Source organism: Coregonus clupeaformis, unplaced genomic scaffold (assembly GCF_020615455.1).
Source record: "Coregonus clupeaformis isolate EN_2021a unplaced genomic scaffold, ASM2061545v1 scaf0468, whole genome shotgun sequence".
NCBI classification, from domain to species: domain Eukaryota; kingdom Metazoa; phylum Chordata; class Actinopteri; order Salmoniformes; family Salmonidae; genus Coregonus; species Coregonus clupeaformis.
Genome location: NW_025533923.1, coordinates 735 through 72,823, shown reverse-complemented (window position 1 = coordinate 72,823; position 72,089 = coordinate 735). Strand labels below are relative to the sequence as shown.

The 72,089-nt window shown below is 45.4% G+C and overlaps 1 long non-coding RNA gene across 1 annotated transcript; it reads right to left on the bottom strand.

Moving 5' to 3' along the window:
- Window positions 1-17,183: 17,183 nt before the first annotated feature.
- Window positions 17,184-69,484, bottom strand: LOC123484801. Its single transcript, XR_006658709.1, has 5 exons — window positions 69,349-69,484; window positions 68,271-68,354; window positions 60,697-60,879; window positions 37,003-37,081; window positions 17,184-18,506 (listed from the first exon to the last, which is right to left on the bottom strand). It is a non-coding gene; the product is annotated as an uncharacterized LOC123484801 (long non-coding RNA).
- Window positions 69,485-72,089: the final 2,605 nt, after the last annotated feature.

Below are 72,089 nucleotides of genomic sequence, written 5' to 3'. Positions count from 1 at the left end.
GTAAACCTTCTCATTTAGGAGCTGGGAACAGAGAATACACCTGGTAAACCTTCTCATTTAGGAGCTGGGAACAGAGAATACACCTGGTAAACCTTCTCATTTAGGAGCTGGGAACAGAGAATACACCTGGTAAACCTTCTCATTTAGGAGCTGGGAACAGAGAATACACCTGGTAAACCTTCTCATTTAGGAGCTGGGAACAGAGAATACACCTGGTAAACCTTCTCATTTAGGAGCTGGGAACAGAGAATACACCTGGTAAACCTTCTCATTTAGGAGCTGGGAACAGAGAATACACCTGGTAAACCTTCTCATTTAGGAGCTGGGAACAGAGAATACACCTGGTAAACCTTCTCATTTAGGAGCTGGGAACAGAGAATACACCTGGTAAACCTTCTCATTTAGGAGCTGGGAACAGAGAATACACCTGGTAAACCTTCTCATTTAGGAGCTGGGAACAGAGAATACACCTGGTAAACCTTCTCATTTAGGAGCTGGGAACGGAGAATACACCTGGTTAACCTTCTCATTTAGGAGCTGGGAACAGAGAATACACCTGGTAAACCTTCTCATTTAGGAGCTGGGAACAGAGAATACACCTGGTAAACCTTCTCATTTAGGAGCTGGGAACAGAGAATACACCTGGTAAACCTTCTCATTTAGGAGCTGGGAACAGAGAATACACCTGGTAAACCTTCTCATTTAGGAGCTGGGAACAGAGAATACACCTGGTAAACCTTCTCATTTAGGAGCTGGGAACAGAGAATACACCTGGTAAACCTTCTCATTTAGGAGCTGGGAACAGAGAATACACCTGGTAAACCTTCTCATTTAGGAGCTGGGAACAGAGAATACACCTGGTAAACCTTCTCATTTAGGAGCTGGGAACAGAGAATACACCTGGTAAACCTTCTCATTTAGGAGCTGGGAACAGAGAATACACCTGGTAAACCTTCTCATTTAGGAGCTGGGAACAGAGAATACACCTGGTAAACCTTCTCATTTAGGAGCTGGGAACAGAGAATACACCTGGTAAACCTTCTCATTTAGGAGCTGGGAACAGAGAATACACCTGGTAAACCTTCTCATTTAGGAGCTGGGAACAGAGAACACACCTGGTTAACCTTCTCATTTAGGAGCTGGGAACAGAGAATACACCTGGTAAACCTTCTCATTTAGGAGCTGGGAACAGAGAATACACCTGGTAAACCTTCTCATTTAGGAGCTGGGAACAGAGAATACACCTGGTAAACCTTCTCATTTAGGAGCTGGGAACAGAGAATACACCTGGTAAACCTTCTCATTTAGGAGCTGGGAACAGAGAATACACCTGGTAAACCTTCTCATTTAGGAGCTGGGAACAGAGAATACACCTGGTAAACCTTCTCATTTAGGAGCTGGGAACAGAGAATACACCTGGTAAACCTTCTCATTTAGGAGCTGGGAACAGAGAATACACCTGGTAAACCTTCTCATTTAGGAGCTGGGAACAGAGAATACACCTGGTAAACCTTCTCATTTAGGAGCTGGGAACAGAGAATACACCTGGTAAACCTTCTCATTTAGGAGCTGGGAACAGAGAATACACCTGGTAAACCTTCTCATTTAGGAGGTGGGAACGGAGAATACACCTGGTTAACCTTCTCATTTAGGAGCTGGGAACAGAGAATACACCTGGTAAACCTTCTCATTTAGGAGCTGGGAACAGAGAATACACCTGGTAAACCTTCTCATTTAGGAGCTGGGAACAGAGAATACACCTGGTAAACCTTCTCATTTAGGAGGTGGGAACAGAGAATACACCTGGTAAACCTTCTCATTTAGGAGCTGGGAACAGAGAATACACCTGGTAAACCTTCTCATTTAGGAGCTGGGAACAGAGAATACACCTGGTAAACCTTCTCATTTAGGAGCTGGGAACAGAGAATACACCTGGTTAACCTTCTCATTTAGGAGCTGGGAACAGAGAATACACCTGGTAAACCTTCTCACTTAGGAGCTGGGAACAGAGAATACACCTGGTAAACCTTCTCATGTTGGAGCTGGGAACAGAGAATACACCTGGTAAACCTTCTCATTTAGGAGCTGGGAACAGAGAATACACCTGGTAAACCTTCTCATTTAGGAGGTGGTAACAGAGAATACACCTGGTAAACCTTCTCATTTAGGAGGTGGGAACAGAGAATACACCTGGTAAACCTTCTCATTTAGGAGCTGGGAACAGAGAATACACCTGGTAAACCTTCTCATGTTGGAGCTGGGAACAGAGAATACACCTGGTAAACCTTCTCATGTTGGAGCTGGGAACAGAGAATACACCTGGTAAACCTTCTCATTTAGGAGCTGGGAACAGAGAATACACCTGGTTAACCTTCTCATTTAGGAGCTGGGAACAGAGAATACACCTGGTAAACCTTCTCATTTAGGAGGTGGAAACAGAGAATACACCTGGTAAACCTTCTCATTTAGGAGCTGGGAACAGAGAATACACCTGGTAAACCTTCTCATTTAGGAGCTGGGAACAGAGAATACACCTGGTAAACCTTCTCACTTAGGAGCTGGGAACAGAGAATACACCTGGTAAACCTTCTCATTTAGGAGCTGGGAACAGAGAATACACCTGGTTAACCTTCTCATTTAGGAGCTGGGAACAGAGAATACACCTGGTAAACCTTCTCATTTAGGAGCTGGGAACAGAGAATACACCTGGTAAACCTTCTCATTTAGGAGCTGGGAACAGAGAATACACCTGGTAAACCTTCTCATTTAGGAGCTGGGAACAGAGAATACGCCTGGTAAACCTTCTCATTTAGGAGGTGGGAACAGAGAATACACCTGGTAAACCTTCTCATTTAGGAGGTGGGAACAGAGAATACACCTGGTAAACCTTCTCATTTAGGAGCTGGGAACATAGAATACACCTGGTAAACCTTCTCATGTTGGAGCTGGGAACAGAGAATACACCTGGTAAACCTTCTCATGTTGGAGCTGGGAACAGAGAATACACCTGGTAAACCTTCTCATTTAGGAGGTGGAAACAGAGAATACACCTGGTAAACCTTCTCATTTAGGAGTTGGGAACAGAGAATACACCTGGTAAACCTTCTCATTTAGGAGCTGGGAACAGATAATACACCTGGTAAACCTTCTCATTTAGGAGCTGGGAACAGAGAATACACCTGGTAAACCTTCTCATTTAGGAGCTGGGAACAGAGAATACACCTGGTAAACCTTCTCATTTAGGAGCTGGGAACAGAGAATACACCTGGTAAACCTTCTCATTTAGGAGCTGGGAACAGAGAATACACCTGGTTAACCTTCTCATTTAGGAGCTGGGAACAGAGAATACACCTGGTAAACCTTCTCATTTAGGAGCTGGGAACCAGGTAAGATGAGCCAAGTGAGATAATTATTTGTTGTTCAATGAGACATGGCGTAGGCATATCTACTTGATAAACTTACAAAAGTATAACAGCAAGTAGGGTGGCAGAAAATGTGCTTTGGTGATGACATTTCACTTCCTTATGTAATCAAATACATTTTACCACGAAAAACATGATTCTTCATGTTCTGAATTGTTCAGTGGGGTCTCTAACATATAATGAACATTGTATAAAAAAAGTCAGATTTTGTAACCTAATAAATCCGATAATAAGCACCGAGCTCTGTTGACATAGCGTGCAGGTTTCTTGTAGCAACTTTTGAGGATTTTACATGTTGTGGTGGTCTTCTGCAATGTTGTTTCCGCGGGTCGCAAAAAACAAATTAACATCACATGAGCTGAATTAAATGTAAAAGGCTTTGAAAATAAAAAGCTTGCCGTACGCTTAGTGCTTCGTTGAAATCTCACAGAGATAACCTTGTTTTTCTGAGAAATCTTTGAAAAATAACAGGAATGTCACATTAAAGAAAAGCGTCCTCCGGATTCGAGAAGAAAGATGACGAGTTCAACGGTGAGCATGTCAGTTTGTCTTAATTCTCACACAGCACCCAGCATAATGCTATTTATCAGATTTTTTAAACCATTATTATTGTGGTCTGCTTGAAACATGTAGGTATCACAGACTCGGTCAGGGCGATGTTGAAAATGTCAGTGAAGACACTTGCCAGTTGGTCAGCGCATGCTCGGAGTACACGTCCTGGTAATCCGTCTGGCCCTGCGGCCTTGTGAATGTTGACCTGTTTAAAGGTCTTACTCACATCGGCTACGGAGAGCGTGATCACACAGTTGTCCGGAACAGCTGGTGCATTCATGCATGGTTCAGTGTTGCTTGCCTCGAAGAGAGCATAGAAGGCATTTAGCTCGTCTGGTAGGCTCACGTCACTGGGCAGCTCGTGGCTGGGTTTCCCTTTGCAATCCGTGATAGTTTGCAAGCCCTGCCATTCCGACGAGCGTCTGAGCCGGTGTAGTAGGATTCAATCTTAGTCCTGTATTGACACTTTGCGTGTTATAAATATTCAACCCTAAAAATAAAATAAAATAAAAAAGGAATCAGGAGGATAGAGTTATGGTCAGACTTGCCAAATGGAGGGAGTGCTTTGTATGAGTCTCTCTGTGTGGAGTAAAGGTGGTCTAAAGTATATTTTTCTCTTCTGATTGCACATTTCTGGTAGAAATTAGGTCAAACGGATTTAAGTTTTCCTGCATTAAAGTTCTCGGCCACTAGGTGTGCCGCTTCTGGGTGAGCATTCTCTTGTTTGCTTATGGCATACAGATAATTGAGTGCAGTCTTAGTGCCTGCATCGGTTTGTGATGGTAAATAGACAGCTACAAAAAATATATATGAAAACTCTCTTGGTAAATAGTGTGGTCTACCACTTATCATGAGATACTCTACCTCAGGCGAGCAAAACCTTGAGACTTCCTTAATATTAGAGATCACGCACCAGCTGCTTTTTACAAATAGACACAGACCACCACTCCTCGTCATACAGGAGGTTGCTGTTCGGGCTTGCTGCTGCACGGAAAACCCAGCCAACTGTATATTATCCATGTCCTCGTCCAGCCTTAACTCAGTGAAACAGAAGATATTACAGTTTTTAATGTCCCGTTGGTAGGATAGTTTCAAACGGAGCTCATCCAGTTTATTCTCTAGTGATTGCACGTTCGCCAGTAAGACGGATGGTAAAGGTGGATTATCCAGTCGGGCGACAACTTCTGACCAAGCACCTGAATCTGGTCTTGTCTACTGTTTCAGACATTGTTAATTCCTATATATCAGCATAATGCCAGAATCAATATAATGTGATCTGTAAAAAACATCCAACCGTACTTGCATGAGTTTCCTTGAGTTCATTGATGAGGAATTCTTCTTCATTGTCATAGTGGACAGCGAGCAACTCCTTCTCTTTCTACAGAGTCTGGATCTTCTTGAATAAAGTGTTGCTGATAAACTCCTCTTCTTGTTCTGCTCTGGCTTGCTGGGAAACAAAGGTTAGGGTTAATAATATATATTATTAGAATTGGTTAAAATGCCATCAGTGAACACTACAGTAGAGTAGCTGGCATTGGGTTGTTGACATTTCAATAGGCAGCCAGTGGCTACAAGCAGTAGATATCTTTCTACTGCAGTGTCCTCAGTGTCATTCTGCTAGTAGCAAGCAGGCTGTTGTCATGGCACCCTGTATTAGCTTAGCGAGCTAGCTATCTTATCAGCAAAGATTTGTATAACTAACCCGAGATAGACCACAGCCTGTCATTTCCAATGGGAGCAAATTAATCATAGTGGGCAGAACAAGCAAGGAGGTGGGCAGAGCCAAGCACGAGCTAGCGAGATCCTATTGGCGCAATCTAGCATGTATTTGCATATTTCCAGATAGGGAACACCTACTCTGAAGAAATTTGGCCTTGCACTCCTAAACGCAATTTAAAAAAAAACGTAATAAAGGGTAAATTTAGTCCAATCTGTTCGTAACAAATTCTAGTTTTGGGAACAGAAAACTGTATTGAGATCAAATGTTTCATCGATGAGAAAATGTGTAGAATGTCAGCAAAAATTAATCTTGCTCCATCTTCTCCCACTGGGCTTCCATTCATAACCATTTTCGGTGGTGAGTGGAAACGCCAACCGGATGCTTCAGATTTATACATCCAATGAAACATCTGGCTCATTGTTCTAATCTGTGTTATCAGTGGTGGAGCAATGCACATTCATCATCCTAGCCAGTTAGCATATGGCAGAATCGGGATAGCTAGCATATGGCAGAGAAGGCTAACCTAGCTAGCTACCTACTGTGTATGCTGACTATCATCCTGTGCCCAAGAAAGCTAAGGTAACCTGCCTAAATGACTACTGCCCCGTAGCACCCACGTCGGTAGCCATGAAGTGCTTTGAAAGGCTGGTCATGGCTCACATCAACACCATCATCCCAGAAACCCTAGACCCACTCCAATTTGCATACCACCCCATCAGAACGTTTCTAGCTCGATTTTCAACACTTTGTTCTCTTGCTGTAGCGAGACAAGTCGGTTCTTCTAAACGGAATGGAGAAATTACTACGCCTGGTTTGGAAACGGTAGAAGAGGACGAGTAGTGAGGGGTAGTTGAACTACCAGCCCCGTCAGTTCCGTCTTGTTCATTCCGCAACGTCAACAGAGTGGAGTGGTTAATGTTTGTAGTGGTGTTGACTGTTGTGATGATGTATGTGCAGACAGTGACCTCCCGTGGCCACCTGTGGAACTACATTAAATTAGTCTCAAATCAATGGTCAAGAAATCACAACGCTACATAGACACTGAGTGGACAAAACATTAAGAACACCTTCCTAATATTGCACCCCCCTTTTGCCCTCAGAACAGACTCAATTCGTTGGAGCATGGACTCTACAAGGTGTCGAAAGCGTTCCTCAGGGATGCTGGCCCATGTTGACCCCAATGCTTCCCACAGTTGTGTCAAGTTGGCTGGATGTCCTTTGGGTGGTGGACCATTCTTACTTGATACACACGGGAAACTGTTGAGCGTGAAGCATTGCAGTTCTTGACACAAACCGGTGCGCCTGGCACCTACTACCATACCCACTACCATACCTACTACCATACCTACTACCATACCTACTACCATACCTACTACCATACCTACTACTACCATACCTACTGCTACCATACCTACTACCATACATACTACCATACCTACTACCATACCTACTACCATACCTACTACTACCATACCTACTACCATACCTACTACTACCATACCTACTACCATACCTACTACCATACCTACTACCATACCTACTACCATACCTACTACTACCATACCTACTACCATACCTACTACCATACCTACTACCATACCTACTACTACCATACCTACTACCATACCTACTACTACCATACCTACTACCATACCCTACTACCATACCTACTACCATACCTACTACCATACCTACTACTACCATACCCACTACCATACCTACTACTACCATACCTACTACCATACCTACTACTACCATACCTACTACCATACCTACTACCATACCTACTACTACCATACCTACTACCATACCTACTACTACCATACCTACTACCATACCTACTACTACCATACCTACTACCATACCTACTACCATACCTACTACTACCATACCTACTACCATACCTACTACTACCATACCTACTACCATACCTACTACCATACCTACTACCATACCTACTACTACCATACCTACTACCATACCTACTACTACCATACCTACTACCATACCTACTACCATACCTACTACCATACCTACTACCATACCTACTACTACCATACCTACTACCATACCTACTACTACCATACCTACTACCATACCTACTACTACCATACCTACTACCATACCTACTACCATACCTACTACTACCATACCTACTACCATACCTACTACTACCATACCTACTACCATACCTACTACTACCATACCTACTACCATACCTACTACCATACCTACTACTACCATACCTACTACCATACCTACTACATACCACCATACCTACTACCATACCTACTACCATACCTACTACCATACCTACTACTACCATACCTACTACCATACCTACTACTACCATACCTACTACCATACCTACTACCATACCTACTACCATACCTACTACTACCATACCTACTACCATACCTACTACTACCATACCTACTACCATACCTACTACCATACCTACTACCATACCTACTACCATACCTACTACCATACCTACTACTACCATACCTACTACCATACCTACTACTACCATACCTACTACCATACCTACTACTACCATACCTACTACCATACCTACTACTACCATACCTACTACTACCATACCTACTACTACCATACCTACTACCATACCTACTACCATACCTACTACTACCATACCTACTACCATACCTACTACTACCATACCTACTACCATACCTACTACTACCATACCTACTACCATACCTACTACCATACCTACTACACCATACCTACTACCATACCTACTACTACCATACCTACTACCATACCTACTACCATACCTACTACCATACCTACTACTACCATACCTACTACCATACCATACTACTACCATACCTACTACCATACCTACTACCATACCTACTACCATACCTACTACTACCATACCTACTACCATACCTACTACTACCATACCTACTACCATACCTACTACCATACCTACTACCATACCTACTACCATACCTACTACCATACCTACTACTACCATACCTACTACCATACCTACTACTACCATACCTACTACCATACCTACTACCATACCTACTACCATACCTACTACCATACCTACTACCATACCTACTACCATACCTACTACTACCATACCTACTACCATACCTACTACCATACCTACTACTACCATACCTACTACCATACCTACTACTACCATACCTACTACCATACCTACTACCATACCTACTGCTACCATACCTACTACCATACCTACTACTACCATACCTACTACCATACCTACTACCATACCTACTACCATACCTACTACTACCATACCTACTACCATACCTACTACCATACCTACTACCATACCTACTACTACCATACCTACTACCATACCTACTACCATACCTACTACCATACCTACTACCATACCTACTACTACCATACCTACTACCATACCTACTACTACCATACCTACTACCATACCTACTACCATACCTACTACCATACCTACTACCATACCTACTGCACCATACCTACTACCATACCTACTACCATACCTACTACTACCATACCTACTACCATACCTACTACTACCATACCTACTACCATACCTACTACCATACCTACTACTACCATACCTACTACCATACCTACTACTACCATACCTACTACCATACCTACTACCATACCTACTACTACCATACCTACTACCACCATACCTACTACCATACCATACTACCATACCTACTACCATACCTACTACCATACCTACTACTACCATACCTACTACCATACCTACTACCATACCTACTACCATACCTACTACCATACCTACTACTACCATACCTACTACCATACCTACTACACCATACCTACTACTACCATACCTACTACCATACCTACTACCATACCTACTACTACCATACCTACTACCATACCTACTACCATACCTACTACCATACCTACTACTACCATACCTACTACCATACCTACTACCATACCTACTACTACCATACCTACTACCATACCTACTACCATACCTACTACCATACCTACTACCATACCTACTACCATACCTACTACTACCATACCTACTACCATACCTACTACCATACCTACTACCATACCTACTACTACCATACCTACTACCATACCTACTACCATACCTACTACCATACCTACTACCATACCTACTGCTACCATACCTACTACCATACCTACCACCATACCTACTACTACCATACCCACTACCATACCCTACTACCATACCTACTACCATACCTACTACCATACCTACTACCATACCTACTACCATACCTACTACCATACCTACTACCATACCTACTACTACCATACCTACTACCATACCTACTACCATACCTACTACCATACCTACTACCATACCTACTACCATACCTACTACTACCATACCTACTACCATACCTACTACCATACCTACTACCATACCTACTACTACCATACCTACTACTACCATACCTACTACCATACCTACTACCATACCTACTACCATACCTACTACCATACCTACTACCATACCTACTACTACCATACCTACTACCATACCTACTACCATACCTACTACCATACCTACTACCATACCTCTACTACCATACCTACTACCATACCTACTACACCATACCTACTACCATACCTACTACTACCATACCTACTACCATACCTACTACCATACCTACTACCATACCCTACTACTACCATACCTCTCCATACCTACTACCATACCTCACTACCATACCTACTACCATACCTACTACCATACCTACTACCATACCTACTACCATACCTACTACCATACCTACTACCATACCTACTACTACCATACCTACTACCATACCTACTACCATACCTACTACTACCATACCTACTACCATACCTACTACCATACCTACTACTACCATACCTACTACCATACCTACTACCATACCTACTACCATACCTACTACCATACCTACTACCATACCTACTACCATACCTACTACTACCATACCTACTACTACCATACCTACTACCATACCTACTACCATACCTACTACTACCATACCTACTACCATACCTACTACCATACCTACTACTACCATACCTACTACCATACCCTACTACCATACCTACTACCATACCTACTCACCATACCTACTACTACCATACCTACTACCATACCTACTACTACCATACCTACACTACCATACCTACTACTACCATACCTACTACCATACCTACTACTACCATACCTACTACTACCATACCTACTACTACCATACCTACTACCATACCTACTACCATACCTACTACCATACCTACTACTACCATACCTACTACCATACCCATACTACCATACCTACTACCATACCTACTACTACCATACCTACTACCATACCTACTACCATACCTACTACCATACCACTACTACCATACCTACTACCACCATTCCTACTACCATACCTACTACCATACCTACTACCATACCTACTACCATACCTACTACCATACCTACTACTACCATACCTACTACCATACCTACTACTACCATACCTACTACTACCATACCTACTACCATACCTACTACTACCATACCTACTACCATACCTACTACTACCATACCTACTACTACCATACCTACCTACCATACCTCCACTACCCTACTACCCATACCTACTACCATACCTACTACCATACCTACTACTACCATACCTACTACCATACCCTACCACCATACCTACTACTACCATACCCTACTACCATGCCTACTACCATACCACTACTACCATACCCTACTACCATACCTACTACTACCATACCTACTACCATACCTACTACCATACCTACTACCATACCCTACTACCATACCTACTACTACCATACCTACTACCATACCTACTACCATACCTCTACCATACCTACTCACCATACCTACTACCACCATACCCTACTACCATACCCTACTACTACCATGCCTACTACCATACCTACTACTACCATACCTACTACCATACCTACTACCATACCCACTACTACCATACCTACTACCATACCTACTACTACCATACCTACTACCATACCTACTACCATACCTACTACCATACCTACTACCATACCTACTACTACCATACCTACTACCTACCATACCCTACTACCATACCTACTACTACCATACCTACTACCACCATACCTACTACCATACCTACTACCATACCTACTACTACCATACCTGCTACTACCATACCCACTACCATACCTACTACTACCATACCTACTACCATACCTACTACCATACCTACTACCACCATACCTACTACCATACCTACTACCCATACCTACTACCATACCTACTACTACCCACTACCCTACTACTACCATACCTACTACCATACCTACTACTACCATACCTACTACCATACCCTACTACCATACCCCTACTACCATACCTACTACCATACCTACTACCATACCTACTACACCATACCTACTACCCATACCTGCTACCATACCTACTACCACCATACCTCTACTACCATACCTACTACCACCATACCGCTACTACCATACCTACTACCATACCTACTACTACCATACCACTACTACCATACCTACTACCATACCTACTACCATACCTACTACCATACCTACTACTACCATACCTACTACCATACCTACTACCATACCCTACTACCATACCTACTACTACCATACCTACCACCATACCACTACTACCATACCTACTACCATACCTACTACCATACCTACTACCATACCTACTACCCATACCTACTACTACCATACCTACTACCATACCTACTACCACCATACCCACTACCATACCTACTACCATACCTACTACCATACCCTATACCCTACTCACCATACCTACTACTACCATACCTACTACTCACCATACCTACTACCATACCTACTACTACCATACCTACTACCATACCCTACTACCACCCTACCTACTACCACACCTACTACCATACCTACTACCATACCCACTACCATACCTACTACCATACCTACTACCATACCTACTACTACCATCACCTACCACCATACCTACTACTACCATACCTACTACCATACCTACTACTACCATACCTACTACCATACCTACTACTACCATACCTACTACCATACCTACTACCCATACCTACTACCATACCTACTACCACTACCTACTACTACCATACCTACTACCATACCTACTCACCATACCTACTACTACCATACCTACTACCATACCTACTACTACCATACCTACTACCATACCATCCCTACTACCATACCTACTACCATACCTACTACCATACCTACTACCATACCTACTACTACCATACCTACTACCACTACTACCATACCTACTACCATACCTACTACTACCATACCTACTACCATACCTACTACCATACCTACTACACCATACCTACTACACCATACCTACTACACCATACCTACTACCATACCTACTACCATACCTACTACTACCATACCTACTACCATACCTACTACTACCATACCTACTACCATACCTACTACCATACCTACTACCATACCTACTACCATACCTACTACCATACCTACTACCATACCTACTACTACCATACCTACTACTACCATACCTACTACCATACCTACTACCATACCTACTACCATACCTACTACCATACCTACTACCATACCTACTACCATACCTACTACCATACCTACTACTACCATACCTACTACCATACCTACTACTACCATACCTACTACCATACCTACTACCATACCTACTACTCCATACCTACTACCATCCTACTACCACATACCCACTACCACCATACCTACTACCATACCTACTACCATACCTACTACCATACCTACCATACCTACTACCATACCTACTCACCACTACCTACTACTACCATACCTACTACCATACCTACTACCATACCTACTACTACCATACCTACTACTACCATGCCTACTACCATACCTACACTACCATACCTACTACCATACCTACTACTACCATACCTACCACCATACCTACTACCACCTACCTACTACCATACCTACTACCATACCTACTCACCATACCTACTACCATACCTACTACCATACCTACTACCATACCTACTACTACCATACCTACTACCATACCTACTACCCATACCTACTACCATACCTACTACCATACCTACTACATACCTACTACTACCATACCTACTACCATACCTACTACCACCCATACTACCATACCTACTACCATACCTACTACTACCATACCTACTACCATACCCTACTACCCTTACTACCACTACATACCTACCACCATACCTACCACCATACCTACTACCATACCTACTACTCATACCTACTACCATACCTACTACCACCATACCTACTACCATACCTCCTCACCATACCTACTACCATACCTACTACCATACCTACTACCCATACCTACTACCATACCTACTACCATACCTACTACTACCATACCTACTACCACCATACCTACTACCATACCCTACTACCATACCTACTACCATACCTACTACCATACCTACTACCACTACCCTACTACTACCATACCTACTACCATACCTACTACCATACCTACTCACCATACCTACACCACCCTACTACCATACCTACTACCATACCTACTACTACCATACCACTACTACCATACCTACTACCATACCTACTACCATACCTACTACCATACCTACTACCATACCTACTACTACCATACCTACTACCATACCTACTACCATACCTACTACCATACCTACTACCATACCTACTACTACCATACCTACTACCATACCTACTACCATACCTACTACCATACCTACTACCATACCTACTACTACCATACCTACTACCATACCTACTACCATACCTACTACACCATACCTACTACCATACCTACTACTACCATACCTACTACTACCATACCTACTACCATACCCTACTACCATACCTACTACCATACCCTACTACCATACCTACTACCACCCTACCTACCATACCTACTACCATACCTACTACCATACCTACTACCATACCTACTACCATACCTACTACCCATACCCTACTACCATACCTACTACTACCATACCTACTACCATACCTACTACACCATACCTACTACCATACCTACTACCACTACCATACCTACTACCATACCTACTACTACCATACCTACTACACCATACCTACTACCACTACCTACTACCATACCTACTACTACCATACCTACTACCATACCTACCTACCATACCTACTACTACCATACCTACTACCATACCTACTACCATACCTACTACCATACCTACTACCATACCTACTACCATACCTACACTACCATACCTACTACCATACCTACTACACCATACCTACTACCATACCTACTACCAACCTACTACCATACCTACTACCACAACCCCTACTACCATACCTACTACCATACCTACTACTACCATACCTACTACCATACCTACTCTACCATACCATACCTACTACCATACCTACTACTACCATACCTACTACCATACCTACTACCCATACCTACTACCATACCTACTACCATACCTACTACCATACCTACTACCCATACCTACTACCATACCTACTACCATACCTACTACCATACCTACTACCATACCTACTACCATACCCTACCACCATACCTACTACCATACCTACTACCATACCTACTACTCCATACCTACTACCATACCCTACTACCATACCTACTACCATACCTACTACCATACCTACTACTACCATACCTACTACCATACCTACTACCATACCACTACCATACCTACTACCATACCTACTACCATACCTACTACCATACCTACTACCACACCTACTACCATACCTACTACCATACCTACTACCATACCTACTACCTACCCACTACCACCTACCTACCATACCTACTACCATACCTACTACCATACCTACTACCATACCTACTACTACCATACCTACTACCATACCACTACTACCATACCTACTACTACCATACCTACTACCACCACTACCATACCTACTACCATACCTACTACCATACCTACTACCATACCTACTACCATACCTACTACCATACCTACCACCATACCTACTACACCATACCTACTACCATACCCTACTCACCATACCTACTACCACCATACCTACTACCATACCTACACTACCATACCTACTACCATACCTACCATACCTACTCACCATACCTACTACTACCATACCTACTACCATACCTACTACCATACCTACTACCATACCTCTACCATACCTACTACCATACCTACTACTACCATACCTACTACCATACCTCTACCACCATACCTACTACCATACCTACTACCATACCTACTACCATACCTACTACTACCATACCTACTACCATACCTACTACCATACCTACTACCATACCTACTACCATACCTACTACCATACCTACTACCATACCTACTACCATACCTACTACCATACCTACTACCATACCTACTACCATACCTACTACCATACCTACTACCATACCTACTACCATACCTACTACCATACCTACTACCATACCTACTACCATACCTACTACTACCATACCTACTACCATACCCACTACTACCATACCTACCCTACCATACCTACTACTACCATACCTACTACCATACCTACTACCATACCTACTCATACCTACTACCATACCTACTACTACCATACCTACTACCATACCTACTACCATACCTACTACCACCATACCTACTACCACTACCTACTACCACCATACCTACTACCACCATACCTACTACCATACCTACTACCATACCTCACTACCATACCTACCTACCACATACCTACTACTACCATACCTACTACCATACCTACTACCACTACCATACCTACTACCATACCATACTCACCATACCTACTACCATGCCTACTCCACTACCATACCCTACTACCATTACCTACTACCATACCTACTACCATACCTACTACCATACCTAGCTACCATACCTACTACCATGCCTACTACCATCCCACTGTACCATACCTACTACCATACCTACTACCACACCTACTACCTACCCACCACCTACCACACCTACTACCGTTTACCTACTACTACCAACCCACTACCATACCTACTACCATACCCACTACCATACCTACCACCACACCACCACCACAACTACTACTACATACCTACTACACCATACCTACTCACCATACCCACTACCACCCACCTACCACTACCACCATACCCTACCACCATACCCACTACTACCATACCTACCACCACATACCTACTACTACCATACCCACTACCACCTACTAATACCATACACCTACCACCATACCTACCACCACACCACTACTACCATACCTTACTACCACCATACCCTACCACCATACCTCCCACTATACCATACTACCACCATACCTACTACTACCATACACCCACAACAACACAGACCTTTTCAGTTTAAACACTTTATTTATGCTTGAATAATTAATTGGATCATCCAGCGCATGTTGGTTGTCATACATATGTTACCAGATCTATCATCAATTAATGCTTTAGGTGGTCTCATATGAATAGATTCAACCTAAGGAAATATGTCACCAAAAACCCCAATAAAAAATACCCCTTTAAACCACAGCAGGTTTAAAACATAACATTACACTGCTAGAATGATTACCAATGACTGGCTTAGAGCCAATACACATGAGAACTGTTAACCCTTTCCAATGTGTCAGTCTACATGATGTATTGGGAGCTCTCATATCTCCACCCCTGTAATAGTAGAGGCATATTCCAACTGTATGTTCCAGAGTTCCCCTCTCTGTCCAGCTGCCACTCTGTGGCGGCTCTGTGTGTTCATGGATGTTTCTTTCAGTCATAGCGACAGAGGAGAGTTCATGGATGTTTCTTTCAGTCATAGTGACAGAGGAGAGTTCATGGATGTTTCTTTCAGTCATAGTGACAGAGGAGAGTTGAGTAGACAGACAGAGATAGAAGTAACACACCCCTTGGCTTATTTCATAATACAGTGTTCGCAAATGAGAAAAAAATAAGTAAAATAAGGTGAATCTCATGCATCAAAATATTAGTAATCTGAGGAAATATGTTCACAGAAGTGATGTTTGAGAGTTGCAGTGGAGTTAGGTTAAAATCAAGCTACCATTTTGATTTTACAAATATTTCCTGCTAATATTTAGACAAGAACATGAGCAGTAACACCCAAGCGTTTTCATAAAGGTGGAATCAATATTGGCATTTCATTCCAATGCTTTGCAAAGCTGTCCTACCAGTGCAGAAAACATTCTATCAGTGACTTACTTCAGAAGTTTTTACTGTGTCATTTATATACAACAAAACCACCCATTGTCATTAAAAAACACAACCACATTATACACCCACCCCAGTGGTTCCAGGACAGAAAATATAAGGCTTGTAGAGGGTGACTCCAAGTGTTCCTCTAATCTGTCAGTCAAACATTCTGTTGTGCCTCATTGGTCAGAGAGATGCTTGGAGGCGTGGCTACTGTTGTCGTGACCCCATGATGGAGCAGACCACACCCCTGTTCTCCCATCACCGTGGTAACAACAGGTCATGACTGGACGCCAGGTCGTTGACAGAAAAGTAAGTTTTTCATGCTCATGCGAAATCAAATAAAGTGGTCTTGCTGTAAAACCATGCGTTAACGTGAAAGCTGCAAACACGTTCTGATTGGCTGTTCTCCTGCTTCAACGTTCCAGTCATCTCCCTTCCAGGAAGTCATGAAACATCAACAAACCTGCAAAACAAAAACACATGATAGGCCACTTAGATCAACATGAGTTGAATTCTCTCACCACTGTGTATGTTGTGAATAGTTTCATGTCTAACTTGATTAACCAACTGCATCAACCAGCTAAACTAACAAGACTGCAAGGCCCTCAGAAAGTGTTTGGGTTTGACTGGGCAGAGTTAGGATAAGACTATATCTGGGCAGGTCACTGTGGGATTAGGGTTAGGGTTTGACTGGGCAGAGTTAGGATAAGACTATATCTGGGCAGGTCACTGTGGGATTAGGGTTAGGGTTTGACTGGGCAGAGTTAGGATAAGACTATATCTGGGCAGGTCACTGTGGGATTAGGGTTAGGGTTTGACTGGGCAGAGTTAGGATAAGACTATATCTGGGCAGGTCACTGTGGGATTAGGGTTAGGGTTTGACTGGGCAGAGTTAGGATAAGACTATATCTGGGCAGGTCACTGTGGGATTAGGGTTAGGGTTTGACTGGGCAGAGTTAGGATAAGACTATATCTGGGCAGGTCACTGTGGGATTAGGGTTTGACTGGGCAGAGTTAGGATAAGACTATATCTGGGCAGGTCACTGTGGGATTAGGGTTAGGGTTTGACTGGGCAGAGTTAGGATAAGACTATATCTGGGCAGGTCACTGTGGGATTAGGGTTAGGGTTTGACTGGGCAGAGTTAGGATAAGACTATATCTGGGCAGGTCACTGTGGGATTAGGGTTAGGGTTTGACTGGGCAGAGTTAGGATAAGACTATATCTGGGCAGGTCACTGTGGGATTAGGGTTAGGGTTTGACTGGGCAGAGTTAGGATAAGACTATATCTGGGCAGGTCACTGTGGGATTAGGGTTAGGGTTTGACTGGGCAGAGTTAGGATAAGACTATATCTGGGCAGGTCACTGTGGGATTAGGGTTAGGGTTTGACTGGGCAGAGTTAGGATAAGACTATATCTGGGCAGGTCACTGTGGGATTAGGGTTAGGGTTTGACTGGGCAGAGTTAGGATAAGACTATATCTGGGCAGGTCACTGTGGGATTAGGGTTAGGGTTTGACTGGGCAGAGTTAGGATAAGACTATATCTGGGCAGGTCACTGTGGGATTAGGGTTAGGGTTTGACTGGGCAGAGTTAGGATAAGACTATATCTGGGCAGGTCACTGTGGGATTAGGGTTTGGGTTTGACTGGGCAGAGTTAGGATAAGACTATATCTGGGCAGGTCACTGTGGGATTAGGGTTAGGGTTTGACTGGGCAGAGTTAGGATAAGACTATATCTGGGCAGGTCACTGTGGGATTAGGGTTAGGGTTTGACTGGGCAGAGTTAGGATAAGACTATATCTGGGCAGGTCACTGTGGGATTAGGGTTTGGGTTTGACTGGGCAGAGTTAGGATAAGACTATATCTGGGCAGGTCACTGTGGGATTAGGGTTAGGGTTTGACTGGGCAGAGTTAGGATAAGACTATATCTGGGCAGGTCACTGTGGGATTAGGGTTAGGGTTTGACTGGGCAGAGTTAGGATAAGACTATATCTGGGCAGGTCACTGTGGGATTAGGGTTAGGGTTTGACTGGGCAGAGTTAGGATAAGACTATATCTGGGCAGGTCACTGTGGGATTAGGGTTAGGGTTTGACTGGGCAGAGTTAGGATAAGACTATATCTGGGCAGGTCACTGTGGGATTAGGGTTTGGGTTTGACTGGGCAGAGTTAGGATAAGACTATATCTGGGCAGGTCACTGTGGGATTAGGGTTAGGGTTTGACTGGGCAGAGTTAGGATAAGACTATATCTGGGCAGGTCACTGTGGGATTAGGGTTAGGGTTTGACTGGGCAGAGTTAGGATAAGACTATATCTGGGCAGGTCACTGTGGGATTAGGGTTAGGGTTTGACTGGGCAGAGTTAGGATAAGACTATATCTGGGCAGGTCACTGTGGGATTAGGGTTTGGGTTTGACTGGGCAGAGTTAGGATAAGACTATATCTGGGCAGGTCACTGTGGGATTAGGGTTTGACTGGGCAGAGTTAGGATAAGACTATATCTGGGCAGGTCACTGTGGGATTAGGGTTAGGGTTTGACTGGGCAGAGTTAGGATAAAACTATATCTGGGCAGGTCACTGTGGGATTAGGGTTTGACTGGGCAGAGTTAGGATAAGACTATATCTGGGCAGGTCACTGTGGGATTAGGGTTAGGGTTTGACTGGGCAGAGTTAGGATAAGACTATATCTGGGCAGGTCACTGTGGGATTAGGGTTAGGGTTTGACTGGGCAGAGTTAGGATAAGACTATATCTGGGCAGGTCACTGTGGGATTAGGGTTAGGGTTTGACTGGGCAGAGTTAGGATAAGACTATATCTGGGCAGGTCACTGTGGGATTAGGGTTAGGGTTTGACTGGGCAGAGTTAGGATAAGACTATATCTGGGCAGGTCACTGTGGGATTAGGGTTAGGGTTTGACTGGGCAGAGTTAGGATAAGACTATATCTGGGCAGGTCACTGTGGGATTAGGGTTAGGGTTTGACTGGGCAGAGTTAGGATAAGACTATATCTGGGCAGGTCACTGTGGGATTAGGGTTAGGGTTTGACTGGGCAGAGTTAGGATAAGACTATATCTGGGCAGGTCACTGTGGGATTAGGGTTGGGTTTGACTGGGCAGAGTTAGGATAAGACTATATCTGGGCAGGTCACTGTGGGATTAGGGTTAGGGTTTGACTGGGCAGAGTTAGGATAAGACTATATCTGGGCAGGTCACTGTGGGATTAGGGTTAGGGTTTGACTGGGCAGAGTTAGGATAAGACTATATCTGGGCAGGTCACTGTGGGATTAGGGTTAGGGTTTGACTGGGCAGAGTTAGGATAAGACTATATCTGGGCAGGTCACTGTGGGATTAGGGTTAGGGTTTGACTGGGCAGAGTTAGGATAAGACTATATCTGGGCAGGTCACTGTGGGATTAGGGTTAGGGTTTGACTGGGCAGAGTTAGGATAAGACTATATCTGGGCAGGTCACTGTGGGATTAGGGTTAGGGTTTGACTGGGCAGAGTTAGGATAAGACTATATCTGGGCAGGTCACTGTGGGATTAGGGTTTGACTGGGCAGAGTTAGGATAAGACTATATCTGGGCAGGTCACTGTGGGATTAGGGTTAGGGTTTGACTGGGCAGAGTTAGGATAAGACTATATCTGGGCAGGTCACTGTGGGATTAGGGTTAGGGTTTGACTGGGCAGAGTTAGGATAAGACTATATCTGGGCAGGTCACTGTGGGATTAGGGTTAGGGTTTGACTGGGCAGAGTTAGGATAAGACTATATCTGGGCAGGTCACTGTGGGATTAGGGTTAGGGTTTGACTGGGCAGAGTTAGGATAAGACTATATCTGGGCAGGTCACTGTGGGATTAGGGTTGGGTTTGACTGGGCAGAGTTAGGATAAGACTATATCTGGGCAGGTCACTGTGGGATTAGGGTTAGGGTTTGACTGGGCAGAGTTAGGATAAGACTATATCTGGGCAGGTCACTGTGGGATTAGGGTTAGGGTTTGACTGGGCAGAGTTAGGATAAGACTATATCTGGGCAGGTCACTGTGGGATTAGGGTTAGGTTTGACTGGGCAGAGTTAGGATAAGACTATATCTGGGCAGGTCACTGTGGGATTAGGGTTAGGGTTTGACTGGGCAGAGTTAGGATAAGACTATATCTGGGCAGGTCACTGTGGGATTAGGGTTAGGGTTTGACTGGGCAGAGTTAGGATAAGACTATATCTGGGCAGGTCACTGTGGGATTAGGGTTAGGGTTTGACTGGGCAGAGTTAGGATAAGACTATATCTGGGCAGGTCACTGTGGGATTAGGGTTTGACTGGGCAGAGTTAGGATAAGACTATATCTGGGCAGGTCACTGTGGGATTAGGGTTAGGGTTTGACTGGGCAGAGTTAGGATAAGACTATATCTGGGCAGGTCACTGTGGGATTAGGGTTAGGGTTTGACTGGGCAGAGTTAGGATAAGACTATATCTGGGCAGGTCACTGTGGGATTAGGGTTAGGGTTTGACTGGGCAGAGTTAGGATAAGACTATATCTGGGCAGGTCACTGTGGGATTAGGGTTAGGGTTTGACTGGGCAGAGTTAGGATAAGACTATATCTGGGCAGGTCACTGTGGGATTAGGGTTAGGGTTTGACTGGGCAGAGTTAGGATAAGACTATATCTGGGCAGGTCACTGTGGGATTAGGGTTAGGGTTTGACTGGGCAGAGTTAGGATAAGACTATATCTGGGCAGGTCACTGTGGGATTAGGGTTAGGGTTTGACTGGGCAGAGTTAGGATAAGACTATATCTGGGCAGGTCACTGTGGGATTAGGGTTAGGGTTTGACTGGGCAGAGTTAGGATAAGACTATATCTGGGCAGGTCACTGTGGGATTAGGGTTAGGGTTTGACTGGGCAGAGTTAGGATAAGACTATATCTGGGCAGGTCACTGTGGGATTAGGGTTAGGGTTTGACTGGGCAGAGTTAGGATAAGACTATATCTGGGCAGGTCACTGTGGGATTAGGGTTAGGGTTTGACTGGGCAGAGTTAGGATAAGACTATATCTGGGCAGGTCACTGTGGGATTAGGGTTAGGGTTTGACTGGGCAGAGTTAGGATAAGACTATATCTGGGCAGGTCACTGTGGGATTAGGGTTAGGGTTTGACTGGGCAGAGTTAGGATAAGACTATATCTGGGCAGGTCACTGTGGGATTAGGGTTAGGGTTTGACTGGGCAGAGTTAGGATAAGACTATATCTGGGCAGGTCACTGTGGGATTAGGGTTAGGGTTTGACTGGGCAGAGTTAGGATAAGACTATATCTGGGCAGGTCACTGTGGGATTAGGGTTAGGGTTTGACTGGGGCAGAGTTAGGATAAGACTATATCTGGGCAGGTCACTGTGGGATTAGGGTTAGGGTTTGACTGGACAGAGTTAGGATAAGACTATATCTGGGCAGGTCACTGTGGGATTAGGGTTAGGGGTTTGACTGGGCAGAGTTAGGATAAGACTATATCTGGGCAGGTCACTGTGGGATTAGGGTTAGGGTTTGACTGGGCAGAGTTAGGATAAGACTATATCTGGGCAGGTCACTGTGGGATTAGGGTTAGGGTTTGACTGGGCAGAGTTAGGATAAGACTATATCTGGGCAGGTCACTGTGGGATTAGGGTTAGGGTTTGACTGGGCAGAGTTAGGATAAGACTATATCTGGGCAGGTCACTGTGGGATTAGGGTTAGGGTTTGACTGGGCAGAGTTAGGATAAGACTATATCTGGGCAGGTCACTGTGGGATTAGGGTTAGGGTTTGACTGGGCAGAGTTAGGATAAGACTATATCTGGGCAGGTCACTGTGGGATTAGGGTTAGGGTTTGACTGGGCAGAGTTAGGATAAGACTATATCTGGGCAGGTCACTGTGGGATTAGGGTTAGGGTTTGACTGGGCAGAGTTAGGATAAGACTATATCTGGGCAGGTCACTGTGGGATTAGGGTTAGGGTTTGACTGGGCAGAGTTAGGATAAGACTATATCTGGGCAGGTCACTGTGGGATTAGGGTTAGGGTTTGACTGGGCAGAGTTAGGATAAGACTATATCTGGGCAGGTCACTGTGGGATTAGGGTTAGGGTTTGACTGGGCAGAGTTAGGATAAGACTATATCTGGGCAGGTCACTGTGGGATTAGGGTTAGGGTTTGACTGGGCAGAGTTAGGATAAGACTATATCTGGGCAGGTCACTGTGGGATTAGGGTTAGGGTTTGACTGGGCAGAGTTAGGATAAGACTATATCTGGGCAGGTCACTGTGGGATTAGGGTTAGGGTTTGACTGGGCAGAGTTAGGATAAGACTATATCTGGGCAGGTCACTGTGGGATTAGGGTTAGGGTTTGACTGGGCAGAGTTAGGATAAGACTATATCTGGGCAGGTCACTGTGGGATTAGGGTTAGGGTTTGACTGGGCAGAGTTAGGATAAGACTATATCTGGGCAGGTCACTGTGGGATTAGGGTTAGGGTTTGACTGGGCAGAGTTAGGATAAGACTATATCTGGGCAGGTCACTGTGGGATTAGGGTTTGACTGGGCAGAGTTAGGATAAGACTATATCTGGGCAGGTCACTGTGGGATTAGGGTTTGACTGGGCAGAGTTAGGATAAGACTATATCTGGGCAGGTCACTGTGGGATTAGGGTTAGGGTTTGACTGGGCAGAGTTAGGATAAGACTATATCTGGGCAGGTCACTGTGGGATTAGGGTTAGGGTTTGACTGGGCAGAGTTAGGATAAGACTATATCTGGGCAGGTCACTGTGGGATTAGGGTTAGGGTTTGACTGGGCAGAGTTAGGATAAGACTATATCTGGGCAGGTCACTGTGGGATTAGGGTTAGGGTTTGACTGGGCAGAGTTAGGATAAGACTATATCTGGGCAGGTCACTGTGGGATTAGGGTTAGGGTTTGACTGGGCAGAGTTAGGATAAGACTATATCTGGGCAGGTCACTGTGGGATTAGGGTTAGGGTTTGACTGGGCAGAGTTAGGATAAGACTATATCTGGGCAGGTCACTGTGGGATTAGGGTTAGGGTTTGACTGGGCAGAGTTAGGATAAGACTATATCTGGGCAGGTCACTGTGGGATTAGGGTTAGGGTTTGACTGGGCAGAGTTAGGATAAGACTATATCTGGGCAGGTCACTGTGGGATTAGGGTTAGGGTTTGACTGGGCAGAGTTAGGATAAGACTATATCTGGGCAGGTCACTGTGGGATTAGGGTTAGGGTTTGACTGGGCAGAGTTAGGATAAGACTATATCTGGGCAGGTCACTGTGGGATTAGGGTTAGGGTTTGACTGGGCAGAGTTAGGATAAGACTATATCTGGGCAGGTCACTGTGGGATTAGGGTTAGGGTTTGACTGGGCAGAGTTAGGATAAGACTATATCTGGGCAGGTCACTGTGGGATTAGGGTTAGGGTTTGACTGGGCAGAGTTAGGATAAGACTATATCTGGGCAGGTCACTGTGGGATTAGGGTTAGGGTTTGACTGGGCAGAGTTAGGATAAGACTATATCTGGGCAGGTCACTGTGGGATTAGGGTTAGGGTTTGACTGGGCAGAGTTAGGATAAGACTATATCTGGGCAGGTCACTGTGGGATTAGGGTTAGGGTTTGACTGGGCAGAGTTAGGATAAGACTATATCTGGGCAGGTCACTGTGGGATTAGGGTTAGGGTTTGACTGGGCAGAGTTAGGATAAGACTATATCTGGGCAGGTCACTGTGGGATTAGGGTTAGGGTTTGACTGGGCAGAGTTAGGATAAGACTATATCTGGGCAGGTCACTGTGGGATTAGGGTTAGGGTTTGACTGGGCAGAGTTAGGATAAGACTATATCTGGGCAGGTCACTGTGGGATTAGGGTTAGGGTTTGACTGGGCAGAGTTAGGATAAGACTATATCTGGGCAGGTCACTGTGGGATTAGGGTTAGGGTTTGACTGGGCAGAGTTAGGATAAGACTATATCTGGGCAGGTCACTGTGGGATTAGGGTTAGGGTTTGACTGGGCAGAGTTAGGATAAGACTATATCTGGGCAGGTCACTGTGGGATTAGGGTTAGGGTTTGACTGGGCAGAGTTAGGATAAGACTATATCTGGGCAGGTCACTGTGGGATTAGGGTTAGGGTTTGACTGGGCAGAGTTAGGATAAGACTATATCTGGGCAGGTCACTGTGGGATTAGGGTTAGGGTTTGACTGGGCAGAGTTAGGATAAGACTATATCTGGGCAGGTCACTGTGGGATTAGGGTTAGGGTTTGACTGGGCAGAGTTAGGATAAGACTATATCTGGGCAGGTCACTGTGGGATTAGGGTTAGGGTTTGACTGGGCAGAGTTAGGATAAGACTATATCTGGGCAGGTCACTGTGGGATTAGGGTTAGGGTTTGACTGGGCAGAGTTAGGATAAGACTATATCTGGGCAGGTCACTGTGGGATTAGGGTTAGGGTTTGACTGGGCAGAGTTAGGATAAGACTATATCTGGGCAGGTCACTGTGGGATTAGGGTTAGGGTTTGACTGGGCAGAGTTAGGATAAGACTATATCTGGGCAGGTCACTGTGGGATTAGGGTTAGGGTTTGACTGGGCAGAGTTAGGATAAGACTATATCTGGGCAGGTCACTGTGGGATTAGGGTTAGGGTTTGACTGGGCAGAGTTAGGATAAGACTATATCTGGGCAGGTCACTGTGGGATTAGGGTTAGGGTTTGACTGGGCAGAGTTAGGATAAGACTATATCTGGGCAGGTCACTGTGGGATTAGGGTTAGGGTTTGACTGGGCAGAGTTAGGATAAGACTATATCTGGGCAGGTCACTGTGGGATTAGGGTTAGGGTTTGACTGGGCAGAGTTAGGATAAGACTATATCTGGGCAGGTCACTGTGGGATTAGGGTTAGGGTTTGACTGGGCAGAGTTAGGATAAGACTATATCTGGGCAGGTCACTGTGGGATTAGGGTTAGGGTTTGACTGGGCAGAGTTAGGATAAGACTATATCTGGGCAGGTCACTGTGGGATTAGGGTTAGGGTTTGACTGGGCAGAGTTAGGATAAGACTATATCTGGGCAGGTCACTGTGGGATTAGGGTTAGGGTTTGACTGGGCAGAGTTAGGATAAGACTATATCTGGGCAGGTCACTGTGGGATTAGGGTTAGGGTTTGACTGGGCAGAGTTAGGATAAGACTATATCTGGGCAGGTCACTGTGGGATTAGGGTTAGGGTTTGACTGGGCAGAGTTAGGATAAGACTATATCTGGGCAGGTCACTGTGGGATTAGGGTTAGGGTTTGACTGGGCAGAGTTAGGATAAGACTATATCTGGGCAGGTCACTGTGGGATTAGGGTTAGGGTTTGACTGGGCAGAGTTAGGATAAGACTATATCTGGGCAGGTCACTGTGGGATTAGGGTTAGGGTTTGACTGGGCAGAGTTAGGATAAGACTATATCTGGGCAGGTCACTGTGGGATTAGGGTTAGGGTTTGACTGGGCAGAGTTAGGATAAGACTATATCTGGGCAGGTCACTGTGGGATTAGGGTTAGGGTTTGACTGGGCAGAGTTAGGATAAGACTATATCTGGGCAGGTCACTGTGGGATTAGGGTTAGGGTTTGACTGGGCAGAGTTAGGATAAGACTATATCTGGGCAGGTCACTGTGGGATTAGGGTTAGGGTTTGACTGGGCAGAGTTAGGATAAGACTATATCTGGGCAGGTCACTGTGGGATTAGGGTTAGGGTTTGACTGGGCAGAGTTAGGATAAGACTATATCTGGGCAGGTCACTGTGGGATTAGGGTTGGGTTTGACTGGGCAGAGTTAGGATAAGACTATATCTGGGCAGGTCACTGTGGGATTAGGGTTAGGGTTTGACTGGGCAGAGTTAGGATAAGACTATATCTGGGCAGGTCACTGTGGGATTAGGGTTAGGGTTTGACTGGGCAGAGTTAGGATAAGACTATATCTGGGCAGGTCACTGTGGGATTAGGGTTAGGGTTTGACTGGGCAGAGTTAGGATAAGACTATATCTGGGCAGGTCACTGTGGGATTAGGGTTAGGGTTTGACTGGGCAGAGTTAGGATAAGACTATATCTGGGCAGGTCACTGTGGGATTAGGGTTAGGGTTTGACTGGGCAGAGTTAGGATAAGACTATATCTGGGCAGGTCACTGTGGGATTAGGGTTAGGGTTTGACTGGGCAGAGTTAGGATAAGACTATATCTGGGCAGGTCACTGTGGGATTAGGGTTAGGGTTTGACTGGGCAGAGTTAGGATAAGACTATATCTGGGCAGGTCACTGTGGGATTAGGGTTAGGGTTTGACTGGGCAGAGTTAGGATAAGACTATATCTGGGCAGGTCACTGTGGGATTAGGGTTAGGGTTTGACTGGGCAGAGTTAGGATAAGACTATATCTGGGCAGGTCACTGTGGGATTAGGGTTAGGGTTTGACTGGGCAGAGTTAGGATAAGACTATATCTGGGCAGGTCACTGTGGGATTAGGGTTAGGGTTTGACTGGGCAGAGTTAGGATAAGACTATATCTGGGCAGGTCACTGTGGGATTAGGGTTAGGGTTTGACTGGGCAGAGTTAGGATAAGACTATATCTGGGCAGGTCACTGTGGGATTAGGGTTAGGGTTTGACTGGGCAGAGTTAGGATAAGACTATATCTGGGCAGGTCACTGTGGGATTAGGGTTAGGGTTTGACTGGGCAGAGTTAGGATAAGACTATATCTGGGCAGGTCACTGTGGGATTAGGGTTAGGGTTTGACTGGGCAGAGTTAGGATAAGACTATATCTGGGCAGGTCACTGTGGGATTAGGGTTAGGGTTTGACTGGGCAGAGTTAGGATAAGACTATATCTGGGCAGGTCACTGTGGGATTAGGGTTAGGGTTTGACTGGGCAGAGTTAGGATAAGACTATATCTGGGCAGGTCACTGTGGGATTAGGGTTAGGGTTTGACTGGGCAGAGTTAGGATAAGACTATATCTGGGCAGGTCACTGTGGGATTAGGGTTAGGGTTTGACTGGGCAGAGTTAGGATAAGACTATATCTGGGCAGGTCACTGTGGGATTAGGGTTAGGGTTTGACTGGGCAGAGTTAGGATAAGACTATATCTGGGCAGGTCACTGTGGGATTAGGGTTAGGGTTTGACTGGGCAGAGTTAGGATAAGACTATATCTGGGCAGGTCACTGTGGGATTAGGGTTAGGGTTTGACTGGGCAGAGTTAGGATAAGACTATATCTGGGCAGGTCACTGTGGGATTAGGGTTAGGGTTTGACTGGGCAGAGTTAGGATAAGACTATATCTGGGCAGGTCACTGTGGGATTAGGGTTAGGGTTTGACTGGGCAGAGTTAGGATAAGACTATATCTGGGCAGGTCACTGTGGGATTAGGGTTAGGGTTTGACTGGGCAGAGTTAGGATAAGACTATATCTGGGCAGGTCACTGTGGGATTAGGGTTAGGGTTTGACTGGGCAGAGTTAGGATAAGACTATATCTGGGCAGGTCACTGTGGGATTAGGGTTAGGGTTTGACTGGGCAGAGTTAGGATAAGACTATATCTGGGCAGGTCACTGTGGGATTAGGGTTAGGGTTTGACTGGGCAGAGTTAGGATAAGACTATATCTGGGCAGGTCACTGTGGGATTAGGGTTAGGGTTTGACTGGGCAGAGTTAGGATAAGACTATATCTGGGCAGGTCACTGTGGGATTAGGGTTTGACTGGGCAGAGTTAGGATAAGACTATATCTGGGCAGGTCACTGTGGGATTAGGGTTAGGGTTTGACTGGGCAGAGTTAGGATAAGACTATATCTGGGCAGGTCACTGTGGGATTAGGGTTAGGGTTTGACTGGGCAGAGTTAGGATAAGACTATATCTGGGCAGGTCACTGTGGGATTAGGGTTAGGGTTTGACTGGGCAGAGTTAGGATAAGACTATATCTGGGCAGGTCACTGTGGGATTAGGGTTAGGGTTTGACTGGGCAGAGTTAGGATAAGACTATATCTGGGCAGGTCACTGTGGGATTAGGGTTAGGGTTTGACTGGGCAGAGTTAGGATAAGACTATATCTGGGCAGGTCACTGTGGGATTAGGGTTAGGGTTTGACTGGGCAGAGTTAGGATAAGACTATATCTGGGCAGGTCACTGTGGGATTAGGGTTAGGGTTTGACTGGGCAGAGTTAGGATAAGACTATATCTGGGCAGGTCACTGTGGGATTAGGGTTAGGGTTTGACTGGGCAGAGTTAGGATAAGACTATATCTGGGCAGGTCACTGTGGGATTAGGGTTAGGGTTTGACTGGGCAGAGTTAGGATAAGACTATATCTGGGCAGGTCACTGTGGGATTAGGGTTAGGGTTTGACTGGGCAGAGTTAGGATAAGACTATATCTGGGCAGGTCACTGTGGGATTAGGGTTAGGGTTTGACTGGGCAGAGTTAGGATAAGACTATATCTGGGCAGGTCACTGTGGGATTAGGGTTAGGGTTTGACTGGGCAGAGTTAGGATAAGACTATATCTGGGCAGGTCACTGTGGGATTAGGGTTAGGGTTTGACTGGGCAGAGTTAGGATAAGACTATATCTGGGCAGGTCACTGTGGGATTAGGGTTAGGGTTTGACTGGGCAGAGTTAGGATAAGACTATATCTGGGCAGGTCACTGTGGGATTAGGGTTAGGGTTTGACTGGGCAGAGTTAGGATAAGACTATATCTGGGCAGGTCACTGTGGGATTAGGGTTAGGGTTTGACTGGGCAGAGTTAGGATAAGACTATATCTGGGCAGGTCACTGTGGGATTAGGGTTAGGGTTTGACTGGGCAGAGTTAGGATAAGACTATATCTGGGCAGGTCACTGTGGGATTAGGGTTAGGGTTTGACTGGGCAGAGTTAGGATAAGACTATATCTGGGCAGGTCACTGTGGGATTAGGGTTAGGGTTTGACTGGGCAGAGTTAGGATAAGACTATATCTGGGCAGGTCACTGTGGGATTAGGGTTAGGGTTTGACTGGGCAGAGTTAGGATAAGACTATATCTGGGCAGGTCACTGTGGGATTAGGGTTAGGGTTTGACTGGGCAGAGTTAGGATAAGACTATATCTGGGCAGGTCACTGTGGGATTAGGGTTAGGGTTTGACTGGGCAGAGTTAGGATAAGACTATATCTGGGCAGGTCACTGTGGGATTAGGGTTAGGGTTTGACTGGGCAGAGTTAGGATAAGACTATATCTGGGCAGGTCACTGTGGGATTAGGGTTAGGGTTTGACTGGGCAGAGTTAGGATAAGACTATATCTGGGCAGGTCACTGTGGGATTAGGGTTAGGGTTTGACTGGGCAGAGTTAGGATAAGACTATATCTGGGCAGGTCACTGTGGGATTAGGGGTTAGGGTTTGACTGGGCAGAGTTAGGATAAGACTATATCTGGGCAGGTCACTGTGGGATTAGGGTTAGGGTTTGACTGGGCAGAGTTAGGATAAGACTATATCTGGGCAGGTCACTGTGGGATTAGGGTTAGGGTTTGACTGGGCAGAGTTAGGATAAGACTATATCTGGGCAGGTCACTGTGGGATTAGGGTTAGGGTTTGACTGGGCAGAGTTAGGATAAGACTATATCTGGGCAGGTCACTGTGGGATTAGGGTTAGGGTTTGACTGGGCAGAGTTAGGATAAGACTATATCTGGGCAGGTCACTGTGGGATTAGGGTTAGGGTTTGACTGGGCAGAGTTAGGATAAGACTATATCTGGGCAGGTCACTGTGGGATTAGGGTTAGGGTTTGACTGGGCAGAGTTAGGATAAGACTATATCTGGGCAGGTCACTGTGGGATTAGGGTTAGGGTTTGACTGGGCAGAGTTAGGATAAGACTATATCTGGGCAGGTCACTGTGGGATTAGGGTTAGGGTTTGACTGGGCAGAGTTAGGATAAGACTATATCTGGGCAGGTCACTGTGGGATTAGGGTTAGGGTTTGACTGGGCAGAGTTAGGATAAGACTATATCTGGGCAGGTCACTGTGGGATTAGGGTTAGGGTTTGACTGGGCAGAGTTAGGATAAGACTATATCTGGGCAGGTCACTGTGGGATTAGGGTTAGGGTTTGACTGGGCAGAGTTAGGATAAGACTATATCTGGGCAGGTCACTGTGGGATTAGGGTTAGGGTTTGACTGGGCAGAGTTAGGATAAGACTATATCTGGGCAGGTCACTGTGGGATTAGGGTTAGGGTTTGACTGGGCAGAGTTAGGATAAGACTATATCTGGGCAGGTCACTGTGGGATTAGGGTTAGGGTTTGACTGGGCAGAGTTAGGATAAGACTATATCTGGGCAGGTCACTGTGGGATTAGGGTTAGGGTTTGACTGGGCAGAGTTAGGATAAGACTATATCTGGGCAGGTCACTGTGGGATTAGGGTTAGGGTTTGACTGGGCAGAGTTAGGATAAGACTATATCTGGGCAGGTCACTGTGGGATTAGGGTTAGGGTTTGACTGGGCAGAGTTAGGATAAGACTATATCTGGGCAGGTCACTGTGGGATTAGGGTTAGGGTTTGACTGGGCAGAGTTAGGATAAGACTATATCTGGGCAGGTCACTGTGGGATTAGGGTTAGGGTTTGACTGGGCAGAGTTAGGATAAGACTATATCTGGGCAGGTCACTGTGGGATTAGGGTTAGGGTTTGACTGGGCAGAGTTAGGATAAGACTATATCTGGGCAGGTCACTGTGGGATTAGGGTTAGGGTTTGACTGGGCAGAGTTAGGATAAGACTATATCTGGGCAGGTCACTGTGGGATTAGGGTTAGGGTTTGACTGGGCAGAGTTAGGATAAGACTATATCTGGGCAGGTCACTGTGGGATTAGGGTTAGGGTTTGACTGGGCAGAGTTAGGATAAGACTATATCTGGGCAGGTCACTGTGGGATTAGGGTTAGGGTTTGACTGGGCAGAGTTAGGATAAGACTATATCTGGGCAGGTCACTGTGGGATTAGGGTTAGGGTTTGACTGGGCAGAGTTAGGATAAGACTATATCTGGGCAGGTCACTGTGGGATTAGGGTTAGGGTTTGACTGGGCAGAGTTAGGATAAGACTATATCTGGGCAGGTCACTGTGGGATTAGGGTTAGGGTTTGACTGGGCAGAGTTAGGATAAGACTATATCTGGGCAGGTCACTGTGGGATTAGGGTTAGGGTTTGACTGGGCAGAGTTAGGATAAGACTATATCTGGGCAGGTCACTGTGGGATTAGGGTTAGGGTTTGACTGGGCAGAGTTAGGATAAGACTATATCTGGGCAGGTCACTGTGGGATTAGGGTTAGGGTTTGACTGGGCAGAGTTAGGATAAGACTATATCTGGGCAGGTCACTGTGGGATTAGGGTTAGGGTTTGACTGGGCAGAGTTAGGATAAGACTATATCTGGGCAGGTCACTGTGGGATTAGGGTTAGGGTTTGACTGGGCAGAGTTAGGATAAGACTATATCTGGGCAGGTCACTGTGGGATTAGGGTTAGGGTTTGACTGGGCAGAGTTAGGATAAGACTATATCTGGGCAGGTCACTGTGGGATTAGGGTTAGGGTTTGACTGGGCAGAGTTAGGATAAGACTATATCTGGGCAGGTCACTGTGGGATTAGGGTTAGGGTTTGACTGGGCAGAGTTAGGATAAGACTATATCTGGGCAGGTCACTGTGGGATTAGGGTTAGGGTTTGACTGGGCAGAGTTAGGATAAGACTATATCTGGGCAGGTCACTGTGGGATTAGGGTTAGGGTTTGACTGGGCAGAGTTAGGATAAGACTATATCTGGGCAGGTCACTGTGGGATTAGGGTTAGGGTTTGACTGGGCAGAGTTAGGATAAGACTATATCTGGGCAGGTCACTGTGGGATTAGGGTTAGGGTTTGACTGGGCAGAGTTAGGATAAGACTATATCTGGGCAGGTCACTGTGGGATTAGGGTTAGGGTTTGACTGGGCAGAGTTAGGATAAGACTATATCTGGGCAGGTCACTGTGGGATTAGGGTTAGGGTTTGACTGGGCAGAGTTAGGATAAGACTATATCTGGGCAGGTCACTGTGGGATTAGGGTTAGGGTTTGACTGGGCAGAGTTAGGATAAGACTATATCTGGGCAGGTCACTGTGGGATTAGGGTTAGGGTTTGACTGGGCAGAGTTAGGATAAGACTATATCTGGGCAGGTCACTGTGGGATTAGGGTTAGGGTTTGACTGGGCAGAGTTAGGATAAGACTATATCTGGGCAGGTCACTGTGGGATTAGGGTTAGGGTTTGACTGGGCAGAGTTAGGATAAGACTATATCTGGGCAGGTCACTGTGGGATTAGGGTTAGGGTTTGACTGGGCAGAGTTAGGATAAGACTATATCTGGGCAGGTCACTGTGGGATTAGGGTTAGGGTTTGACTGGGCAGAGTTAGGATAAGACTATATCTGGGCAGGTCACTGTGGGATTAGGGTTAGGGTTTGACTGGGCAGAGTTAGGATAAGACTATATCTGGGCAGGTCACTGTGGGATTAGGGTTAGGGTTTGACTGGGCAGAGTTAGGATAAGACTATATCTGGGCAGGTCACTGTGGGATTAGGGTTAGGGTTTGACTGGGCAGAGTTAGGATAAGACTATATCTGGGCAGGTCACTGTGGGATTAGGGTTAGGGTTTGACTGGGCAGAGTTAGGATAAGACTATATCTGGGCAGGTCACTGTGGGATTAGGGGTTAGGGTTTGACTGGGCAGAGTTAGGATAAGACTATATCTGGGCAGGTCACTGTGGGATTAGGGTTAGGGTTTGACTGGGCAGAGTTAGGATAAGACTATATCTGGGCAGGTCACTGTGGGATTAGGGTTAGGGTTTGACTGGGCAGAGTTAGGATAAGACTATATCTGGGCAGGTCACTGTGGGATTAGGGTTAGGGTTTGACTGGGCAGAGTTAGGATAAGACTATATCTGGGCAGGTCACTGTGGGATTAGGGTTAGGGTTTGACTGGGCAGAGTTAGGATAAGACTATATCTGGGCAGGTCACTGTGGGATTAGGGTTAGGGTTTGACTGGGCAGAGTTAGGATAAGACTATATCTGGGCAGGTCACTGTGGGATTAGGGTTAGGGTTTGACTGGGCAGAGTTAGGATAAGACTATATCTGGGCAGGTCACTGTGGGATTAGGGTTAGGGTTTGACTGGGCAGAGTTAGGATAAGACTATATCTGGGCAGGTCACTGTGGGATTAGGGTTAGGGTTTGACTGGGCAGAGTTAGGATAAGACTATATCTGGGCAGGTCACTGTGGGATTAGGGTTAGGGTTTGACTGGGCAGAGTTAGGATAAGACTATATCTGGGCAGGTCACTGTGGGATTAGGGTTAGGGTTTGACTGGGCAGAGTTAGGATAAGACTATATCTGGGCAGGTCACTGTGGGATTAGGGTTAGGGTTTGACTGGGCAGAGTTAGGATAAGACTATATCTGGGCAGGTCACTGTGGGATTAGGGTTAGGGTTTGACTGGGCAGAGTTAGGATAAGACTATATCTGGGCAGGTCACTGTGGGATTAGGGTTAGGGTTTGACTGGGCAGAGTTAGGATAAGACTATATCTGGGCAGGTCACTGTGGGATTAGGGTTAGGGTTTGACTGGGCAGAGTTAGGATAAGACTATATCTGGGCAGGTCACTGTGGGATTAGGGTTAGGGTTTGACTGGGCAGAGTTAGGATAAGACTATATCTGGGCAGGTCACTGTGGGATTAGGGTTAGGGTTTGACTGGGCAGAGTTAGGATAAGACTATATCTGGGCAGGTCACTGTGGGATTAGGGTTAGGGTTTGACTGGGCAGAGTTAGGATAAGACTATATCTGGGCAGGTCACTGTGGGATTAGGGTTAGGGTTTGACTGGGCAGAGTTAGGATAAGACTATATCTGGGCAGGTCACTGTGGGATTAGGGTTAGGGTTTGACTGGGCAGAGTTAGGATAAGACTATATCTGGGCAGGTCACTGTGGGATTAGGGTTAGGGTTTGACTGGGCAGAGTTAGGATAAGACTATATCTGGGCAGGTCACTGTGGGATTAGGGTTAGGGTTTGACTGGGAAGGTACAATCTACACCTGATGTATTCGGTGCATGTGACAAATAAAATTTGATATGGAGCTGAGTTAGCATGTTGTCAGTAGGATCACATCTCTATGGGGCTGAGTTAGCATGTTGTCAGTAGGGCCACATCTCTATGGGGCTGAGTTAGCATGTTGTCAGTAGGGCCACATCTCTATGGGGCTGAGTTAGCATGTTGTCAGTAGGATCACATCTCTATGGGGCTGTTAGCATGTTGTCAGTAGGATCACATCTCTATGGGGCTGAGTTAGCATGTTGTCAGTAGGATCACATCTCTATGGGGCTGAGTTAGCATGTTGTCAGTAGGATCACATCTCTATGGGGCTGAGTTAGCATGTTGTCAGTAGGATCACATCTCTATGGGGCTGAGTTAGCATGTTGTCAGTAGGATCCCACATCTCTATGGGGCTGAGTTAGCATGTTGTCAGTAGGATCACATCTCCATGGGGCTGAGTTAGCATGTTGTCAGTAGGGCCACATCTCTATGGGGCTGAGTTAGCATGTTGTCAGTAGGATCCACATCTCTATGGGGCTGAGTTAGCATGTTGTCAGTAGGATCACATCTCTATGGGGCTGAGTTAGCATGTTGTCAGTAGGATCACATCTCTATGGGGCTGAGTTAGCATGTTGTCAGTAGGATCACATCTCTATGGGGCTGAGTTAGCATGTTGTCAGTAGGATCACATCTCCATGGGCTGTTAGCATGTTGTCAGTAGGATCACATCTCTATGGGGCTGAGTTAGCATGTTGTCAGTAGGATCACATCTCTATGGGGCTGAGTTAGCATGTTGTCAGTAGGATCACATCTCTATGGGGCTGAGTTAGCATGTGATCCCCATTTCCCTCCACACCGGTTCAGTCCTGAGTTCCATACTAGTACGTACCAGGTTGAGCACACGACTGTTACCATTCACCCTTTTTCCCTTCCTTCTTTTCCCCCGTCGATCCTGAGCCTTCTCCGGACTGCAACACAGAGAGAGAGAGAGAGAGAAAGAGAGAGGGGTTAGACAGGACAATGACAGAATGAGGGGCAGGCCTGCAGAACACACAGAAACACCAGGCAGACTGGAACTCTTCTAAGGCAGTGTCCTGCAGAACACACAGAAACACCAGGCAGACTGGAACTCTTCTAAGGCAGTGTCCTGCAGAACACACAGAAACACCAGGCAGACTGGAACTCTTCTAAGGCAGTGTCCTGCAGAACACACAGAAACACCAGGCAGACTGGAACTCTTCTAAGGCAGTGTCCTGGACATGCTGAAAGAAAAAAGAAAGTGAGTTCTTCATTCACAACATCCAGCTGATTGACATCCCTCCATCATCAGTTTTATAGTCTGACCAGCACACACTGACAGTCCAATGACATCACACTGACAGCAGGTCAGTCCCTCCATCATCAGTTTTATAGTCTGACCAGCACACACTGACAGTCCAATGACATCACACTGACAGCAGGTCAGTCCCTCCATCATCAGTTTTATAGTCTGACCAGCACAAACTGACAGTCCAATGACATCACACTGACAGCAGGTCAGTCCCTCCATCATCAGTTTTATAGTCTGACCAGCACACACTGGCAGTCCAATGACATCACACTGACAGCAGGTCAGTCCCTCCATCATCAGTTTTATAGTCTGACCAGCACAAACTGACAGTCCAATGACATCACACTGACAGCAGGTCAGATGGAGCTCTCTGATCGGTTCACGTTGAACTGAGCTGTCTGACAACAGCACTCCACAGCACTCCACAGCACTCCACAGAACTCCACAGCACTCCACAGCACTCCACAGAACTCCACAGCACTCCACAGAACTCCACAGCACTCCACAGCACTCCACAGAACTCCACAGCACTCCACAGCACTCCACAGAACTCCACAGAACTCCACAGCACTCCACAGAACTCCACAGCACTCCACAGAACTCCACAGCACTCCACAGAACTCCACAGCACTCCACAGAACTCCACAGCACTCCACAGCACTCCACAGAACTCCACAGAACTCCACAGCACTCCACAGCACTCCACAGCACTCCACACTGCTAGTGTAGTCATCTACGATTCAGGTCAAACCCACAGCAATCCACTACTAGTCTACTGTTAGTGTCTACTGTCTAGTTGGAACTCTCTCCACTACTAGTCTCCACTACTAGTCTACTGTTAGTGTCTACTGTCTAGTTGGAACTCTCTCCACTACTAGTCTCCACTACTAGTCTACTGTTAGTGTCTACTGTCTAGTTGGAACTCTCTCCACTACTAGTCTACTGTTAGTGACCACTGTCTAGTTGGAACTCTCTCCACTACTAGTCTACTGTTAGTGTCTACTGTCTAGTTGGAACTCTCTCCACTACTAGTCTCCACTACTAGTCTACTGTTAGTGACTACTGTCTAGTTGGAACTCTCTCCACTACTAGTCTCCACTACTAGTCTACTGTTAGTGACTACTGTCTAGTTGGAACTCTCTCCACTACTAGTCTCCACTACTAGTCTACTGTTAGTGTCTACTGTCTAGTTGGAACTCTCTCCACTACTAGTCTACTGTTAGTGACTACTGTCTAGTTGGAACTCTCTCCACTACTAGTCTACTGTTAGTGTCTACTGTCTAGTTGGAACTCTCTCCACTACTAGTCTCCACTACTAGTCTACTGTTAGTGTCTACTGTCTAGTTGGAACTCTCTCCACTACTAGTCTCCACTACTAGTCTACTGTTAGTGACTACTGTCTAGTTGGAACTCTCTCCACTACTAGTCTCCACTACTAGTCTACTGTTAGTGTCTACTGTCTAGTTGGAACTCTCTCCACTACTAGTCTACTGTTAGTGTCTACTGTCTAGTTGGAACTCTCTCCACTACTAGTCTACTGTTAGTGTCTACTGTCTAGTTGGAACTCTCTCCACTACTAGTCTCCACTACTAGTCTACTGTTAGTGACTACTGTCTAGTTGGAACTCTCTCCACTACTAGTCTACTGTTAGTGTCTACTGTCTAGTTGGAACTCTCTCCACTACTAGTCTCCACTACTAGTCTACTGTTAGTGTCTACTGTCTAGTTGGAACTCTCTCCACTACTAGTCTCCACTACTAGTCTACTGTTAGTGACTACTGTCTAGTTGGAACTCTCTCCACTACTAGTCTCCACTACTAGTCTACTGTTAGTGTCTACTGTCTAGTTGGAACTCTCTCCACTACTAGTCTACTGTTAGTGTCTACTGTCTAGTTGGAACTCTCTCCACTACTAGTCTACTGTTAGTGTCTACTGTCTAGTTGGAACTCTCTCCACTACTAGTCTCCACTACTAGTCTACTGTTAGTGACTACTGTCTAGTTGGAACTCTCTCCACTACTAGTCTCCACTACTAGTCTACTGTTAGTGTCTACTGTCTAGTTGGAACTCTCTCCACTACTAGTCTCCACTACTAGTCTACTGTTAGTGTCTACTGTCTAGTTGGAACTCTCTCCACTACTAGTCTCCACTACTAGTCTACTGTTAGTGTCTACTGTCTAGTTGGAACTCTCTCCACTACTAGTCTCACTACTAGTCTACTGTTAGTGTCTACTGTCTAGTTGGAACTCTCTCCACTACTAGTCTCCTAGTCCTGTTAGTGTCTACTGTCTAGTTGGAACTCTCTCCACTACTAGTCTCCACTACTAGTCTACTGTTAGTGTCTACTGTCTAGTTGGAACTCTCTCCACTACTAGTCTCCACTACTAGTCTACTGTTAGTGTCTACTGTCTAGTTGGAACTCTCTCCACTACTAGTCTCCACTACTAGTCTACTGTTAGTGTCTACTGTCTAGTTGGAACTCTCTCCACTACTAGTCTCCACTACTAGTCTACTGTTAGTGTCTACTGTCTAGTTGGAACTCTCTCCACTACTAGTCTACTGTTAGTGTCTACTGTCTAGTTGGAACTCTCTCCACTACTAGTCTACTGTTAGTGTCTACTGTCTAGTTGGAACTCTCTCCACTACTAGTCTCCACTACTAGTCTACTGTTAGTGTCTACTGTCTAGTTGGAACTCTCTCCACTACTAGTCTCCACTACTAGTCTACTGTTAGTGTCTACTGTCTAGTTGGAACTCTCTCCACTACTAGTCTCCACTACTAGTCTACTGTTAGTGTCTACTGTCTAGTTGGAACTCTCTCCACTACTAGTCTACTGTTAGTGTCTACTGTCTAGTTGGAACTCTCTCCACTACTAGTCTCCACTACTAGTCTACTGTTAGTGTCTACTGTCTAGTTGGAACTCTCTCCACTACTAGTCTACTGTTAGTGTCTACTGTCTAGTTGGAACTCTCTCCACTACTAGTCTCCACTACTAGTCTACTGTTAGTGTCTACTGTCTAGTTGGAACTCTCTCCACTACTAGTCTCCACTACTAGTCTACTGTTAGTGTCTACTGTCTAGTTGGAACTCTCTCCACTACTAGTCTACTGTTAGTGTCTACTGTCTAGTTGGAACTCTCTCCACTACTAGTCTCCACTACTAGTCTACTGTTAGTGTCTACTGTCTAGTTGGAACTCTCTCCACTACTAGTCTCCACTACTAGTCTACTGTTAGTGTCTACTGTCTAGTTGGAACTCTCTCCACTACTAGTCTCCACTACTAGTCTACTGTTAGTGTCTACTGTCTAGTTGGAACTCTCTCCTCTAGTCTCCACTACTAGTCTACTGTTAGTGTCTACTGTCTAGTTGGAACTCTCTCCACTACTAGTCTCCACTACTAGTCTACTGTTAGTGACTACTGTCTAGTTGGAACTCTCTCCACTACTAGTCTACTGTTAGTGTCTACTGTCTAGTTGGAACTCTCTCGCCACTACTAGTCTACTGTTAGTGTCTACTGTCTAGTTGGAACTCTCTCCACTACTAGTCTCCACTACTAGTCTACTGTTAGTGTCTACTGTCTAGTTGGAACTCTCTCCACTACTAGTCTACTGTTAGTGTCTACTGTCTAGTTGGAACTCTCTCCACTACTAGTCTACTGTTAGTGTCTACTGTCTAGTTGGAACTCTCTCCACTACTAGTCTCCACTACTAGTCTACTGTTAGTGTCTACTGTCTAGTTGGAACTCTCTCACTACTAGTCTCCACTACTAGTCTACTGTTAGTGTCTACTGTCTAGTTGGAACTCTCTCCACTACTAGTCTCCACTACTAGTCTACTGTTAGTGTCTACTGTCTAGTTGGAACTCTCTCCACTACTAGTCTACTGTTAGTGTCTACTGTCTAGTTGGAACTCTCTCCACTACTAGTCTCCACTACTAGTCTACTGTTAGTGTCTACTGTCTAGTTGGAACTCTCTCCACTACTAGTCTACTGTTAGTGTCTACTGTCTAGTTGGAACTCTCTCCACTACTAGTCTCACTAGTCTACTGTTAGTGTCTACTGTCTAGTTGGAACTCTCTCCACTACTAGTCTCCACTACTAGTCTACTGTTAGTGTCTACTGTCTAGTTGGAACTCTCTCCACTACTAGTCTCCACTACTAGTCTACTGTTAGTGTCTACTGTCTAGTTGGAACTCTCTCCACTACTAGTCTCCACTACTAGTCTACTGTTAGTGTCTACTGTCTAGTTGGAACTCTCTCCACTACTAGTCTCACTGTTAGTGTCTACTGTCTAGTTGGAACTCTCTCCACTACTAGTCTCCACTACTAGTTCTACTGTTATACTGTCTAGTTGGAACTCTCTCCACTACTAGTCTACTGTTAGTGTCTACTGTCTAGTTGGAACTCTCTCCACTACTAGTCTACTGTTAGTGTCTACTGTCTAGTTGGAACTCTCTCCACTACTAGTCTCCACTACTAGTCTACTGTTAGTGTCTACTGTCTAGTTGGAACTCTCTCCACTACTAGTCTCCACTACTAGTCTACTGTTAGTGTCTACTGTCTAGTTGGAACTCTCTCCACTACTAGTCTCCACTACTAGTCTACTGTTAGTGTCTACTGTCTAGTTGGAACTCTCTCCACTACTAGTCTCCACTGCTAGTCTACTGTTAGTGTCTACTGTCTAGTTGGAACTCTCTCCACTATATCTCCACTACTAGTCTAACTGTTAGTGTCTACTGTCTAGTTGGAACTCTCTCCACTACTAGTCTACTGTTAGTGTCTACTGTCTAGTTGGACTCTCTCCACTACTAGTCTACTGTTAGTGTCTACTGTCTAGTTGGAACTCTCTCCACTACTAGTCTCCACTACTAGTCTACTGTTAGTGTCTACTGTCTAGTTGGAACTCTCTCCACTACTAGTCTCCACTACTAGTCTACTGTTAGTGTCTACTGTCTAGTTGGAACTCTCTCCACTACTAGTCTCCACTACTAGTCTACTGTTAGTGTCTACTGTCTAGTTGGAACTCTCTCCACTACTAGTCTCCACTACTAGTCTACTGTTAGTGTCTACTGTCTAGTTGGAACTCTCTCCACTACTAGTCTCACTAGTCTACTGTTAGTGTCTACTGTCTAGTTGGAACTCTCTCCACTACTAGTCTACTGTTAGTGTCTACTGTCTAGTTGGAACTCTCTCCTCTCCACTACTAGTCTACTGTTAGTGTCTACTGTCTAGTTGGAACTCTCTCCACTACTAGTCTCCACTACTAGTCTACTGTTAGTGTCTACTGTCTAGTTGGAACTCTCTCCACTACTAGTCTCCACTACTAGTCTACTGTTAGTGTCTACTGTCTAGTTGGAACTCTCTCCACTACTAGTCTCCACTACTAGTCTACTGTTAGTGTCTACTGTCTAGTTGGAACTCTCTCCAAACTACTAGTCTACTGTTAGTGTCTACTGTCTAGTTGGAACTCTCTCCACTACTAGTCTCCACTACTAGTCTACTGTTAGTGACTACTGTCTAGTTGGAACTCTCTCCACTACTAGTCTACTGTTAGTGTCTACTGTCTAGTTGGAACTCTCTCCCACTACTAGTCTACTGTTAGTGTCTACTGTCTAGTTGGAACTCTCTCCACTACTAGTCTCCTACTAGTCTACTGTTAGTGTCTACTGTCTAGTTGGAACTCTCTCCACTACTAGTCTCCACTACTAGTCTACTGTTAGTGTCTACTGTCTAGTTGGAACTCTCTCCACTACTAGTCTCCACTACTAGTCTACTGTTAGTGTCTACTGTCTAGTTGGAACTCTCTCCACTACTAGTCTCCACTACTAGTCTACTGTTAGTGTCTACTGTCTAGTTGGAACTCTCTCCACTACTAGTCTCCACTACTAGTCTACTGTTAGTGTCTACTGTCTAGTTGGAACTCTCTCCACTACTAGTCTAAGACTGTTAGTGTCTACTGTCTAGTTGGAACTCTCTCCACTACTAGTCTACTGTTAGTGTCTACTGTCTAGTTGGAACTCTCTCCACTACATCACTACTAGTCTACTGTTAGTGTCTACTGTCTAGTTGGAACTCTCTCCACTACTAGTCTCCACTACTAGTCTACTGTTAGTGTCTACTGTCTAGTTGGAACTCTCTCCACTACTAGTCTCCACTACTAGTCTACTGTTAGTGTCTACTGTCTAGTTGGAACTCTCTCCCACTACTAGTCTACTGTTAGTGACTACTGTCTAGTTGGAACTCTCTCCACTACTAGTCTACTGTTAGTGTCTACTGTCTAGTTGGAACTCTCTCCACTACTAGTCTCCACTACTAGTCTACTGTTAGTGACTACTGTCTAGTTGGAACTCTCTCCACTACTAGTCTCCACTACTAGTCTACTGTTAGTGTCTACTGTCTAGTTGGAACTCTCTCCACTACTAGTCTATTACTGTTAGTGTCTACTGTCTAGTTGGAACTCTCTCCACTACTAGTCTCCACTACTAGCTACTGTTAGTGTCTACTGTCTAGTTGGAACTCTCTCCACTACTAGTCTCCACTACTAGTCTACTGTTAGTGTCTACTGTCTAGTTGGAACTCTCTCCACTACTAGTCTCCACTACTAGTCTACTGTTAGTGTCTACTGTCTAGTTGGAACTCTCTCCACTACTAGTCTCCACTACTAGTCTACTGTTAGTGTCTACTGTCTAGTTGGAACTCTCTCCACTACTAGTCTCCACTACTAGTCTACTGTTGGTGTCTACTGTCTAGTTGGAACTCTCTCCACTACTAGTCTCCACTACTAGTCTACTGTTAGTGTCTACTGTCTAGTTGGAACTCTCTCCACTACTAGTCTCACTACAGTTACTGTTAGTGTCTACTGTCTAGTTGGAACTCTCTCCACTACTAGTCTACTGTTAGTGTCTACTGTCTAGTTGGAACTCTCTCCACTACTAGTCTCCACTACTAGTCTACTGTTAGTGTCTACTGTCTAGTTGGAACTCTCTCCACTACTAGTCTCCACTACTAGTCTACTGTTAGTGTCTACTGTCTAGTTGGAACTCTCTCCACTACTAGTCTCCACACTGTCTACTAGTGTCTACTGTCTAGTTGGAACTCTCTCCACTACTAGTCTCTCTATATGTTAGTGTCTACTGTCTAGTTGGAACTCTCTCCACTACAGTCTCCACTACTAGTCTACTGTTAGTGTCTACTGTCTAGTTGGAACTCTCTCCACTACTAGTCTCACTACTCGACTACTGTTAGTGTCTACTGTCTAGTTGGAACTCTCTCCACTACTAGTCTACTGTTAGTGTCTACTGTCTAGTTGGAACTCTCTCCACTACTAGTCTCCACTACTAGTCTACTGTTAGTGTTACTGTTAGTTGTAGTGTCTACTGTCATTACTCTCCACTACTAGTCTACTGTTAGTGTCTACTGTCTAGTTGGAACTCTCTCCACTACTAGTCTCCACTACTAGTCTACTGTTAGTGTCTACTGTCTAGTTGGAACTCTCTCCACTACTAGTCTACTGTTAGTGTCTACTGTCTAGTTGGAACTCTCTCCACTACTAGTCTCCACTACTGGTCTACTGTTAGTGACTACTGTCTAGTTGGAACTCTCTCCACTACTAGTCTCCACTACTAGTCTACTGTTAGTGTCTACTGTCTAGTTGGAACTCTCTCCACTACTAGTCTCCACTACTAGTCTACTGTTAGTGTCTACTGTCTAGTTGGAACTCTCTCCACTACTAGTCCCTACTAGTCTACTGTTAGTGTCTACTGTCTAGTTGGAACTCTCTCCACTACTAGTCTACTGTTAGTGTCTACTGTCTAGTTGGAACTCTCTCCACTACTAGTCTCCACTACTAGTCTACTGTTAGTGTCTACTGTCTAGTTGGAACTCTCTCCACTACTAGTCTACTGTTAGTGACTACTGTCTAGTTGAAACTCTCTCCACTACTAGTCTACTGTTAGTGTCTACTGTCTAGTTGGAACTCTCTCCACTACTAGTCTCACTACTAGTCTACTGTTAGTGTCTACTGTCTAGTTGGAACTCTCTCCACTACTAGTCTCCACTACTAGTCTACTGTTAGTGACTACTGTCTAGTTGGAACTCTCTCCACTACTAGTCTCACTACTAGTCTACTGTTAGTGTCTACTGTCTAGTTGGAACTCTCTCCACTACTAGTCTCCACTACTAGTCTACTGTTAGTGTCTACTGTCTAGTTGGAACTCTCTCCACTACTAGTCTCCACTACTAGTCTACTGTTAGTGTCTACTGTCTAGTTGGAACTCTCTCCACTACTAGTCTCCACTACTAGTCTACTGTTAGTGACTACTGTCTAGTTGGAACTCTCTCCACTACTAGTCTACTGTTAGTGTCTACTGTCTAGTTGGAACTCTCTCCACTACTAGTCTCCACTACTAGTCTACTGTTAGTGTCTACTGTCTAGTTGGAACTCTCTCCACTACTAGTCTCCACTACTAGTCTACTGTTAGTGACTACTGTCTAGTTGGAACTCTCTCCACTACTAGTCTTACTGTTAGTGACTACTGTCTAGTTGGAACTCTCTCCACTACTAGTCTACTGTTAGTGACTACTGTCTAGTTGGAACTCTCTCCACTACTAGTCTACTGTTAGTGTCTACTGTCTAGTTGGAACTCTCTCCACTACTAGTCTCCACTACTAGTCTACTGTTAGTGTCTACTGTCTAGTTGGAACTCTCTCCACTACTAGTCTCCACTACTAGTCTACTGTTAGTGTCTACTGTCTAGTTGGAACTCTCTCCACTACTAGTCTACTGTTAGAGTCTACTGTCTAGTTGGAACTCTCTCCACTACTAGTCTTACTGTTAGTGTCTACTGTCTAGTTGGAACTCTCTCCACTCTAGTCTCCACTACTAGTCTACTGTTAGTGTCTACTGTCTAGTTGGAACTCTCTCCACTACTAGTCTACTGTTAGTGTCTACTGTCTAGTTGGAACTCTCTCCACTACTAGTCTCCACTACTAGTCTACTGTTAGTGTCTACTGTCTAGTTGGAACTCTCTCCACTACTAGTCTCCACTACTAGTCTACTGTTAGTGACTACTGTCTAGTTGGAACCTCTCTCCACTACTAGTCTACTGTTAGTGTCTACTGTCTAGTTGGAACTCTCTCCACTACTAGTCTACTGTTAGTGACTACTGTCTAGTTGGAACTCTCTCCAGCTCTACTAGTCTACTGTTAGTGTCTACTGTCTAGTTGGAACTCTCTCCACTACTAGTCTCCACTACTAGTCTACTGTTAGTGTCTACTGTCTAGTTGGAACTCTCTCCACTACTAGTCTACTGTTAGTGTCTACTGTCTAGTTGGAACTCTCTCCACTACTAGTCTCCACTACTAGTCTACTGTTAGTGTCTACTGTCTAGTTGGAACTCTCTCCACTACTAGTCTACTGTTAGTGACTACTGTCTAGTTGGAACTCTCTCCACTACTAGTCTCGACTGTTAGTGTCTACTGTCTAGTTGGAACTCTCTCCACTACTAGTCTCCACTACTAGTCTACTGTTAGTGTCTACTGTCTAGTTGGAACTCTCTCCCCACTACTAGTCTACTGTTAGTGTCTACTGTCTAGTTGGAACTCTCTCCACTACTAGTCTACTGTTAGTGTCTACTGTCTAGTTGGAACTCTCTCCACTACTAGTCTCCACTACTAGTCTACTGTTAGTGTCTACTGTCTAGTTGGAACTCTCTCCACTACTAGTCTCCACTACTAGTCTACTGTTAGTGTCTACTGTCTAGTTGGAACTCTCTCCACTACTAGTCTCACTGTTAGTGTCTACTGTCTAGTTGGAACTCTCTCCACTACTAGTCTACTGTTAGTGACTACTGTCTAGTTGGAACTCTCTCCACTACTAGTCTCCACTACTAGTCTACTGTTAGTGTCTACTGTCTAGTTGGAACTCTCTCCACTACTAGTCTCCACTACTAGTCTACTGTTAGTGTCTACTGTCTAGTTGGAACTCTCTCCACTACTAGTCTCCACTACTAGTCTACTGTTAGTGTCTACTGTCTAGTTGGAACTCTCTCCACTATGTCTACGTCTACCATCTACTGTCTAGTTGGACTCTCTCACTGTGTCTACTGTTAGTGACTACTGTCTCCAGCTACTTCTCCACTACTAGTCTACTGTTAGTGTCTACTGTCTAGTTGGAACTCTCTCCACTACTAGTCTCCAATCTACTGTTAGTGTCTACTGTCTAGTTGGAACTCTCTCCCTCTAGTCTCCACTACTAGTCTACTGTTAGTGACTACTGTCTAGTTGGAACTCTCTCCACTACTAGTCTCCACTACTAGTCTACTGTTAGTGTCTACTGTCTAGTTGGAACTCTCTCCACTACTAGTCTCACTACTAGTCTACTGTTAGTGTCTACTGTCTAGTTGGAACTCTCTCCACTACTAGTCTCCACTACTAGTCTACTGTTAGTGTCTACTGTCTAGTTGGAACTCTCTCCACTACTAGTCTACTGTTAGTGTCTACTGTCTAGTTGGAACTCTCTCCACTACTAGTCTCCACTACTAGTCTACTGTTAGTGTCTACTGTCTAGTTGGAACTCTCTCCACTACTAGTCTCCACTACTAGTCTACTGTTAGTGTCTACTGTCTAGTTGGAACTCTCTCCACTACTAGTCTCCACTACTAGTCTACTGTTAGTGTCTACTGTCTAGTTGGAACTCTCTCCACTACTAGTCTCCACTACTAGTCTACTGTTAGTGTCTACTGTCTAGTTGGAACTCTCTCCACTACTAGTCTACTGTTAGTGTCTACTGTCTAGTTGGAACTCTCTCCACTACTAGTCTACTGTTAGTGTCTACTGTCTAGTTGGAACTCTCTCCACTACTAGTCTCCACTACTAGTCTACTGTTAGTGACTACTGTCTAGTTGGAACTCTCTCCACTACTAGTCTCCCACTACTAGTCTACTGTTAGTGTCTACTGTCTAGTTGGAACTCTCTCCACTACTAGTCTCCACTACTAGTCTACTGTTAGTGTCTACTGTCTAGTTGGAACTCTCTCCACTACTAGTCTCCACTACTAGTCTACTGTTAGTGTCTACTGTCTAGTTGGAACTCTCTCCACTACTAGTCTCCACTACTAGTCTACTGTTAGTGTCTACTGTCTAGTTGGAACTCTCTCCACTACTAGTCTACTGTTAGTGTCTACTGTCTAGTTGGAACTCTCTCCACTACTAGTCTCCACTACTAGTCTACTGTTAGTGACTACTGTCTAGTTGGAACTCTCTCTCACTACTAGTCTCCACTACTAGTCTACTGTTAGTGTCTACTGTCTAGTTGGAACTCTCTCCACTACTAGTCTCCACTACTAGTCTACTGTTAGTGTCTACTGTCTAGTTGGAACTCTCTCCACTACTAGTCTCCACTACTAGTCTACTGTTAGTGACTACTGTCTAGTTGGAACTCTCTCCCACTACTAGTCTACTGTTAGTGTCTACTGTCTAGTTGGAACTCTCTCCACTACTAGTCTCCACTACTAGTCTACTGTTAGTGTCTACTGTCTAGTTGGAACTCTCTCCCTACTAGTCTACTGTTAGTGTCTACTGTCTAGTTGGAACTCTCTCCACTACTAGTCTACTGTTAGTGTCTACTGTCTAGTTGGAACTCTCTCCACTACTAGTCTCCACTACTAGTCTACTGTTAGTGTCTACTGTCTAGTTGGAACTCTCTCCACTACTAGTCTCCACTACTAGTCTACTGTTAGTGTCTACTGTCTAGTTGGAACTCTCTCCACTACTAGTCTACTGTTAGTGTCTACTGTCTAGTTGGAACTCATCTCCACTACTAGTCTACTGTTAGTGTCTACTGTCTAGTTGGAACTCTCTCCACTACTAGTCTCCACTACTAGTCTACTGTTAGTGTCTACTGTCTAGTTGGAACTCTCTCCACTACTAGTCTCCACTACTAGTCTACTGTTAGTGTCTACTGTCTAGTTGGAACTCTCTCCACTACTAGTCTCCACTACTAGTCTACTGTTAGTGTCTACTGTCTAGTTGGAACTCTCTCTCACTACTAGTCTACTGTTAGTGTCTACTGTCTAGTTGGAACTCTCTCCACTACTAGTCTCCACTACTAGTCTACTGTTAGTGTCTACTGTCTAGTTGGAACTCTCTCCACTACTAGTCTACTGTTAGTGTCTACTGTCTAGTTGGAACTCTCTCACTACTAGTCTCCACTACTAGTCTACTGTTAGTGTCTACTGTCTAGTTGGAACTCTCTCCACTACTAGTCTACACTGTTAGTGTCTACTGTCTAGTTGGAACTCTCTCCACTACTAGTCTCACTGTTAGTGTCTACTGTCTAGTTGGAACTCTCTCCACTACTAGTCTCCACTACTAGTCTACTGTTAGTGACTACTGTCTAGTTGGAACTCTCTCCACTACTAGTCTCCACTACTAGTCTACTGTTAGTGTCTACTGTCTAGTTGGAACTCTCTCCACTACTAGTCTCCACTACTAGTCTACTGTTAGTGTCTACTGTCTAGTTGGAACTCTCTCCACTACTAGTCTCCACTACTAGTCTACTGTTAGTGACTACTGTCTAGTTGGAACTCTCTCCACTACTAGTCTCCACTACTAGTCTACTGTTAGTGTCTACTGTCTCAGTTGGAACTCTCTCCACTACTAGTCTCCACTACTAGTCTACTGTTAGTGTCTACTGTCTAGTTGGAACTCTCTCCACTACTAGTCTCCACTACTAGTCTACTGTTAGTGTCTACTGTCTAGTTGGAACTCTCTCCACTACTAGTCTCCACTACTAGTCTACTGTTAGTGTCTACTGTCTAGTTGGAACTCTCTCCACTACTAGTCTACTGTTAGTGTCTACTGTCTAGTTGGAACTCTCTCCACTACTAGTCTCCACTACTAGTCTACTGTTAGTGACTACTGTCTAGTTGGAACTCTCTCCACTACTAGTCTCCACTACTAGTCTACTGTTAGTGTCTACTGTCTAGTTGGAACTCTCTCCACTACTAGTCTCACTCCAGTCTACTGTTAGTGTCTACTGTCTAGTTGGAACTCTCTCCACTACTAGTCTCCACTACTAGTCTACTGTTAGTGACTACTGTCTAGTTGGAACTCTCTCCACTACTAGTCTACTGTTAGTGTCTACTGTCTAGTTGGAACTCTCTCCACTACTAGTCTCCACTACTAGTCTACTGTTAGTGTCTACTGTCTAGTTGGAACTCTCTCCACTACTAGTCTACTGTTAGTGTCTACTGTCTAGTTGGAACTCTCTCCACTACTAGTCTACTGTTAGTGTCTACTGTCTAGTTGGAACTCTCTCCACTACTAGTCTCCACTACTAGTCTACTGTTAGTGTCTACTGTCTAGTTGGAACTCTCTCCACTACTAGTCTCCACTACTAGTCTACTGTTAGTGTCTACTGTCTAGTTGGAACTCTCTCCACTACTAGTCTCCACTACTAGTCTACTGTTAGTGTCTACTGTCTAGTTGGAACTCTCTCCACTACTAGTCTCCACTACTAGTCTACTGTTAGTGTCTACTGTCTAGTTGGAACTCTCTCCACTACTAGTCTCCACTACTAGTCTACTGTTAGTGTCTACTGTCTAGTTGGAACTCTCTCCACTACTAGTCTACTGTTAGTGACTACTGTCTAGTTGGAACTCTCTCCACTACTAGTCTACTGTTAGTGTCTACTGTCTAGTTGGAACTCTCTCCACTACTAGTCTCCACTACTAGTCTACTGTTAGTGACTACTGTCTAGTTGGAACTCTCTCCACTACTAGTCTCCACTACTAGTCTACTGTTAGTGTCTACTGTCTAGTTGGAACTCTCTCCACTACTAGTCTCCACTACTAGTCTACTGTTAGTGTCTACTGTCTAGTTGGAACTCTCTCCACTACTAGTCTACTGTTAGTGACTACTGTCTAGTTGGAACTCTCTCCACTACTAGTCTACTGTTAGTGTCTACTGTCTAGTTGGAACTCTCTCCACTACTAGTCTCCACTACTAGTCTACTGTTAGTGACTACTGTCTAGTTGGAACTCTCTCACTACTAGTCTCCACTACTAGTCTACTGTTAGTGTCTACTGTCTAGTTGGAACTCTCTCCACTACTAGTCTACTGTTAGTGTCTACTGTCTAGTTGGAACTCTCTCCACTACTAGTCTACTGTTAGTGTCTACTGTCTAGTTGGAACTCTCTCCACTACTAGTCTCCACTACTAGTCTACTGTTAGTGTCTACTGTCTAGTTGGAACTCTCTCCACTACTAGTCTCCACTACTAGTCTACTGTTAGTGTCTACTGTCTAGTTGGAACTCTCTCCACTACTAGTCTCCACTACTAGTCTACTGTTAGTGTCTACTGTCTAGTTGGAACTCTCTCCACTACTAGTCTCCACTACTAGTCTAATGTTGGTGTCTACTGTCTAGTTGGAACTCTCTCCACTACTAGTCTCCACTACTAGTCTACTGTTAGTGACTACTGTCTAGTTGGAACTCTCTCCACTACTAGTCTACTGTTAGTGTCTACTGTCTAGTTGGAACTCTCTCCACTACTAGTCTACTGTTAGTGTCTACTGTCTAGTTGGAACTCTCTCCACTACTAGTCTCCACTACTAGTCTACTGTTAGTGTCTACTGTCTAGATGGAACTCTCTCCACTACTAGTCTCCACTACTAGTCTACTGTTAGTGTCTACTGTCTAGTTGGAACTCTCTCCACTACTAGTCTACTGTTAGTGACTACTGTCTAGTTGGAACTCTCTCCACTACTAGTCTACTGTTAGTGACTACTGTCTAGTTGGAACTCTCTCCACTACTAGTCTCCACTACTAGTCTACTGTTAGTGTCTACTGTCTAGTTGGAACTCTCTCCACTACTAGTCTCCACTACTAGTCTACTGTTAGTGTCTACTGTCTAGTTGGAACTCTCTCCACTACTAGTCTACTGTTAGTGTCTACTGTCTAGTTGGAACTCTCTCCACTACTAGTCTACTGTTAGTGACTACTGTCTAGTTGGAACTCTCTCCACTACTAGTCTACACTGTTAGTGACTACTGTCTAGTTGGAACTCTCTCCACTACTAGTCTCCACTACTAGTCTACTGTTAGTGACTACTGTCTAGTTGGAACTCTCTCCACTACTAGTCTACTGTTAGTGACTACTGTCTAGTTGGAACTCTCTCCACTACTAGTCTCTCTACTAGTCTACTGTTAGTGACTACTGTCTAGTTGGAACTCTCTCCACTACTAGTCTCCTCTACTAGTCTACTGTTAGTGACTACTGTCTAGTTGGAACTCTCTCCACTACTAGTCTACTGTTAGTGTCTACTGTCTAGTTGGAACTCTCTCCACTACTAGTCTACTGTTAGTGACTACTGTCTAGTTGGAACTCTCTCCACTACTAGTCTACTGTTAGTGACTACTGTCTAGTTGGAACTCTCTCCACTACTAGTCTCCACTACTAGTCTACTGTTAGTGTCTACTGTCTAGTTGGAACTCTCTCCACAACTAGTCTCCACTACTAGTCTACTGTTAGTGTCTACTGTCTAGTTGGAACTCTCTCCACTACTAGTCTCCACTACTAGTCTACTGTTAGTGTTTACTGTCTAGTTGTAACTCTCTCCACTACTAGTCTACTGTTAGTGACTACTGTCTAGTTGGAACTCTCTCCACTACTAGTCTACTGTTAGTGTCTACTGTCTAGTTGGAACTCTCTCACTACTAGTCTCCACTACTAGTCTACTGTTAGTGTCTACTGTCTAGTTGGAACTCTCTCCACTACTAGTCTCCACTACTAGTCTACTGTTAGTGACTACTGTCTAGTTGGAACTCTCTCCACTACTAGTCTCCACTACTAGTCTACTGTTAGTGTCTACTGTCTAGTTGGAACTCTCTCCACTACTAGTCTACTGTTAGTGTCTACTGTCTAGTTGGAACTCTCTCCACTACTAGTCTCCACTACTAGTCTACTGTTAGTGTCTACTGTCTAGTTGGAACTCTCTCCACTACTAGTCTACTGTTAGTGACTACTGTCTAGTTGGAACTCTCTCACTACTAGTCTACTGTTAGTGACTACTGTCTAGTTGGAACTCTCTCCACTACTAGTCTAGACTGTTAGTGTCTACTGTCTAGTTGGAACTCTCTCCACTACTAGTCTCCACTACTAGTCTACTGTTAGTGTCTACTGTCTAGTTGGAACTCTCTCACTACTAGTTCTTTGAACTCTCTCCACTACTAGTCTACTGTTAGTGTCTACTGTCTAGTTGGAACTCTCTCCACTACTAGTCTACTGTTAGTGACTACTGTCTAGTTGGAACTCTCTCCACTACTAGTCTCCACTACTAGTCTACTGTTAGTGTCTACTGTCTAGTTGGAACTCTCTCCACTACTAGTCTACTGTTAGTGTCTACTGTCTAGTTGGAACTCTCTCCACTACTAGTCTCCACTGCTAGTCTACTGTTAGTGTCTACTGTCTAGTTGGAACTCTCTCCACTACTAGTCTACTGTTAGTGTCTACTGTCTAGTTGGAACTCTCTCCACTACTAGTCTCCACTACTAGTCTACTGTTAGTGACTACTGTCTAGTTGGAACTCTCTCCACTACTAGTCTACTGTTAGTGACTACTGTCTAGTTGGAACTCTCTCCACTACTAGTCTACTGTTAGTGTCTACTGTCTAGTTGTAACTCTCTCCACTACTAGTCTCCACTACTAGTCTACTGTTAGTGTCTACTGTCTAGTTGGAACTCTCTCCACTACTAGTCTCCACTACTAGTCTACTGTTAGTGTCTACTGTCTAGTTGGAACTCTCTCCACTACTAGTCTACTGTTAGTGTCTACTGTCTAGTTGGAACTCTCTCCACTACTAGTCTCCACTACTAGTCTACTGTTAGTGTCTACTGTCTAGTTGGAACTCTCTCCACTACTAGTCTCCACTACTAGTCTACTGTTAGTGTCTACTGTCTAGTTGGAACTCTCTCCACTACTAGTCTCCACTACTAGTCTACTGTTGGTGTCTACTGTCTAGTTGGAACTCTCTCACTACTAGTCTCCACTACTAGTCTACTGTTAGTGACTACTGTCTAGTTGGAACTCTCTCCACTACTAGTCTACTGTTAGTGTCTACTGTCTAGTTGGAACTCTCTCCACTACTAGTCTACTGTTAGTGTCTACTGTCTAGTTGGAACTCTCTCACTACTAGTCTCCACTACTAGTCTACTGTTAGTGTCTACTGTCTAGATGGAACTCTCTCCACTACTAGTCTCCACTACTAGTCTACTGTTAGTGTCTACTGTCTAGTTGGAACTCTCTCCACTACTAGTCTACTGTTAGTGACTACTGTCTAGTTGGAACTCTCTCCACTACTAGTCTACTGTTAGTGACTACTGTCTAGTTGGAACTCTCTCCACTACTAGTCTCCACTACTAGTCTACTGTTAGTGTCTACTGTCTAGTTGGAACTCTCTCCACTACTAGTCTCCACTACTAGTCTACTGTTAGTGTCTACTGTCTAGTTGGAACTCTCTCCACTACTAGTCTACTGTTAGTGTCTACTGTCTAGTTGGAACTCTCTCCACTACTAGTCTACTGTTAGTGACTACTGTCTAGTTGGAACTCTCTCCACTACTAGTCTACTGTTAGTGACTACTGTCTAGTTGGAACTCTCTCCACTACTAGTCTCCACTACTAGTCTACTGTTAGTGACTACTGTCTAGTTGGAACTCTCTCCACTACTAGTCTACTGTTAGTGACTACTGTCTAGTTGGAACTCTCTCCACTACTAGTCTCCTCTACTAGTCTACTGTTAGTGACTACTGTCTAGTTGGAACTCTCTCCACTACTAGTCTCCTCTACTAGTATACTGTTAGTGACTACTGTCTAGTTGGAACTCTCTCCACTACTAGTCTACTGTTAGTGTCTACTGTCTAGTTGGAACTCTCTCCACTACTAGTCTACTGTTAGTGACTACTGTCTAGTTGGAACTCTCTCCACTACTAGTCTACTGTTAGTGACTACTGTCTAGTTGGAACTCTCTCCACTACTAGTCTCCACTACTAGTCTACTGTTAGTGTCTACTGTCTAGTTGGAACTCTCTCCACAACTAGTCTCCACTACTAGTCTACTGTTAGTGTCTACTGTCTAGTTGGAACTCTCTCCACTACTAGTCTCCACTACTAGTCTACTGTTAGTGTTTACTGTCTAGTTGTAACTCTCTCCACTACTAGTCTACTGTTAGTGACTACTGTCTAGTTGGAACTCTCTCCACTACTAGTCTACTGTTAGTGTCTACTGTCTAGTTGGAACTCTCTCCACTACTAGTCTCCACTACTAGTCTACTGTTAGTGTCTACTGTCTAGTTGGAACTCTCTCCACTACTAGTCTCCACTACTAGTCTACTGTTAGTGACTACTGTCTAGTTGGAACTCTCTCCACTACTAGTCTCCACTACTAGTCTACTGTTAGTGTCTACTGTCTAGTTGGAACTCTCTCCACTACTAGTCTACTGTTAGTGTCTACTGTCTAGTTGGAACTCTCTCCACTACTAGTCTCCACTACTAGTCTACTGTTAGTGTCTACTGTCTAGTTGGAACTCTCTCCACTACTAGTCTACTGTTAGTGACTACTGTCTAGTTGGAACTCTCTCCACTACTAGTCTACTGTTAGTGACTACTGTCTAGTTGGAACTCTCTCCACTACTAGTCTACTGTTAGTGTCTACTGTCTAGTTGGAACTCTCTCCACTACTAGTCTCCACTACTAGTCTACTGTTAGTGTCTACTGTCTAGTTGGAACTCTCTCCACTACTAGTCTACTGTTAGTGTCTACTGTCTAGTTGGAACTCTCTCCACTACTAGTCTACTGTTAGTGACTACTGTCTAGTTGGAACTCTCTCCACTACTAGTCTACTGTTAGTGTCTACTGTCTAGTTGGAACTCTCTCCACTACTAGTCTCCACTACTAGTCTACTGTTAGTGTCTACTGTCTAGTTGGAACTCTCTCCACTACTAGTCTACTGTTAGTGTCTACTGTCTAGTTGGAACTCTCTCCACTACTAGTCTCCACTACTAGTCTAATGTTGGTGTCTACTGTCTAGTTGGAACTCTCTCCACTACTAGTCTCCACTACTAGTCTACTGTTAGTGTCTACTGTCTAGTTGGAACTCTCTCCACTACTAGTCTACTGTTAGTGTCTACTGTCTAGTTGGAACTCTCTCCACTACTAGTCTACTGTTAGTGTCTACTGTCTAGTTGGAACTCTCTCCACTACTAGTCTCCACTACTAGTCTACTGTTAGTGTCTACTGTCTAGATGGAACTCTCTCCACTACTAGTCTCCACTACTAGTCTACTGTTAGTGTCTACTGTCTAGTTGGAACTCTCTCCACTACTAGTCTACTGTTAGTGACTACTGTCTAGTTGGAACTCTCTCCACTACTAGTCTACTGTTAGTGACTACTGTCTAGTTGGAACTCTCTCCACTACTAGTCTCCACTACTAGTCTACTGTTAGTGTCTACTGTCTAGTTGGAACTCTCTCCACTACTAGTCTCCACTACTAGTCTACTGTTAGTGTCTACTGTCTAGTTGGAACTCTCTCCACTACTAGTCTACTGTTAGTGTCTACTGTCTAGTTGGAACTCTCTCCACTACTAGTCTACTGTTAGTGACTACTGTCTAGTTGGAACTCTCTCCACTACTAGTCTACTGTTAGTGACTACTGTCTAGTTGGAACTCTCTCCACTACTAGTCTCCACTACTAGTCTACTGTTAGTGACTACTGTCTAGTTGGAACTCTCTCCACTACTAGTCTACTGTTAGTGACTACTGTCTAGTTGGAACTCTCTCCACTACTAGTCTCCTCTACTAGTCTACTGTTAGTGACTACTGTCTAGTTGGAACTCTCTCCACTACTAGTCTCCTCTACTAGTCTACTGTTAGTGACTACTGTCTAGTTGGAACTCTCTCCACTACTAGTCTACTGTTAGTGTCTACTGTCTAGTTGGAACTCTCTCCACTACTAGTCTACTGTTAGTGACTACTGTCTAGTTGGAACTCTCTCCACTACTAGTCTACTGTTAGTGACTACTGTCTAGTTGGAACTCTCTCCACTACTAGTCTCCACTACTAGTCTACTGTTAGTGTCTACTGTCTAGTTGGAACTCTCTCCACAACTAGTCTCCACTACTAGTCTACTGTTAGTGTCTACTGTCTAGTTGGAACTCTCTCCACTACTAGTCTCCACTACTAGTCTACTGTTAGTGTTTACTGTCTAGTTGTAACTCTCTCCACTACTAGTCTACTGTTAGTGACTACTGTCTAGTTGGAACTCTCTCCACTACTAGTCTACTGTTAGTGTCTACTGTCTAGTTGGAACTCTCTCCACTACTAGTCTCCACTACTAGTCTACTGTTAGTGTCTACTGTCTAGTTGGAACTCTCTCCACTACTAGTCTCCACTACTAGTCTACTGTTAGTGACTACTGTCTAGTTGGAACTCTCTCCACTACTAGTCTCCACTACTAGTCTACTGTTAGTGTCTACTGTCTAGTTGGAACTCTCTCCACTACTAGTCTACTGTTAGTGTCTACTGTCTAGTTGGAACTCTCTCCACTACTAGTCTCCACTACTAGTCTACTGTTAGTGTCTACTGTCTAGTTGGAACTCTCTCCACTACTAGTCTACTGTTAGTGACTACTGTCTAGTTGGAACTCTCTCCACTACTAGTCTACTGTTAGTGACTACTGTCTAGTTGGAACTCTCTCCACTACTAGTCTACTGTTAGTGTCTACTGTCTAGTTGGAACTCTCTCCACTACTAGTCTCCACTACTAGTCTACTGTTAGTGTCTACTGTCTAGTTGGAACTCTCTCCACTACTAGTCTACTGTTAGTGACTACTGTCTAGTTGGAACTCTCTCCACTACTAGTCTACTGTTAGTGTCTACTGTCTAGTTGGAACTCTCTCCACTACTAGTCTACTGTTAGTGACTACTGTCTAGTTGGAACTCTCTCCACTACTAGTCTCCACTACTAGTCTACTGTTAGTGTCTACTGTCTAGTTGGAACTCTCTCCACTACTAGTCTACTGTTAGTGTCTACTGTCTAGTTGGAACTCTCTCCACTACTAGTCTCCACTACTAGTCTACTGTTAGTGTCTACTGTCTAGTTGGAACTCTCTCCACTACTAGTCTACTGTTAGTGTCTACTGTCTAGTTGGAACTCTCTCCACTACTAGTCTCCACTACTAGTCTACTGTTAGTGACTACTGTCTAGTTGGAACTCTCTCCACTACTAGTCTACTGTTAGTGACTACTGTCTAGTTGGAACTCTCTCCACTACTAGTCTACTGTTAGTGTTTACTGTCTAGTTGTAACTCTCTCCACTACTAGTCTCCACTACTAGTCTACTGTTAGTGACTACTGTCTAGTTGGAACTCTCTCCACTACTAGTCTCCACTACTAGTCTACTGTTAGTGTCTACTGTCTAGTTGGAACTCTCTCCACTACTAGTCTACTGTTAGTGTCTACTGTCTAGTTGGAACTCTCTCCACTACTAGTCTCCACTACTAGTCTACTGTTAGTGTCTACTGTCTAGTTGGAACTCTCTCCACTACTAGTCTCCACTACTAGTCTACTGTTAGTGTCTACTGTCTAGTTGGAACTCTCTCCACTACTAGTCTCCACTACTAGTCTACTGTTAGTGTCTACTGTCTAGTTGGAACTCTCTCCACTACTAGTCTCCACTACTAGTCTACTGTTAGTGTCTACTGTCTAGTTGGAACTCTCTCCACTACTAGTCTCCACTACTAGTCTACTGTTAGTGTCTACTGTCTAGTTGGAACTCTCTCCACTACTAGTCTCCACTACTAGTCTACTGTTAGTGACTACTGTCTAGTTGGAACTCTCTCCACTACTAGTCTCCACTACTAGTCTACTGTTAGTGTCTACTGTCTAGTTGGAACTCTCTCCACTACTAGTCTACTGTTAGTGTCTACAATCTAGTTGGAACTCTCTCCACTACTAGTCTCCACTACTAGTCTACTGTTAGTGACTACTGTCTAGTTGGAACTCTCTCCACTACTAGTCTACTGTTAGTGACTACTGTCTAGTTGGAACTCTCTCCACTACTAGTCTACTGTTAGTGTTTACTGTCTAGTTGTAACTCTCTCCACTACTAGTCTCCACTACTAGTCTACTGTTAGTGACTACTGTCTAGTTGGAACTCTCTCCACTACTAGTCTCCACTACTAGTCTACTGTTAGTGTCTACTGTCTAGTTGGAACTCTCTCCACTACTAGTCTACTGTTAGTGTCTACTGTCTAGTTGGAACTCTCTCCACTACTAGTCTCCACTACTAGTCTACTGTTAGTGTCTACTGTCTAGTTGGAACTCTCTCCACTACTAGTCTCCACTACTAGTCTACTGTTAGTGTCTACTGTCTAGTTGGAACTCTCTCCACTACTAGTCTCCACTACTAGTCTACTGTTAGTGTCTACTGTCTAGTTGGAACTCTCTCCACTACTAGTCTCCACTACTAGTCTACTGTTAGTGTCTACTGTCTAGTTGGAACTCTCTCCACTACTAGTCTCCACTACTAGTCTACTGTTAGTGTCTACTGTCTAGTTGGAACTCTCTCCACTACTAGTCTCCACTACTAGTCTACTGTTAGTGACTACTGTCTAGTTGGAACTCTCTCCACTACTAGTCTACTGTTAGTGTCTACTGTCTAGTTGGAACTCTCTCACTACTAGTCTCCACTACTAGTCTACTGTTAGTGTCTACTGTCTAGTTGGAACTCTCTCCACTACTAGTCTCCACTACTAGTCTACTGTTAGTGTCTACTGTCTAGTTGGAACTCTCTCCACTACTAGTCTCCACTACTAGTCTACTGTTAGTGACTACTGTCTAGTTGGAACTCTCTCCACTACTAGTCTACTGTTAGTGTCTACTGTCTAGTTGGAACTCTCTCCACTACTAGTCTCCACTACTAGTCTACTGTTAGTGTCTACTGTCTAGTTGGAACTCTCTCCACTACTAGTCTCCACTACTAGTCTACTGTTAGTGACTACTGTCTAGTTGGAACTCTCTCCACTACTAGTCTACTGTTAGTGACTACTGTCTAGTTGGAACTCTCTCCACTACTAGTCTCCACTACTAGTCTACTGTTAGTGACTACTGTCTAGTTGGAACTCTCTCCACTACTAGTCTCCACTACTAGTCTACTGTTAGTTTCAACACTCCACACTACAGTCTACTCTATGATCATGAAGCAAACCTCAGTCTTTCCCCTCTGGCCCTTAGAGCTCTTCTGCTCTGCCTTTGGGCCTCCTCGGGAGCGCTTTCTTCTCTTGCTGCCCTTCTCCTCCTGCCGGCCTCCTCCTGCTTTCACCTCCTCTGTAGTAGCAGCAGTAAAAGTAGTTGCCGTAGCAGCAATACGACGTACTACTTTCCTGATGACCTTAGGAGTGGAGGGGTATGAAGTCATGTTAGCAGGACAGAGGGATGGAGTGGAGGGGTATGAAGTCATGGGGATGGAGTGGAGGGGTATGAAGTCATGGGGATGGAGTGGAGGGGTATGAAGTCATGTTAGCAGGACAGGGGATGGAGTGGAGGGGTATGAAGTCATGTTAGCAGGACAGAGGGATGGAGTGGAGGGGTATGAAGTCATGGGGATGGAGTGGAGGGGTATGAAGTCATGGGGATGGAGTGGAGGGGTATGAAGTCATGGGGATGGAGTGGAGGGTATGAAGTCATGGGGATGGAGTGGAGGGGTAGAAGTCATGGGGATGGAGTGGAGGGGTATGGAAGTCATGTTAGCAGGACAGAGGGATGGAGTGGAGGGGTATGAAGTCATGTTAGCAGGACAGGGGGATGGAGTGGAGTGGAGGGGTATGAAGTCATGTTAGCAGGACAGAGGGATGGAGTGGAGGGGTATGAAGTCATGTTAGCAGGACAGAGGGATGGAGTGGAGGGGTATGAAGTCATGGGGATGGAGTGGAGGGGTATGAAGTCATGTTAGCAGGACAGAGGGATGGAGTGGAGGGGTATGAAGTCATGGGGATGGAGTGGAGGGGTATGAAGTCATGGGGATGGAGTGGAGGGGTATGAAGTCATGGGGATGGAGTGGAGGGGTATGAAGTCATGTTAGCAGGACAGAGGGATGGAGTGGAGGGGTATGAAGTCATGGGGATGGAGTGGAGGGGTATGAAGTCATGGGGATGGAGGGGAGGGGTATGAAGTCATGTTAGCAGGACAGAGGGATGGAGTGGAGGGGTATGAAGTCATGGGGATGGAGTGGAGGGGTATGAAGTCATGTTAGCAGGACAGAGGGATGGAGTGGAGGGGGTATGAAGTCATGGGGATGGAGTGGAGGGTATGAAGTCATAGGGATGGAGTGGAGGGGTATGGAAGTCATGGGGATGGAGTGGAGGGGTATGAAGTCATGTTAGCAGGACAGAGGGATGGAGTGGAGGGGTATGAAGTCATGGGGATGGAGTGGAGGGGTATGAAGTCATGGGGATGGAGTGGAGGGGTATGAAGTCATGGGGATGGAGTGGAGGGGTATGAAGTCATGTTAGCAGGACAGAGGGATGGAGTGGAGGGGTATGAAGTCATGGGGATGGAGTGGAGGGGTATGAAGTCATGTTAGCAGGACAGGGGGATGGAGTGGAGGGGTATGAAGTCATGGGGATGGAGTGGAGGGGTATGAAGTCATGGGGATGGAGTGGAGGGTATGAAGTCATGGGGATGGAGTGGAGGGGTATGAAGTCATGTTAGCAGGACAGAGGGATGGAGTGGAGGGGTATGGAAGTCATGGGGATGGAGTGGAGGGGTATGAAGTCATGGGGATGGAGTGGAGGGGTATGAAGTCATGGGGATGGAGGGGAGGGGTATGAAGTCATGTTAGCAGGACAGAGGGATGGAGTGGAGGGGTATGAAGTCATGGGGATGGAGTGGAGGGGGTATGAAGTCATGTTAGCAGGACAGGGGGATGGAGTGGAGGGGTATGAAGTCATGGGGATGGAGTGGAGGGGTATGAAGTCATGTTAGCAGGACAGGGGGATGGAGTGGAGGGGTATGAAGTCATGGGGATGGAGTGGAGGGGTATGAAGTCATGGGGATGGAGTGGAGGGGTATGAAGTCATGGGGATGGAGTGGAGGGGTATGAAGTCATGGGGATGGAGTGGAGGGGTATGAAGTCATGGGGATGGAGTGGAGGGGTATGAAGTCATGTTAGCAGGACAGGGGGATGGAGTGGAGGGGGGGGTTTGGTGATATCAGAAGAGGACGGGGGGAGATCAGAAGAGGACAGGGGGAGATGTTCAGGTGATATCAGAAGAGGACAGGGGGAGATGTTCAGGTGATATCAGAAGAGGACAGGGGGAGATCAGAAGAGGACAGGGGGAGCTGTTCAGGTGATATCAGAAGAGGACAGGGGGAGATGTTCAGGTGATATCAGAAGAGGACAGGGGGAGATCAGAAGAGGACAGGGGAGCTGTTCAGGTGATATCAGAAGAGGACAGGGGAGCTGTTCAGGTGATATCAGAAGAGGACAGGGGAGATGTTCAGGTGATATCAGAAGAGGACAGGGGGAGCTGTTCAGGTGATATCAGAAGAGGACAGGGGGAGCTGTTCAGGTGATATCAGAAGAGGACAGGGGGAGATGTTCAGGTGATATCAGAAGAGGACAGGGGAGATGTTCAGATGATATCAGAAGAGGACAGGGGGATATCAGAAGAGGACAGGGGGAGATCAGAAGAGGACAGGGGGAGATCAGAAGAGGACAGGGGGAGATGTTCAGGTGATATCAGAAGAGGACAGGGGGAGATGTTCAGGTGATATCAGAAGAGGACAGGGGGAGATGTTCAGGTGATATCAGAAGAGGACAGGGTGTGATGTTCAGGTGATATCAGAAGAGGACAGGGGGAGATGTTCAGGTGATATCAGAAGAGGACGGGGGGAGATGTTCAGATGATATCAGAAGAGGACAGGGGGAGCTGTTCAGGTGACATCAGAAGAGGACAGGGGGAGCTGTTCAGGTGATATCAGAAGAGGACAGGGGGAGATGTTCAGGTGATATCAGAAGAGGACAGGGGAGATGTTCAGATGATATCAGAAGAGGACAGGGGGAGATCAGAAGAGGACAGGGGGAGATCAGAAGAGGACAGGGGGAGATCAGAAGAGGACAGGGGGAGATGTTCAGGTGATATCAGAAGAGGACAGGGGGAGATCAGAAGAGGACAGGGGAGATGTTCAGGTGATATCAGAAGAGGACAGGGGGAGATCAGAAGAGGACAGGGGGAGCTGTTCAGGTGATATCAGAAGAGGACAGGGGGAGATGTTCAGGTGATATCAGAAGAGGACAGGGGGAGATCAGAAGAGGACAGGGGGGAGCTGTTCAGGTGATATCAGAAGAGGACAGGGGGAGCTGTTCAGGTGATATCAGAAGAGGACAGGGGGAGATGTTCAGGTGATATCAGAAGAGGACAGGGGGAGCTGTTCAGGTGATATCAGAAGAGGACAGGGGAGCTGTTCAGGTGATATCAGAAGAGGACAGGGGGAGATGTTCAGGTGATATCAGAAGAGGACAGGGGAGATGTTCAGATGATATCAGAAGAGGACAGGGGGATATCAGAAGAGGACAGGGGGAGATCAGAAGAGGACAGGGGGAGATCAGAAGAGGACAGGGGGAGATGTTCAGGTGATATCAGAAGAGGACAGGGTGATATCAGAAGAGGACAGGGGGAGATGTTCAGGTGATATCAGAAGAGGACAGGGGGAGATGTTCAGGTGATATCAGAAGAGGACAGGGTGTGATGTTCAGGTGATATCAGAAGAGGACAGGGGAGATGTTCAGGTGATATCAGAAGAGGACAGGGGGAGCTGTTCAGGTGACATCAGAAGAGGACAGGGGGAGCTGTTCAGGTGATATCAGAAGAGGACAGGGTGTGATGTTCAGGTGATATCAGAAGAGGACAGGGGGAGATGTTCAGATGATATCAGAAGAGGACAGGGGGAGATCAGAAGAGGACAGGGGGAGATCAGAAGAGGACAGGGGGAGATCAGAAGAGGACAGGGGGAGATGTTCAGGTGATATCAGAAGAGGACAGGGGGAGATCAGAAGAGGACAGGGGGGAGATGTTCAGGTGATATCAGAAGAGGACAGGGGGAGATCAGAAGAGGACAGGGGGAGCTGTTCAGGTGATATCAGAAGAGGACAGGGGGAGATGTTCAGGTGATATCAGAAGAGGACAGGGGGAGATCAGAAGAGGACAGGGGAGCTGTTCAGGTGATATCAGAAGAGGACAGGGGGAGCTGTTCAGGTGATATCAGAAGAGGACAGGGGGAGATGTTCAGGTGATATCAGAAGAGGACAGGGGGAGCTGTTCAGGTGATATCAGAAGAGGACAGGGGGAGCTGTTCAGGTGATATCAGAAGAGGACAGGGGGAGATGTTCAGGTGATATCAGAAGAGGACAGGGGAGATGTTCAGATGATATCAGAAGAGGACAGGGGGATATCAGAAGAGGACAGGGGGAGATCAGAAGAGGACAGGGGGAGATCAGAAGAGGACAGGGGGAGATGTTCAGGTGATATCAGAAGAGGACAGGGTGATATCAGAAGAGGACAGGGGGAGATGTTCAGGTGATATCAGAAGAGGACAGGGGGAGATGTTCAGGTGATATCAGAAGAGGACAGGGTGTGATGTTCAGGTGATATCAGAAGAGGACAGGGGGAGATGTTCAGGTGATATCAGAAGAGGACGGGGGAGATGTTCAGATGATATCAGAAGAGGACAGGGGGAGCTGTTCAGGTGACATCAGAAGAGGACAGGGGAGCTGTTCAGGTGATATCAGAAGAGGACAGGGGGAGATGTTCAGGTGATATCAGAAGAGGACAGGGGAGATGTTCAGATGATATCAGAAGAGGACAGGGGGAGATCAGAAGAGGACAGGGGGAGATCAGAAGAGGACAGGGGGAGATCAGAAGAGGACAGGGGGAGATGTTCAGGTGATATCAGAAGAGGACAGGGGGAGATCAGAAGAGGACAGGGGGAGATGTTCAGGTGATATCAGAAGAGGACAGGGGGAGATCAGAAGAGGACAGGGGGAGCTGTTCAGGTGATATCAGAAGAGGACAGGGGGAGATGTTCAGGTGATATCAGAAGAGGACAGGGGGAGATCAGAAGAGGACAGGGGGAGCTGTTCAGGTGATATCAGAAGAGGACAGGGGGAGCTGTTCAGGTGATATCAGAAGAGGACAGGGGGAGATGTTCAGGTGATATCAGAAGAGGACAGGGGGAGCTGTTCAGGTGATATCAGAAGAGGACAGGGGGAGCTGTTCAGGTGATATCAGAAGAGGACAGGGGGAGATGTTCAGGTGATATCAGAAGAGGACAGGGGAGATGTTCAGATGATATCAGAAGAGGACAGGGGATATCAGAAGAGGACAGGGGGAGATCAGAAGAGGACAGGGGGAGATCAGAAGAGGACAGGGGGAGATGTTCAGGTGATATCAGAAGAGGACAGGGTGATATCAGAAGAGGACAGGGGGAGATGTTCAGGTGATATCAGAAGAGGACAGGGGAGATGTTCAGGTGATATCAGAAGAGGACAGGGTGTGATGTTCAGGTGATATCAGAAGAGGGACAGGGGGAGATGTTCAGGTGATATCAGAAGAGGACGGGGGGAGATGTTCAGATGATATCAGAAGAGGACAGGGGGAGCTGTTCAGGTGACATCAGAAGAGGACAGGGGGAGCTGTTCAGGTGATATCAGAAGAGGACAGGGGGAGATGTTCAGGTGATATCAGAAGAGGACAGGGGAGATGTTCAGATGATATCAGAAGAGGACAGGGGGGAGATCAGAAGAGGACAGGGGGAGATGTTCAGGTGATATCAGAAGAGGACAGGGGGAGATCAGAAGAGGACAGGGGGAGATGTTCAGGTGATATCAGAAGAGGACAGGGGGAGATCAGAAGAGGACAGGGGGAGCTGTTCAGGTGATATCAGAAGAGGACAGGGGGAGATGTTCAGGTGATATCAGAAGAGGACAGGGGGAGATCAGAAGAGGACAGGGGGAGCTGTTCAGGTGATATCAGAAGAGGACAGGGGGAGCTGTTCAGGTGATATCAGAAGAGGACAGGGGGAGATGTTCAGGTGATATCAGAAGAGGACAGGGGGAGCTGTTCAGGTGATATCAGAAGAGGACAGGGGGAGCTGTTCAGGTGATATCAGAAGAGGACAGGGGGAGATGTTCAGGTGATATCAGAAGAGGACAGGGGAGATGTTCAGATGATATCAGAAGAGGACAGGGGGATATCAGAAGAGGACAGGGGGAGATCAGAAGAGGACAGGGGGAGATCAGAAGAGGACAGGGGGAGATGTTCAGGTGATATCAGAAGAGGACAGGGTGATATCAGAAGAGGACAGGGGGAGATGTTCAGGTGATATCAGAAGAGGACAGGGGAGATGTTCAGGTGATATCAGAAGAGGACAGGGTGTGATGTTCAGGTGATATCAGAAGAGGACAGGGGGAGATGTTCAGGTGATATCAGAAGAGGACGGGGGGAGATGTTCAGATGATATCAGAAGAGGACAGGGGGAGCTGTTCAGGTGACATCAGAAGAGGACAGGGGAGCTGTTCAGGTGATATCAGAAGAGGACAGGGGGAGATGTTCAGGTGATATCAGAAGAGGACAGGGGAGATGTTCAGATGATATCAGAAGAGGACAGGGGGAGATCAGAAGAGGACAGGGGAGATCAGAAGAGGACAGGGGGAGATCAGAAGAGGACAGGGGGAGATGTTCAGGTGATATCAGAAGAGGACAGGGGAGATCAGAAGAGGACAGGGGGAGATTTTCAGGTGATATCAGAAGAGGACAGGGGGAGATCAGAAGAGGACAGGGGGAGCTGTTCAGGTGATATCAGAAGAGGACAGGGGGAGATGTTCAGGTGATATCAGAAGAGGACAGGGGGAGATCAGAAGAGGACAGGGGGAGCTGTTCAGGTGATATCAGAAGAGGACAGGGGAGCTGTTCAGGTGATATCAGAAGAGGACAGGGGGAGATGTTCAGGTGATATCAGAAGAGGACAGGGGGAGCTGTTCAGGTGATATCAGAAGAGGACAGGGGAGCTGTTCAGGTGATATCAGAAGAGGACAGGGGGAGATGTTCAGGTGATATCAGAAGAGGACAGGGGAGATGTTCAGATGATATCAGAAGAGGACAGGGGATATCAGAAGAGGACAGGGGAGATCAGAAGAGGACAGGGGGAGATCAGAAGAGGACAGGGGGAGATGTTCAGGTGATATCAGAAGAGGACAGGGTGATATCAGAAGAGGACAGGGGGGAGATGTTCAGGTGATATCAGAAGAGGACAGGGGGAGATGTTCAGGTGATATCAGAAGAGGACAGGGTGTGATGTTCAGGTGATATCAGAAGAGGACAGGGGGAGCTGTTCAGGTGATATCAGAAGAGGACAGGGGGGAGATGTTCAGGTGATATCAGAAGAGGACAGGGAGATGTTCAGATGATATCAGAAGAGGACAGGGGGAGATCAGAAGAGGACAGGGGAGATCAGAAGAGGACAGGGGGAGATCAGAAGAGGACAGGGGGAGATGTTCAGGTGATATCAGAAGAGGACAGGGAGATCAGAAGAGGACAGGGGGAGATGTTCAGGTGATATCAGAAGAGGACAGGGGGAGATGTTCAGGTGATATCAGAAGAGGACAGGGGGAGATCAGAAGAGGACAGGGGGAGATCAGAAGAGGACAGGGGGAGATGTTCAGGTGATATCAGAAGAGGACAGGGTGAGGATGTAATGGGGGTGTGGAGGGTGTACAGCGGTTACTTTTCGGGTGACAATGTTTCCATCCTCGTCTGTGAACTGTTCCTCTGTCACTGACTCCACAGGGATGTTTCTGGCCTGTTCTCCCTGAGGATGGTATGGTGCATTAGGATCAGACCTGACGCTAGTTTACCTGTCATCATTAGTTTACCTGAGGTTAGTTTACCTGTCATCATTAGTTTACCTGAGGTTAGTTTACCTGTCATCATTAGTTTACCTGAGGTTAGTTTACCTGTCATCATTAGTTTACCTGTCATCATTAGTTTACCTGACGCTTGTTTACCTGTCATCATTAGTTTACCTAACGTTAGTTTACCTGTCATCATTAGTTTACCTGATGCTAGTTTACCTGTCATCATTAGTTTACCTGTCATCATTAGTTTACCTGTCATCATTAGTTACCTAACGTTAGTTTACCTGACATTAGTTTACCTGAGGTTAGTTTATCTGTCATCATTAGTTTACCTGACGCTAGTTTACCTGTCATCATTAGTTTACCTGTCATCATTAGTTTACCTGTCATCATTAGTTACCTAACGTTAGTTTACCTGACATTAGTTTACCTGAGGTTAGTTTACCTGAGGTTAGTTGACCTGTCATCATTAGTTTACCTGAGGTTAGTTTACCTGAGGTTAGTTTACCTGAGGTTAGTTTACCTGAGGATAGTTTACCTGAGGTTAGTTTACCTGAGGTTAGTTTACCTGAGGATAGTTTACCTGAGGATAGTTTAGCTGTCATCATTAGTTTACCTGACGCTTGTTTACCTGTCATCATTAGTTACCTAACGTTAGTTTACCTGACATTAGTTTACCTGAGGATAGTTTAAATGAGGTTAGTTTACCTGTCACCATTAGTTTACCTGAGGTTAGTTTACCTGAGGTTAGTTTACCTGAGGTTAGTTTACCTGAGGTTAGTTTACCTGAGGTTAGTTTACCTGAGGTTAGTTTACCTGAGGTTAGTTTACCTGCCCTAGGGACATTAGCAACACAAAGCTCCATTTGCAAAAAGCACTGCCACAACATTACCTTTTAATTTCACCACAAATCAAATAAACACACAGAACATTAAACTACTATCTCACATAATATCAGCTTGGCAGAGAGATCCAGAGAAACCCACGGGTGGGGATGGTAACATTATACATGGAACTGAAAACACAAGCCAACATCAGCACAACAGTTTGCAGCCATGATGAAAGACTGGGTTTAACTACATTTACAGTACCAGTCAAAAGTTTGGATACACCTACTCATTCAAGGGTCTTTCTTTATTTTTACTATTTTCTACATTGTAGAATAATACTGAATACATCAAAACTATGAAATAACACATATTGAATCATGTAGTAACCAAAGAAGTGTTAAACAAATCAAAATATATTTTATATTTGAGATTCTTCAAAGTAGCCACCCTTTGCCTTGATGACAGCTTTCCACACTCTTGGCATTCTCTCAACCAGCTTCATAAGGTAGTCACCTGGAATGCATTTCAATGAACAGGTGTGCCTTGTTAAAAGTTAATTTGTGGAATTTCTTTCCTTCTTAATGTGTTTGAGCCAATCAGTTGTGTTGAGACAAGTTAGGGGTGGTATACAGAAGATAGCCCTATTTGGTAAAAGACCAAGTCCATATAATGGCAAGAAAAAGCTCAAATAAGCAAAGAGAAATCCATCATTACTTTAAGACATGAACGTCAGTCAATCCGGAACATTTCAAGTGCAGTCGCAAAAACCAGCAAGCGCCAACGAAGATGGCGGCCTCGCGAGTAGCTCTCAGGAAACTTTGCAGTATTTCGTTTTTTTTATGTATTATTTTTTACATTATTAGCTCAGAAAGTGTTTTGTATCATCAGCGGTGTTAACTCACCAGCATTACGACCAGGAATACGACTTTCCCGAAGCAGATCCTTTGTTTGCTCTCCCCAGGGCAATTGAACTGATTCCAGCGGCTGATCCAAAACATCGCCGGCGGAGGAGAGGCACTCGGAGCGGCCTGCTGGTTCAACTTAGGAGGCGCGCACACCACCCACCACTTCCAAGTATACTACTCGCTAATGTTCAGTCTTTGGATAACAAGATCGACGAGCTCAGGGCAAGGATTTCTTTCCAGAGAGAAATCAAGGCCTGTAACATACTTTGTTTCAAGGAAACATGGCTCTCTGGGGATATTCGAAATCGGTCCAGCCAGCAGGGTTCTCAGTTCATAGCGCAGACAGAAATAAATGTCTCCGGGAAGCAGAAGGGCGGAGGTGTGTGTTTCATGATTAACGACTCATGGTGTAATTGTAGTAACATATAGGAACTCAAGACCTTTTGTTCACCCGACCTAGAATACCTCACAATCAAATGCCGACCGTATTATCTCCCAAGAGAATTCTCTTTGGTTATAGTCACGGCCGTGTATATCCCCCCTCAAGCCGATACCACAACGGCCCTCAAAGAACTTCACTGGACTTTATGCAAACTGGAAACCACATATCCTGAGGCTGCATTTACTGCAAAGCAAATTTGAGGACTAGGCTGCCGAAGTTCTATCAACATATCGACTGTTGTCCTCAGGCTGCTAAAATCCTCGACCATTGCTATTCGAACTTCTGGGGTGGCTACAAGGCCCTCCCCCGCCCTCCTTTCGGCAAATCTGACCACGACTCCATTTTGCTCCTCCCTTCCTATAGGCAGAATCTCAAACAGGAAGTACCCGTGCTAAGGACTATTCAATGCTGGTCTGACCAATCGGAATCCACGCATCAAGATTGTTTTGATCACACGGTCTGGGATATGTTCCGGGTAGCTTGCGAAAATATTTTAGACGAATACACTGAAACGGTGACTGAGTTTATCAGGAAGTGTATAGGAGATGATGTGCCCTCTGTGACTATTAAAACCTACCCTAACCAGAAACCGTAGATAGATGGCAGCATTCGCGCAAAATTGAAAGCGCGAACCACCGCATTTAACCATGGCAAGGTGACTGGGAATATGGCCGAATACAAACAGTGTAGCTACTCACTCCGCAAGGCAATTAAACTGGCAAAACATCAGTATAGAGACAAAGTGGAGTCGCAATTCAATGGCTCAGACACCAGACGTATGTGACAGGTTCTACAGACAATCACGGACTACAAAAGGAAAACCAGCCACGTCGCCGACACCGACGTCTCACTTCCAGACAAGCTAAACACCTTCTTCGCCCGCTTTGAGGATAACACAGTGCCACTGACAAGGCCCACTACCAAGAACTGTGGCCTCTCCTTCTCCGTAGCCGACGTGAGTAAGACATTTAAGCATGATAACCCCCGCAAGGCTGCCGGCCCAGACGGCATCATTAGCCGCGTCCTCAGAGCATGTGCAGACCAGCTGGCTGGTGTGTTTACGGACATATTCAATCTCTCCCTATCCCAGTCTGCTGTCCCCACATGCTTCAAGATGGCCACCATTGTTCCTGTACTCAAGAAAGCAAAGGTAACTGAACTAAATGACTATCGCCCCGTAGCACTCACTTCTGTCATCATGAAGTGGTTTGAGACACTAGTCAAGGATCATATCACCTCTACCTTACCTGTCACCCTAGACCCACTTCAATTTGCTTACCACCCAAATAGATCCACAGATAATGCAATCGCCATCACACTGCACATTGCCCTATCCCATCTGGACAAGAGGAATACCTATGTAAGAATGCTGTTCATTGATTATAGCTCAGCATTCAACACCATAGTACCCTCCAAGCTTATCATCAAGCTTGAGGCTCTGGGTCTCAACCCCGCCCTGTGCAACTGGGTCCTGGACTTCCTGACGGGCCGCCCCAGGTGGTGAAGGTAGGA